The 72,089-nt window shown below is 34.5% G+C and overlaps 1 protein-coding gene across 50 annotated transcripts; it reads left to right on the top strand.

Moving 5' to 3' along the window:
* Nucleotides 1-44,050: 44,050 nt before the first annotated feature.
* On the top strand, nt 44,051-70,069 carry LOC136231881 (uncharacterized). 50 transcript variants are annotated; one of them, XR_010690153.1, is made up of 34 exons: nt 44,051-44,065; nt 46,660-46,756; nt 47,001-47,374; nt 47,582-47,948; nt 48,067-48,412; nt 50,631-50,766; nt 55,961-57,612; nt 57,744-57,927; nt 58,695-58,781; nt 59,212-59,552; nt 59,960-60,012; nt 60,122-60,976; nt 61,384-61,431; nt 61,546-61,632; nt 61,864-61,990; nt 62,793-62,840; nt 62,933-63,019; nt 63,250-63,595; nt 64,130-64,177; nt 64,292-64,378; nt 64,595-64,711; nt 64,809-65,151; nt 66,312-66,398; nt 66,630-66,731; nt 66,829-66,935; nt 67,016-67,169; nt 67,536-67,624; nt 67,739-67,825; nt 68,057-68,169; nt 68,255-68,595; nt 68,985-69,037; nt 69,147-69,233; nt 69,464-69,511; nt 69,663-70,069. XR_010690153.1 is itself a non-coding variant. In XM_066020878.1 (30 exons), exons 23-26 carry the CDS (start codon nt 67,586-67,588, stop codon nt 68,284-68,286), a joined length of 285 nt encoding a protein of 94 aa, XP_065876950.1. In that variant the 5' UTR covers nt 47,227-47,374; nt 47,582-47,948; nt 48,067-48,412; nt 50,631-50,766; nt 55,961-57,612; nt 57,744-57,927; nt 58,695-58,781; nt 59,212-59,552; nt 59,960-60,012; nt 60,122-60,976; nt 61,384-61,431; nt 61,546-61,632; nt 61,864-61,990; nt 62,793-62,840; nt 62,933-63,019; nt 63,250-64,378; nt 64,595-64,711; nt 64,809-65,151; nt 66,312-66,398; nt 66,630-66,731; nt 66,829-66,935; nt 67,016-67,169; nt 67,536-67,585; the 3' UTR covers nt 68,287-68,595; nt 68,985-69,037; nt 69,147-69,233; nt 69,464-69,511; nt 69,663-69,945. The 50 variants fall into 50 exon arrangements, 20 of the variants coding, with proteins under 20 accessions (XP_065876945.1, XP_065876937.1, XP_065876941.1 ...); XR_010690146.1 differs by having other exon boundaries at nt 55,961-56,044; nt 56,231-57,612; nt 63,250-64,378; XR_010690148.1 differs by having other exon boundaries at nt 55,961-56,044; nt 56,227-57,612; nt 63,250-64,378.
* Nucleotides 70,070-72,089: the final 2,020 nt, after the last annotated feature.

Below are 72,089 nucleotides of genomic sequence, written 5' to 3'. Positions count from 1 at the left end.
TTCGACGTTCTTCTACGTTTATCATATGTTTATTGTCGATTTAAATGGTAAAAGGCGGAAAGAATGTAAGTATCTACTGTTTTTCTTTGTTCATATCTTTTTCCAGAAAATGACTTCGCAGAATGAGTTTACTTCACATTTTGCAAAACCTGCGAAGCAAAATCATCCATTAAAGTAGTATTTTCTCCAGAAAATGACTTCGCAAAATGAGTTTGCTTTGCAATATTCGCAAAATGTGAAGCAAAGTCATCAACTGAAGTAGTATTTTCTCTAGAAAATGACTTCAAAATGAGTTTGCTTCGCAGTTTTCGCAAAATGCGAAGCAAACTCATATTTGTCAAATTGTATTTCTCTTCGCAGACTTCACAGTTTTGCTTACTGAGAAGCGTTTCTTTCATTATTTTCCTAAATGACTAAATTTTTGTGAATGTTGAATACAAAGGCACCAAATTCAACTATTCGTTTAGCTTGAATACAAAGGCATCAATCACAGTGAGGGGTGATTGAGATATGATGAAGAAAGTGAAGACCAAATTAACTAGAGAGCAAATGTTGTCTTTTTGGTTTTAGGGTTTACTGTAGTACACTGGTGCTCATATCATTGCTGGAAGGCATACCCATGGTATATTCACTAATCAGCTTCAAACTTCCTTCAATGAACCTCGTGTACTTACTAATCCAAGAACTGGTCATCAGGGAAGTACTTAGTTTAGGGTTAAAATTATTGTTGCAATCTTGTTGTAAATTTTGATAATGTTTTGCTTTAATTTCGTTTGGTTATATAAGGATTTAGGGTTGGAATTATTGTTGCAATCTTGTTGTAAATTTTGATAATGTTATGTTTTTTTTATGTATTTTGCTATGCATGTTGTTTGCTTGTATAAGCAAATAACAAAATATACTACTTCGCATTTTTCACAAACTGCGAAGAGAAATACTATTTCAGTACATGAATTTGCTTCGTAGTTTGCGAAACTACGAAGCAAACTCATTATGCGAAGTAGTATTTCTCTTTGCAGTTTGCGAAAAATGCGAAGTAAAATCATATGCGGAAAGTATTATCCTGGGCAAAACGTACAAAATACTAAAAACCAGAGTGCCAAGTCCGCAAGAATAAAGATTTTACGTATATATAAGTAGATAAGTAAAAGCAGAGTGCTAAATTCACAAACAAAAAGAGAAAGAAGAAAGAGTAAGAAATTTCTAAGTTGTTTCATATATGTATGTTTAGAGGAGAGATCAGGTGTGACACATTGCTTATGGTGTGACAAGGCTTATTGTGTGACAAGGCTTATTGTGTGACAACAGTGGCTTTTTAGTAATTGTGTAAAAACGGAGGGGTATATTTGTAATTTTACGCGCTTAGTATAAATAGTTATTAAGTTAGGGGTATATTTGTAATCTCCTATATTTCTCTCATTCTTTCTTCTCCGGTGATTCTCTGATATTTCTCTCGTTTTTTCCGGTTGCGCCGTTTCATTTCCGATCGTGTTTTTGTTGAGTTTTTGGTTGGATTTCTTTGTTTCGTCTCGCATTTTGTGTTTGTTGGAAGATATCGGTGAGTTCCTGTATGTTTTTGTGTTTGTTTTGATCATTTTTAGGTTTTTATGTTTGTTCATTTCCCTTCGTTTTTTTTGTTGAATATTTATGGCTCTGATTTCCTATATTTTTTTCTTTATCGGTAGGTTCGGCTCTCTGTTTGTGTATTTTTGAAGTTATCGGTGAGTTCCTCTGTGTTTTCTTTGTTCATTTTAGATTTTGTGTTATGCATGTTCTTCGTTTTTTGTTTATATGTTTTGTTTAGGTTTTGTATTTTGTTTTTGTTTTGTTTGTTGTTTTTTAGGGTTTCAACGGCATTTTATTGTGTTTTTTCATTCTTTGCGTCTATCATTTGTTAGTTTTGTGACTTGTATATGTGTTTTTTTTTTGTTTTTCAGTATATATCAGAATGTCAAAAGCTACTTCTAGTAGGGAAGATAGTTTGCCTGAGCATGTTATTGATCCTGCTTTGCTTCGTGCTATAAACTCTGATTATATGGAGGTTGATGACGACAGGTACTATTTTATGTTTTTATAGAACAATATATGCATTCTTTTTGAACAATATATGTATTCGTTTGGAACAATGTATGTTTTTGTATGGAACTATATATGTATTCGTTTCGAACAATATATGTACTCGTTTGGAACAATATATGTATTCGTTTGGAACATTTTATAAGTTCGTTTGTAACTATATATGTATTTTGTTGATCTAGTATTGTTGTTAATTTTGTTATTTTTTATGCTTCAAGGGTCTCTGAAAAGAATAGTGAAGAAGGAAGTAAACAGAGATTTGTGAAGAAATCTCATGCTTTGAAGAAAAAGTCATCAAATATTGGTGTTCCTGTTGATGAAAGTTCTTCTGATGCTCTGAAGGATGTAGAAAGTTGTTCTGATGCTGATGAAAGTTCTTCTGATGATCGTGATAATATGAATGATCCTGATTTTGTTATCAGTGCGAGTACACCATCTGAAGAACAAGCAGATGATGAATATGTTGTTTCTGGTTGTGTTGGAAAGAAAAGAAAAGTTGGAGTTAATTTGAAGGGAGATGGTTCTTCTAGGTTGAAGATGAAGAAGGTTGAGGTTGTGAAAGTATCTGGTGGTTCTAGATTGAAAAGGAATAAAGTTGAGGTTGTGAAAGGAGTTGGTTCTCCTAGATCTATGAACCGTGATTGTGGAAGAAGGATTGTGAAGAAGGATAGTTGCTATTCTGTTATGGAGCAAGATTTATCTGGTGTAGTATTGAATCAGAGGGTGCGTCCAACAGCATTTATTAAGTTTGTTAAAACTATGCCAGAGACACAAAGCTGCCATTAGGAAGATATGGTTTGGTGGTTTTTTGTGTCTGGATATTGGGAAGCTTAATGAAATTTTTTCTGGCAAGGTTGTGGATTCTATTGATCCTGACAGATGTTGTTTTATTCTTCCTGGTAATGACCGGATTGATTTGAGTGAAGAGGATTTCCATTGTGTTTATGGCCTGCCATGTGGAGGAAAGGAAATTAAGGAAGCGGATAGTAACAGTGGGGATAGTTGGTGTAATTTTTTAAACACTTGGAGGAAGTCTTTTGGTCTAAGTAGTGGCAGTCCTAAGGATAAAGATGTGCTTTGTAGGCTGAAAAATCTGTTGAAAGTGGATGTTTGTGATGAGTTCATTTGGAACTTCATTGTTATTGTTGTTAATTCTTGCATTCGTTCAAACAAGAATAGGGCGTTGTACAGTAAGTTTTTATTCAGTTGCATGAATGTGAATGAAATTTCGAAGTTAGATTGGTGCCGGTTTAGTTTTAAGCATCTTATAGATTCTGTTCGTTCTTTCAAGAACGATTCTAAGCCATATTTTTTCACATGCCCTCTTCCATTTATACTGGTAATTGTTTTAATATGTTGGAATTTATTTTGAATAATTTATGAATTTGCTTATAATTTGTTTTTCTCATTTTTTTTATTGTAGATATGTTATTTTGATCGTTTGCAACGTGGGGTTGATTTGAGGCCACGTTCCTTTCCACTAACTTCTGTGTGGAATAATGTTCTAATCTCTGAAAGAATTAAGTTGGGAAAAGCCAGTGGTTTTGGCAAGGGAATTGTATTGAAGAGATTAGTGAAATCTGAAGCAGAGGTAGAATGTGAAGGCCCTAATGTTGAAGGTAAGAAGAAGAAGAAGAGAGAAGAAGAGAAGAAGAAGAAGAAGAAGCATGTAGAAGAAGGAGAAGAAGAAGATACTCAAGAAGGAGTTTCTGGCTGTCCCAGTCGCTTCATGGTATGCATCTGTGTTTTTCTTTTATATAGAAGTTTGTGTTTCGTTTTGATAAATTAGTAAATAGTGTTTTTATAAATGCAGGAATTCACTGTCAGGTTTAAATCAGTGGCTAGAAAGTTAGCTAATGCTGTAACTGAGATGTATATGTTGGTGGATGAAGCTGAAAATATGTTTGATGAGAATGACTTACCTGTACGGATGAATACATTTGTTGAAAACATTTTTACTAAGTACAGAGTTAGTAAGGAAGAGAGGATGAGCCAGCGTTCTGAGCGAATGCCAGCAAGTGAGCATTCGGGAAGATTATCTAATGAATCTGATGAGGATAATGAATTTTTTAATCTGCCTGGCTTTTGGGAAGAATATAATGTTGTTAATGAAGAATATAACAAACAGGTACAGAGAAAGATAACTGAAGGTTTAGAAAAAGAGAGAGGAGGAGCAGAGAAGGAGAAGAATAAGAAGAAGAAGAGAGGGGTAGTGAAGAAAGTTAGAGGGAAAGTAGGGTCATCTGAAGGTCTGAGGTTGAGAATAAAGATGAATTCTGCTCCTCAATTTGAGTTGTTAAGCCAGTCTGTAGCTGATCAATCTGTTTCATCTTAAATGTAATTTATTTATGTTTGAATAATTCCTGTTTTTTGTTTTGGAACATGTCATTTAATATTTGTGGCTTAATTGATGTTTTTTTTGTAGGGCTACTGATATAGTTTCTGGGGCTGGTCCTTTAGTTTGTGTAAATCAAGATGAAGGGGATGAGTTTGTTGATCCTGCTGATGAAATTGTGTAAGTTATTATTTTGTTGAACAAATGGTTCAGTTTTTTGGAACCTTTCTTGTATATGTGTGGAACATTTTTTTTTTTGTTATATATTTGAGTTGTTTTATATTTTCACCAGTGATATCGATGATGCAATTGAGTCAGAGATGCCTGATTCTGATTCTGATGATGATATAGACTTGGAATGTTTGCCTGGAGATGTTCCAGATGAATTTGCCGATATGTGTAGATGGGCTAACAATTATTTATGTTATGGGAGGACAGTTTTTACCACGTTTGAAGATTACATTTTTGTTCATCCGGTGAAACCAGTTATATTGAGGAAGGATATTCGTGAATTGGCTGATCTAGCTCCAATAGGCTGTGGCCCAATTTTGTATTACATGAGGTATTTTTTTATCTATAATTGCATGTTTGTATTAGTGGTTATATTGTTTTATTTTTTTGAATGGCATGTTTACTGTAAATGTTTCGTGTGTGTTTTCTACAGGCACCTTTATGATGTGATTGTGAATAATGATAGATTGGATACCACCTTCTCTCTTGTTGATCCAAACATAACTAATCATTTTGAAAGAGTTCATAAGATTGGGGAGAAGATCAAGTTTTTGACAGAGAGATATGAACAGTCCGGCAACAAATGTTTGTATCTGATACCGCGAAACAAAGAGTATGCATTATTTGTCTATACTGATGATTTATTTTATTTGTTTAATAATTTATTATAGTTTTACTAATGTGTTTGTTTTCTTCAGTTATCATTGGACTTTGACTGTCGTTGATCTTGAGCGGAAACGTGTTTTTCTTTTGGATCCATTGAAAACTCGTTTGGGCTTGGAAAATGATCAATGGAGATATGTTGTTGATGAGTATGTTTAATAATCAAATGCTCTTTTATAATGTATTTTATTTATTGAATGCAATAGTTTGACATATATATGAATTTGTTTTGCAGATCTATTATTTCTTTTTATCATGAGAAGGTTTTGGTAAAATTGATTTGCCATGTGGTACGTGTTTAATTTGTATGTATATTTGTGTATTTTTTTTATATTGTTTTTAAGTTGTTTGTATTTTATTTTGCAGAATATTCCATCTCAGAAAGATACAAAAAGCTGTGGGTATTATGTAATGAAGTATATGGATGATATAGTGTCTGAGAAAGTGTTGAAAATTGACAATATTGTAAGTGTTTATTCTTTGAACAATTGGTGTTTTTTCTTTGAACAATTGATGTTTATTTTTGGAACAATAAGTTTTAATATATGACATTTTGAAGTTATAGTTTTGATGCATGATTTTAATTGTGATATGTTTTTTAGTGGGATAAGTATGCTAGGAGGTCATCTTACGGTGTAGATGTGATGAATGAATTACGTCGAGATTTGGGAGATATTATTTTGAGATATGGTCTTGATAATGAAAATGGTGGAGGAGGTCGTGTAAGGAGGATTGTTAAGGAATCTAAGTACCTCCGTTCTCCTTTTATTTCTCAGCATCCAAAGTTGCTGGATAACATGGATAGCCGTAAAAGGAGGATTGTTGAATTTGCACTGAGTCCTGGTTTAAGCAGGTAAGAAGTTGAAGTTATGTTTGTTATATGAATTTATATTTTATTTTGGCATATACTGATAGTTTTTTTCCTTGTTTTGAAGTGATGTATTTTTCAGTGATGGACAAACCTTTATTGATAAACGGGAGATTTTATCAATGTCTGGTCATGATCATATTGTCAATAATATTGTGGATGCTTGGAGTTCAATTTTGAACACTGAAGAATTGAAGAAATATAATGGAAAACCGAAAAGATTTTTTTTCAGTACATATGCTTTTGTATGTTTTCTAACTTTGTAAGTTTGTTTTTTGTTTTCATTATGTAAATAATTGTTTTGCTAAATGTTGTTTTGATTATTTTGTAGAATCTTCTGTTTTCTGGAGCTAGTAGATCAAGAGAATATAATTTTAAGGAAAGGCTTCAGAATGAACTTTCTTTTTTCAAATTTAAAAACTTGGCTGATGTTGAATTGGTAAGTTTTATGGTGGAACAACAGCTGTTGAATACTGTTAAATGTATTGAGATACTAATGTTTTTTGGTGTTTATTAGGTGTTTTTCCCTATTATTTCTCATGGACATTTTTATCTGATTGTTGTCAACAATCTTTCAAAGACTGTTGAAATATTGGATAATATGACACTCCCTCGAAAAATCAGTCGTGCTGATAAGTATGATGATTGTCCAGAACAATTGGTATGTTGTAACTTGATTTACTTCATTCTTTGTTTTTTTTGTATATATGATAACATATTTTCTGATTTGTTTGTTGTAGTTAAAATCATATGCTCATTTTGTTTTCAAAAATGATGCTTCTTCATTAAAACAAATGTGTGCATACAAAGTGCAAATCCTGAGGATGAAGTGGAGAAGCAATAATAACCACAATGATTGTGGTATTTTTCTTTTGAAGCATATGGAAACATACATTGGTCAGAGTGTGAAGGAGTAGAATATTGGATTGACAAAGAATTCTAAGGTATATGTTGTAAATTCTTTATGTAACAGTTTGTATTACTATTATTCTATTTTATTATATCATTTTTTTTGTAGGGAAAAGAGTTTAGAAAGCTTAGAATTCTTTATTGCTGGAGCATTCTTTTGAATCCAATAAATCAACTTATTGAAGAAATTGATGAGAAGTCAAAAGAATGGGTTGTTGGAGCTGGATTAAATTTAGAATAGCATATTTTGTATGTTAAATTTGTAAATATATTTTAGAATTTGTAAATATACTTTAGAATTTGTATATAAAATTTTATATTTAAAAAAGTTTTTCAAATTATGTTTGTTTATTCTTAACAGATGTCAATATATTCAATATTTAGCAGATATAATTCATTTGGAACAGACGTTACATTTAATTTGAACAAATGGTATATTCATTCGGAACAAACTATATAATTACATTGAACAAGTCGTACAATTTTGTAGAATTCATCCACAACCTTTTTTCAATACTCACAACCACTTAATGGTACATTAAGTTGGAACAAATGTTATAGTTATATTAAACAATTTGTACAATTTATGTATACTTTTGGATCAATATAAGAGCATATCCAATGATTCATACTCACAACCACTTTATATATATCATCCACTTAATAAACATCATTTTATTAAACAAATTGTGTTGGAACATAGTACTAATTATATTTGAATGGGAAATGATTTTAGATCACATTATAGTAAATAAAAAGAATGTAACTATTTTTGATTGATCAATGTAATATTTATTCCGGAAAAACATATGTATTCTGATGGAACAATTCAGTTTATGGAATTGAACAAATGGTTCATTAATTCGGAACAAACTATGTAATTACATTGAACAAGTACAATTTTATAGAATTCATCCACGGCCTTTTTTCAATACTCGCAACCACTTAATGGTACATTAAGTTGGAACAAATGATATAGTTATATTAAAGAATTTGTACAATTTATGTATACCTTTGGATCAATATAAGAGCATATCCAATGGTTCACACTCACAATCACCTTATATACATTAGCCATTTAATAAACATCATTTTATTAAACAAATTGTGTTGGAACATAGTACTAATTATGTTGGAATGGGAAATGAATTTAGATCACATTAAAGTAAATAAAAAGAATGTAACTATTTCTGATGGAACAATGTAATATTTATTCCGGAACAACATATGTATTCGGATTGAACAATACAGTTCATGGAATGGAACATAGTATGTATACCGTTGGAAGAATATAAGAGTATATCCAATTGATCAGTAAGTTTGCTTTTGAGGATTCACCCTGTAAAATAGAAAATGAAATGATATAGTTACATTTTTTTCAGTAATAAGGGATCAATAAGTAATCACTGTTTGTTTGAATATAATTAATACATGGTATATGTTTCATTAAAGTTTTAATTGTTAATAAAATGAATACAGATTTATTTTAATTTGATTTTAATTCATACCCTTTGCAATAATAAATAAACGAGGAAATAATTATTGATTCTGATACGAATAGTTTAAGAGACTGATTCACATATTTATATAGGAAATAATACCAATAGTTTAAGAGACTGATTCACAGTTTTAATTTAGTTTGCATTTAATAAATATTTTCATATACGTAATAATCTTAATACTGTTGAGATTCCCAATATACATTTATTTTGAATGAAAAGTCGTGTTTCATTGCAGGAAAAGTAGAATTTGAAGAGTCTAAATTAATAAAAGCTTCTGAGTTTCCCAATAGATAATCATTTGAATGAAAGAAAGCGTGCTTGATAGTATGAAGTTGAAGAGACTAAATAAAATTCTATAAATAGTATTGCTCTCTTTATTGATCGTATTTTTTTAGTAGAAGTTGAATTGGAGCAAAGATGTCAGGAAGCAGTTCGAGTTCGTCTAAGAGAATGAGGTCTTCTCCTGTTGAACCTTTAGTACGTAATGAACGGAGTGAAATTCCTGATGAGCTATTTAAAGTTATTGAAGATATGGAGGAAACTTTTATGGAAGGGGATATTGACGACATCATAAAAAAGCTGAAGGGCATGAAGGCTTTCATGTCTTTATTTTGTGACTCAATGATGTCTTTCATTGAGAAAGGAATGGAGGAGAAAGTGGAGTTGAAGGAGGAGCTGGAGGAAGTGAAGATGAATCTGAAGGACCAGATTAAGAAATATAACAATGATGTTATGGGTCCTGATAATGATTTTATTTAATGTTTTTTTTAATTGTGAACAATTGTTTTTATTTTTATGTTTTTTATGTTTATGTTTGTATGTTTTTTTTTATTTAATGATATATTTTTTTTCTTATGTTTTTTATACTGCTATATATTATTGATGTTCATATATTGTTAGTGTAAAGATATGTTGTTTGAAATTAACACACAGGTTCAGTACGAAAAGCAGGTAGTGATATTCCTGATGAACTTTTTAAGGTCATTGTTGATATGGAGGAAACGTTTATGGAGGGGAATGTTGATTGCATCATGGTGAAGCTGAAGGGCATAAATGCTTTTATGTCTTTATTTTGTGTGTCCGTGATGTGTTTCATTGTGAAACGAGAGGATAAGAAAGTGGATTTGAAGGAGAAGCTGAAGGAAGTGAAGAAGAATCTGAAACGCAAGACTGAGCAATATAACAATGATGTTTTAGGTCGCAATAATGATCTTATTTGATCTTTGTAAGAAATGTATTATCAAGACATATAATAACAAGTTGTTCCAAAAAAAAAATCATAGGTTTCAAAGTGAAGTCAAATAACAAAATATACTGTTAGAGGAAAAAAAAGTTTAGATATAGGGATTTTACCTTATCTCTTTGCTTTTTCTGGGCAGTTTCTAATGTCATGGTTGCACAATTGGTGACATCCTTTGCACATCCTTTGTTTTTCTGTGATTGTTCAATTGCTTTCTCTTTTTCTCCCTTCAATCTTTTCTCACTGTTTGTAAGCTGAATCCCAGTTCCTTTGTTTTTAGAAATTTTAGGTTCTTTGATTAGAACTTCAGAGGGCCGACTTGTTCCAACCAACATCTCTATGTCTTAAATTTTAGTAGAATTGTTGATGTTCTTTCTTTTCTTTGCTTCCAGCTCTGTCCTCAATGATTGAATATTTCTTGTGAGATTATTTAGGTCCTCTTCATCCCCTTCAACCAAACACACAGTCATGTGAATCTCACTCCATAAGTTATTCAACATTATTTTCTTTCCCATTGTTCTAGCACATTCTTCTATAACATTATTTTGCAATGTTATCTCTGGTAATATTTTCCATCTGTTTAGCACATACTGGTCAGGAATTTTTTCCAGCATCCTATCCTTCCATACAAGCACCATATGTCTACAGGGAATTCCTGCTCTATTGAACATCTTGCACAAACATGTTGTGTCATTGTTGTCTGTATTATAAACAACCTGATATATTGTTTTTTTACCTTTTTCCCTTACAGTGATTTTGCATTTGTCAGTGTGTTTCTGTATATCATCAACGCCACATTTAAATGAAGCATCTATCACTTGTTTTTGAAATTCATAGAAGATTGTTCTTGTAAATACTTCTGATCCATGCTTTTCGATAGGAATTGGTGTTTGAGTCATAGGTATTGAGTGTTTAGAATCATTGTCATTTTTTCCTTGTGCATGTCTTTGTGCTTCCATTGCACCCTCAAACCGAAGAAGGAATTCAATGAGAGTTAAATGACTTTTTGTGAAAGAAGTGAAGAAGTGATTTTCACTTTCTGACCTTGAGGTTGTTCTCATTAAGCCCGCTAGGAATGAGTCTCTGAAATAAGCAGGAATCCATGTTGATCTTATATCATACATGTGTTTCAGCCATCCATGTTCTTGTAAATTGAATTCCAAAATAATTTTCATCCATTTTTGTTCAAACTCTTCTGGTTCCAATTCTACACTCCACACGCAATAATTTATCTTTGTGATAAAATCTGTTTCTTGCATTATTTGTCTTCCTGTATTTGTAAGAAAAGAGTTTAGAATAAAATTAATGTATGTGTATTGAACAACACATATATCATTTTGGAACATGTTATGTATTCGTATGGAACAACACATGTATTATTTTGGAACATTGTATTTATTGAATGGGACAATAGAAAATAAATAGCATAGAATTATTTTTCGTACCTATTTTGTCTGACATCTTCTTCATAATGTGCCACATGCAAAATCTGTATTCTGTTTTTTTAAAACATTTTTTATTGCAACTATCATTGCTGGATCTTGGTCTGTTATCAAGCAAGTTGGCTCATTGTTGTCCATTGCTTTCAGAAATGTTTTTAAAACCCACTCAAATGATGCAATATCTTCGTTAGCCACGAAACAAGATGCAAATGTAATACATTTTTGTGGTTGTCAACCCCAGTAAATGGTCCAAATATCATATTATACATGTTCATTGTAACATAAAAATAAGTTTTCTGTTTAAAGAACATGACACAATTTTTGTGTTTCAAAATCAGTATATGAATGGCAGAAAGCAATAATTTTATGTCAAAGATCATTATGTAGTACCTGTTTGTGCTATATGTGGTGTCAAATGAGACCATATCACCATAAAGAGCGTAGTTTTTGATACATACAGGGTCTGCCCATAAAGCTCTACAGAGTCTGCCTTCTTGATCTACTTCAAATTCGAAAAATAATGCACTCCATAACTCCTTTTTTTTCTGAAAATTATCTACAAACATTTGTGCATCTGAATCCTTAATATATGCTTTCAAGTCTCTCTAGAAGTTCTTAAAATCTATCTTCGATGCACCAATATTTTCATATCCTCCATAAAGTTCCTTTGCTTATCTATAAGTTCTTAGAGGACCAACATTCATCTGTTCAACCAAATCAGAATTTATTTTATTTTTAGATGAAATGACCAAAATTCTATAAGTAAACAGAATACATTATTTATAATGCATAACTATTATGAAGAAGATTTTTTACCTTTGCATTATCAACTACCATCTTTTTTAGTAGAAGGTTCATGTTCCTGCCCTCTTTTTGATATTGTACACATCCTGGAGTGTATAGAAGATGATTATGTTCTTCTTTAAACTGTGCCACTTCATAGTTTCCATTGTCGGAAAGTTTGATAATCATTTTAGCACTGCATCCTACGCGACTGAGTGTCCTTTTTCTAGTTTTTATATCACTGGATGTTGCTTTTCTTTTGTGATATTTGTAACCTTCTTTATTGCATACAAAAAATTGTTCTTTTATAACACCTTGTTTCTTTCTTGAAGTTGATATCCTACTATTAAATCCAGCAGCACATGCATATGATTTGTAGAATTCTTGAGCTTTATTATAATTCTCAAATATCATTCCAAGAGCAGGTTTTAACTCATTTGAACAATTAGGAATCCATATTTTTGTTCCGTTAGGGCTGAGTCTTGTGATTACTTCTGGTGTGTAAGGTACAATTGCAGTAGAAGAGTAACTAGGCGAAAGCAAATCTACAAAACAGGTAAGAGAATTGAGATTAGGACAAATATGTACATTGAACAAATGGTACATTAGTTCGGAACAATTACTATATCTAGTTTGAACAAATAATATATTAATATGGAACAAATGATATATTCACATTGAACAAGAATTACAATTTGTTAGAATTTACAGTACAGTTTTTGTTAATAATTAGTGTAAGAAAGCTATTATCAAGTCTGAGAATAAGTTTAGAACAACTATTATCAAGAAATCCATATATATCAGATAAATTTCAGATAAATCTATTATCAACAAATCCATATATATCAGATAAATGTAAAGTTTCAGATATAAACAAAATACCTGGAGATGATGTTGTGGTGTGTGCCATATTGCACTGATTGTTGTCTTCAGATTCCATATTTTGGTGTTCGTATTCCATATTCAGATTGAATTATATGAATACAGATGAGAAATCGATCGATAATGTTGATGTCAAGAGAATCGATCAGTAATGTTGAGAGTAGAAAATCGATCGATAATTCAACGGAGAAGAAAATCAGAGTTTAATCTCAATACAGATTAGAAATCGATCGATGATTGTGAGAGAAGAAAATCGATCAAGAATGTTGAAGAATGAGTTTGATTCACGTGTTTTTCCTGTGAGGAACAGAGGAGAATTGACGCGTGTTTTTTGTTTGAATTTTATTGCCAAAACGATGTAGTTTTGTTATATCACACAATAAGCTTATTGTCACAACTCAGGGCCGGCTCTAAATTGTGAGGCCTCACTTTTCCGTAAAAAAATAGATATTGTACTTTACTATATTTTATTTAATTATTTTTAAAAATAAAACCTGCCTTTAGTTACACCAACACGTCTCCTTCAGTCTTTCACGCAAACCAAACACTAAAACACTGCAGCCTATCTTAATTAGAAGTACAATTGTTAACTATTAATAATTTGAACAGGACAAAAACTATCTATTCCAATTACTATTAGAAATAAAAAAAAAGTCACCTCTCTATCCCTATAAAACTACTCTGGTGCCGCCACTCACAATATTTGTCAGACATAAAAATTTGCTTCTCTTTTCTCTACATTGTCCAAGAAGAACTCTTCCTCATTCTCCTTGCTGCTTCTCTTTGGTTGGTGTAGAGGTGAATATTTAATTTTTATTCAAATAATTGTGTGATTTTGAATTTCTTAATGCTTAGTCTTTTATTTTATTTAGTTTTAATTTGATCTAATGTTTTTTTTATAAAAGTTTAGTATAAAAAAATTAATAAATCATCATCCAGACTAGTTTTTTTTATCATGTTTAGTGAAAATAAATTTAAAAATTGTGCATTAAATATAGATTAAAATAAGAAAGGTATTTAAATAAATTAAAAAATTTGCACTTGACATAGATTAAATTTAAAGCATAGATCTTTCAAAATCTTTTCATTTGACATAGATTATTTTGAATGTCAATCTTTTCTTCTTTTTTGCTAGTTTCTCATTCTCAAGTACCATATAGTAAACAAATATTTAAAAAGTTGTGAAAATCAATCAAGGAAAATATATTTTATTATTTTAATTAGAGAAGTTAATTAAAATGTAATATTTCTTCTAATTTTATGTAAGGATAAATGACTATGTAAAGGTTGTAAATTATAATTAGTAATTACCGTTAAAAAATGTTCTTTCAATTACTATCTAATTTTTTTTATTATTATAATATTTATTGTTATTTTCTAGGTGTTATTAATATTATGGCGGGTAAACGAAAATTTGAATCTGGAAGCTCGAAGAAAAAGAAAAAGGAAAGACAAGATAAACTCACTCAATCTCTAATGGGATCGATGAATAGGTATTTAAAACCTACTAATATATTGCCAAATTTAAACGAGAGTGTCACTATTGATGAAAATTTGGCTGAAAATATACCTATCAACAATGACAATTTAAACATCTCACATGTTGATGAAATTTTGCCTGAGAATTTGAATCCTGTGAATGTTGCGGATGAAGATTTAGTTGATAATAATCTTAATAATATAGTTACAGATGGTGAGCCTTTAAATGAAAATGTGGATATGAACGAAGAAGATTTAAATGATTTATTTGATCCAGGGAATTGGGAGTTTAATATGTCTCAAAGAAAAATTGATTTTTTAGCAGAGAAAGGGCCCATAAGAGTTATAGATGAAATATATCCTTCTAATGCACAAAGTAGAAGTTTTAGTAATAAACACTACACTCGATCTTTACAGAATGGAGAAAAACTTGATAGGTCATGGCTAGTATACTCTCGGAAGATAGATAAGGTATTTTGCTTTTGTTGTGTCTTGTTCAAAAGAGACAGAGTTGTGTCTAGTCCCATAACAATAGTAACCATTGGATATAATGACTGAAAAAATATTCATTATAGGCTCAATGAGCATGAAAAGAGCAATGATCACCTAAATAGTATAACAGACTGGATGGAGGCAGAAACGAGATTGAGAAAAAGATTGACAATTGATTCCTTTAATCAAAAAGCCATTGAGAAAGAGAAAAAGTTTTGGGGAGAAGTTTTGAAAAGAATTATATGTGTTGTAAAAACTCTTGCTAGTAGTAATTTGGCGTTTCGTGGGAATAAGGAGAGACTTGATGATGATAATAGTGGAAATTTTTTGAGTATAATTCGAATGATTGCTGATTTTGATCCAATAATGGAAGAGCACCTTAGGCGTATTCGAAAAAAAGAGACTCGACGTGTCCATTATCTTGGTCATAATATTCAAAATGAGCTAATACTTTTGTTAGCGAGTGAGGTTAAGAGCAAAATTCTTCATATTGTTAGAGAGACAAAATATTTTTCTGTTATTCTTGATTGTACTCCCGATGTTAGTCATAAAGAACAAATGAGTCTCATTTTGAGATGTGTTAATGTTTCTACGAGTCCAATAAAAGTAGAAGAGTTTTTCATTGGCTTTTTGAAAGTTATTGAAACAACAGGGGATGCACTTTTTCATGAACTTAAAGATGCTATTGGAAACCTGAAACTTGATTTTAGTGACATAAGAGGGCAAGGTTACGATAATGGTTCTAATATGAAGGGTCAATACAAAGGTGTAAGTAGTAGGGTACTAAAAGAGTATCCTAGAGCATTTTACTCTCCGTGTGGTTGTCATTCTCTTAATCTTGCACTTAGTGATATGGCCATGAGTTCTGTTCAAGCTAAATCATTTTTTGGAGTGGTACAAAGGATTTATAAATTATTCTCTGGATCAACAAAACGATGGGAGGTCCTCAAATCTTATGTGAAAGATCAAAATGGGAAAGGGCTTACATTAAAGTCATGGTCTGATACACGTTGGGAAAGTCGTGTTTCTAGTGTAAGGGCAATAAGATTCCAAGCTCTTCAAATAAGAGATGCATTACTTCATCTAGTAGAACATAGTGCTGATGCAACAACAACAAGTGATGCAAGTTCTTTAGCAAATTATGAACTTCAAAACTTTGTTTTCCTTGTTGGCATGGTTATTTGGTTTGAAATTCTACAAAAGGTGAATAAAGTTAGCAAGATTCTCCAAAGTAAGGATATGAATATTACGGCATGTATTAATCTCTTGCAAGGTCTCATTCTTTTTTTCGAAGCGTACAGAAATAATGGATTTGAAATTGCAAAAAGTGAAGCTGAAAAGATTGCTTTAGAAATGGGAGTTGAACCCACTTTTCGCGAAACTCGTGTTCGTCTTAAAAAAAGGTTTTTTGATGAGAATACCAGAGATGAACCAATCCAAGTGGCTGAACAATCTTTTCGAGTCAATTATTTTTTAAATATAATTGATAATGCTATTTCTTCGCTCACTACAAGATTTGAGCAATTTAAAAAATATGAAGATGTTTTTGGGTTCTTATTTAACTTGAGCAAGTTGAAAGCTATGGAGGATGAGAAAATGAAGCATGCGTGTATTGCACTTGATAATTTTCTGAAAGATGGAGAATATTCAGATATTGATGGCCTTGATTTATTTTCAGAATTGCAACTATTGAGAAAATCATTACCAGATAACTTAACCAACCCGGTTGAAGTGTTAGAGTACATCAAGAATTTACATCTTGCTTTTCCTAATACTTGGATTGCTTACAGAATTATATTGACTATACCGGTTACAGTAGCTACTGCCGAAAGAAGTTTCTCTAAGCTAAAGTTAATAAAAAATTAGCTTCGATCAACTATGTCACAAGAGAGATTGAACGGTTTGGCCATATTGTCTATTGAGAAGAAAGTTTTAGCTGAACTAGATTACAGTGATTTAATTAGAGATTTTGCACATACAAAAGCGAGAAGAATAATAATTTCTTAGCTTTAGGTTATTGTTATTTGATTTTGATTGTTATATCAATCAAGACTAATATATTGTTTGAATTATAGTTAATGATATGATGTAATCATTTTATTATTCCGTATTTATTATTTCTAAAATAATAATTAAAAAAAAAAAAGTAGAGAATTTGCCTAGGGCCTCCAAAATGCTGGAGATGCCCCTGTCACAACTTAAGCCATTGTCACGCTGAATCTCACCCCTGTATGTTTATATATATATATATATATATATATGAAAGAGTTCTCAATGGTGAGTCTTTATCCATAAAGATTATTATATTTTGAATAAATGACCTGTTATAGCAGGTTACCAAATTATTATCAGATTACCTAAAAATATATTTCTCTCTCCATGATTAAATCCAAATTATAATATTTCTCTCTCTCTTTAATTAAGGAATTTAAATAAAGATCCGGTCTCCAACTCATAAGAAAACCCACTATATGAGACATCTGTGAACTAAAACCACTCTTTTTAATTTATAAGAACCCAAAATTAAAAACCATCTACAGATAAACACCACCGATCAAGTGTCGGTTCTCCATCTCCACCGTTTTCTGTTCTCCCTTACATCCATTTTTGTTCTTGACCATAGCTGATCAATTACCTCCGTCAATCAGTACCGTCTCCTTCCGTCGACCGCCATTCTCTGTCTATTTTCTAGGCAAAACTTTGCAAAGTCGGTAACATTTGGACTCACCACAGATTTCTATCATAAAGAAATATAATCACAATGCACCTTAAAGTATATATATAAGGCCATTGTTCATGGACAAAGCATCTTTTTTTAATTAATTCATTTAATTGATATTTCTGATGAGAGAAGGTGGTTTCATTTAATTAAACATGGAAATTCATTACATGTGATGCTTAATTCAAACATCAGTAATTCTTCATGGTTCTCCAAGGCAGAAAGATAGACAGCAGCAACCTGAAAACATGAATGGAAGCAGCAGTCTCTAATGGCCAAAAAAAAAGGAGGAAGAAGGTAAACAATACAAGGGATTTTTTGGTAAATGTCAAATAGGTCTCTAATTGACCACGTAGATTAAGTAGAGGACACTTGTCAGATTTCGTATTTGGGATGTTCTAATTGAGTTAGAAATCTGGACCATATGTTAAGTTATAATATGTCACGTTACAACGTTATGATCAGGGGTGGAGACATGGAGGGGCTCGGGGAGTTCCGGACTCCTCCGGCCGTCAGAACCACAATAGTTACGAATAATTTCGGCCCTCCTAATATTAGTCTATGTAGACTCTATGTAATAATATTTCATTGTTTAAAGGTAGATGAGATGGTTAAAAACATTTATTTTTTTAAAAGGTCCTAGGTTAATTCCCCAAACCTCAATTTATTTTAGAAAGTGTTTATTTATTTAAATTTTATTTTTTTATAATTATAATTATAAAACTATGTTACCATAATTTATTTATTTATTTATTTTCATAACACTTTTGAACTCGTTTTTATTATGTCTTTTCCATTTTTTTTTTGGTAAGAAAGGAAAGGAAAAAAACAAAACCAACAAAAAACCTACACCGGGATCAGTCTAGGAAGGCTGACTCCAATCCTATCCTCTAGGAGAGAAGGCAAAAGAAAAGAAGGAGGAACAGATAGGGTAGAAACACCTAACATTCTCCCATGCCCAGCAGCTGCTAAGCGATCCGCCACGCGGTTTTGCTCCCTAAAAATATGGGAGAAATTAAGATACTCAAAAGCAGGACGAAGCCTCAAAATAGCTTTGATGAGATTCTGACTCTTCAGACAAACAGCTTGGCTATCTGAAATCCTGTTAATAGCCTCCAGATTATCAGATTCCACCGAGAGCTTTTTAACACCCATGCGAATGGCGAGTTTAATACCTGACAAGATACCCCAGAGCTCCGCAGAAAAGGAGGAGCCCGTCCCCAAGTTATGGGTAAACCCCGCCATCCAATTGCCACCAGCATCCCGAAGAACTCCTCCAGCAGCAATTCTGCCATTGCTAAGGCAAGAGCCATCAGTATTCAACTTAGCAAACCCTTCTCTAGGCTTACTCCAGCCAACTAGCAGGATCTCTTTATCCGGGGAGGGGCGAACAAGGGAATCTCTTTCAAAACTTTTAGTAATAACAAAGAGCTTCTTCGAGAAGAAAAACAGTAAATCAGGAATAAGGACAGCCTTACCCGCAAATAATTCTTCATTCCTCCACTTCCAGATTTGGTGACAAGTAATAGCAAAGAGGATGGCACCGTGCTCCATGTTGGCCAGCAAGTTCCCCTTGGCTCCTTGAGAGAACCAGTCCCCTCCAGAAAAGGCCATGAAGGAAGGGAGGATGTGATGAGGGAGGATCCCTTCCCAGATCTTCTTACTATTTGGGCAATCCCTCAAGGCATGGCACAAGGTTTCCACATTGCCTCTGCATCTACTACAGGCACTAGACTCAGTCAAGTGCCTTCTGTGCCTATCCGCATTCGTAAGGAGCCTGTCTTTGATACCCAGCCAAAGGAAGCTCCTGATACGGTAAGGGATCTTGAGGGACCATATGGACTTCCAAATCTCCAAGGGAGGATCAGCCCTATTAGGGGTAAAAGCTTCATAGGCCGATTTACAAGAATAAGTACCATTATTCGTCAAGGCCCAATAATGTCTATCCTTATCCTCCTCTTGATTGCTAATCTTCACTCCTCTATCCTTCATAGGCCGATTATGTCTTTTCCATTAAAAAAGTTAATTTCTTATTTTTAGATTCAGACAATTTAATTTCTAAATTAAATTTTAAAATTTTAAGACTAAAAATAAAAAAAATGTAAAAATATTATAATTTTTTTAGAAACTAGCATTGAACTAATAAAAAAATTAAATATATCCCATTACATGTTAGGTTTGTCCAAAATTCAAAATTTTAATATTTTGGACCTATTAGGTACTCCCTAAATCCAGATTTCTAATATTTTTTTATAAATCTAAATTTCTATTTTTTTTGTCTGTTAGGCATTTCTAAATCTAAATTTCTAATTTTTTTTGGCCTGTTAGGCCTTTCTAAATCCAAATTTCTAATTTTTTTGGCCTCTTAGGCCTTCTTAAATCCAAATTATTAATTTTTTTTACCTGGTAGGCCATCTGAAATCAAATTTTTTTAATTTTTTTACATGTTCAGCCCTCCCTAAATCCAATTTTTTTTACATGTTAGGACTATTAAACGAAATCTAGCTTAATTTTGAGAAATTGCATATTAATACTTAAAATTGGTTCTTGACCATTCAAATTATAACACGCATATATACAAAAAAAAATTAAGCAAGTTCAATTTAGCAAAAAAAAATTCCCAAACGTACGTGTAAAATCATCCCCTCCAACCGAGTAATCATGTATTCGCCACTGGTTATGATACGTCACGTTATGTTATGTTTCTCTAATTTACGTTTTGTTACGTTATTCTAAGTTATATTACGTTATGTTAGGGATTTATAGATTGAGCTTAAAGTGTTATAGATCTACTAATTGAGCTTATAATCCTAAGAATTTATAGATTGAGCTTACAATCCTAAGGATTTATAAATAAATATTATATTTATTACGTTACATTAGGGATTGTAAGCTCAATGACTGTTTATAAATAAACGAAAGCTTAAAGAAAAAAAAACCTAAGGATTTATAAATTGAGCTTAAATGCTAATGATTTATAAACTGGACTTATATTTATTAACATCACGTTAAGTTACGTAACGTTAAGTTACATTATGTTAGGTAACGTTAAGTTATGTTACGTTATGTTACGTCACATTAAGTTGCGTTACATTACAACATGTTAATTTACGTTACGTTGCATTTGGGATTGTAAGCTCAATGATTGTTTAGGTAACATTATGTTACGTTATGTTACGATACGTCACGTTACGTTATGTTACGTTACAGATTGACAGCTCAATGACTATTTATAGATAAATGAAAGCTTAAAGAAATAAAAACCTAAGGATTTTAAATTGATCTTACAATCCTAGGGAATTATATATTGAGCTTACAATCCTAAATATTTATAAAATGAACTTATATTTATTACGTTACGTCACGTTAAGTTACGTTACGTTATGTCATTTTAAGTTACATTACATTATGTCACGTTAAGTTACATTATGTTACATTACGTCACATTACGTTACGTTACATTACATTAGGATTGCATCATTTTAAACATTACGGGTAAAATTGCTTCTAGCTATAAACGTTAAGTATTTTTACACTTTATCCCTAGTATAAACCAACTATGAAAATTAGATAAATAGTATCATCAAAATATGTGTGATACTTAAAGGATGCAATAATAAATTAAGTGAACTGCTATATACCGCAAAGGTTATACTTTCCACCGCACCCTTTTGACATTTATGCCCTCCTCACAATTTCAAACCAATAACTAAAAACTCTCAAATCCTCTCTAGCTTTTGAAGCTTTTCATAAAACCCGACCTTAAACGACATGCCGCTAAAGGAAGGAAGGGGAAAAGGCTTAATGAATCTTCCGATAAGTTTTTTTTTTAAAAAAATATGTTCGAAATCATGGGTTCCGCCTCCGAAATCGGAGGCGGAACCCGTTTTTTTTTTTTGCCTAAATGGAACTCCGACACCGTTGCCACCACGGGCGGAACGGACGAACTGTTCGTTCCACCGTGGTGGCAACGGCGTCGGCCATGCTTTCCACCGTAAGGTGGAAAGCATGGCGCACTCGTTCCATCATCAGGTGGAACGAGTGGCGCACCCGTTCCACCGTAAGGTGGAACTGGGTTCCGTGCTCGTTCCACCTGATGGTGGAAGGAGCGGCGCATCCGTTTAGGCTTATTCCTTAAAAAAAATTCAAAATTTAAAAAACGAATTTTTAATTTAAATTTATATCGTAAGATTACTTCGTGTTCGAAATCATGGTCTTCGGGAATACTCGGATACATTTTCGTCAAATTCGGGTTTTTAGGCTTGGGAGAGAAAGAGAGAAAAAAAAATTGAGTTTTTGAAAAAAAATAAAATGAGAAGGGCATAAATATCAAAAGGGTGCTGTGGATGAAAAAAAGTTGTGGTATATAGCAATACCCTAAATTAAAGGATGCAATCATAAAAACTAATAGTAATAAATTATAGATTTCGAACAATACCCTAAATTAGAGATTACATGGTAGCAGAAACAGGGAGTCCATTGCCACTTATTTCCTAGCCAAAAGAAAACTTAATGATATCCTGGAAGCTGAGGAGAGTTATTGGAGGCAGAGGGCTAAGGTATTCTGGCTGACAGAATGGGACAGAAACACACAGTTTTTCCATGCTAGTGTTAAAACCAGACGTCAACAGAATTCAATTACCTCTTTGACAGATAAGAATGGGGCTGTGATTGATAACCAAGCCGAATTATTGGAACTTGCACAGAGTTACTTTCAGGATGTGTTCTCGGCTTCGAATTTGAATAGGGGTGACACTGTGCAGGTAATGGACACGTGCATCAGTCCTGACATGAACGAATCACTTGTGGCTCCTTTTAACCAAGAAGAGTTTAAACAAGCTCTATTTTCTATGAGTCCTAATAAATCCCCTGGCCCTGATGGGCTAAATCCGGGCTTTTTTCAAGCCTTTTGGGACACAATGGGAGCAGATGTGGGAGCAGCCTGCGCAAAGTGGCTTAGTGAGGGGGAATTTCCAAGCGGAATAAATGACACCACAATTGTTCTGATCCCAAAGGTTGACAATCCTAGAATGCTGAAGGATTTTCGCCCTATCGCCCTGTGCAATGTCATCTACAATATAATTGCTAAGGCCTTAGCAAATCGTCTGAAAAGGGTTCTCCCTAAGATTATTGGTGAAACTCAATCTGCTTTTGTTCCTGGAAGGTCTATAATTGACAATGTGCAGGTGGCGTTTGAAAGCATACATTATATGAAAAGATTGAATAGAGGGAAGAATGGGCAGGTGGCTTTAAAAATTGATATCAGCAAGGCCTATGATAGAGTTGATTGGGATTTCCTAAAAGCAGTTATGGGCAGAATGGGATTTCATGAAACCTAGATTGGCTGGATGATGCTATGCATAACAACTGTGAAATACAAGGTGGCAATAAATGGGGAGTGCTCTGACCAAGTTGTCCCTGGTATAGGATTGAGGCAAGGGGATCCCCTATCTCCCTACCTTTTTATCCTGTGTGCTGAAGTCTTATCTAAACTTATCAGAAAGGCTGAAGAAGAAGGGTTTATTTCAGGGTGTAAGATCTGCAGAAGGGCGTCGGCAATAACACACCTCTTCTTTACTGATGATAGCTTTTTGTTTTTTAGGGCAACTATTGATGAGACTAGAAAGGTCATGAACATCATGTCTGAATATGAAGTGGCTTCGGGTCAGGCAGTAAACTTAAGCAAATCAGGGGTTTTCTTCAGTCTTAATGTGTCTGAACCTTTGCGATTACAGATCAAAGCTTTATTGGGGGTGTGCACTCCTCTCGACACAGGTAGATATCTGGGTTTACCATCACTCATTGGGCGTTCCAAACGCAGGATTTTCGCTTTCCTAATTGATAGGCTTCGCAAGAAGTTTGTTGCATGGGGTCTCAAATTCCTATCCCAGGCTGGGAAAGAAGTGCTGCTTAAGTCTGTGGCTCAAGCCTTGCCAACCTTTTATATGAGTACGTTCCTCTTACCTTTATCTATCTATGATGAGCTGTAAAAATTGATGAATTCTTTTTGGTAGGGTATGAAACCTGAGGGCAGAAGAAACATTCATTGGTTTGATTGGGGTAAATTATGTAGGCCTAAAGAGTCAGGTGGGATGGGTTTTAAGGATCTACATGTATTTAACCTAGCAATGTTAGGTAAACAGGGATGGAAATTACTAAAATTCCCAAATACTTTAGTGAATCAAATGTTCAAAGCTAAATATTACCCTAGGGAGGACTTACTTCTCTCCAAATTAGGCAATAATCCTAGTATGGTTTGGAGAAGCATATGGGAAGACATTAGTATATTGAAAACAGGGGTTAGATGGAGAGTGGAAGATGGTAGATCAATCAGAGTTTGGGAGGATGAGTGGGTTCCTAATCTAGAGGGTTTTTGCATAAATTCCGTTTTGGTCCCTGGAATGGAGAATTTGATGGCAGCGGACTTATTCCTTGAAAATGGGAGAGGGTGGGATATGCAGAGACTAAACGGCTGCTTTAGCGAAGTGGAAGTGCAGGCAATTAGTGATATTATCCTGCCATATAATGTAGGGGAAGATATGAGGATCTGGCATTGGTCAAGGGATGAACACTACAATGTTCACTCAGGCTACTTGTTAGGTATGGGGCTAGTAGAAGCTAGCAGACCCCAGGAGGGATGGAAGAGATTATGGAAGCTGATGATTCCCCCAAAGCTGAAACAGTTTATTTAGCGTCTGTGTTCAAAGTGCTTACCCACTAGAGCCCGGTTGGCCCAGAGAAGAGTCCCCATTTCAACTGAATGTCCAGTATGTGTGGAGCAAGAAGAGACGGATAACCATTTATTTGTTGATTGTTGTTTCGCATGTGACATTTGGCGTGTAGCATGTGTTCCTGTGCCAAGAGTGGATAATAGATACCTTGACGAGTGGCTTCTACAAGCCTTGAGCAACTCAAATATGGAAGAAATAGTTAGAATCTGTTGTGCACTCAAAGCAATCTGGGACCACAGAAACAGAGTCCTGTGGCACATGAGATGGTGGCCGGCAGACACGGCATGGCAAATCAGTTTGGAGGCTGTTCAGGATTGGAAAGCCTATCAACAGAAGGCGCCACCTTTGGGCAATCGACACACGCAAGCAACGCACATACAGACGGCCCCGCCGACGGCCGTCCAGCCACTCCCGCGTACACAAGGCACACAGATGAGAGGTAACCAATTTTTGCCAAACCCTCAACATAGATGGAACACGCCTAGCCCGGGCTTTATCAAATGCAATATCGACGGGGCCATTTTCAATGAATTAGAGAGCAGTGGTATGGGAGCGGTTATTAGGAACGAAAGGGGAACATTTCTCTTTTGTAGTAGCAGTCTTATCCCAAGCATTAAGGAGCCACGCGTCATTGAAGCTCTTGCAATCCGCACGAGTCTGCTGTGGATTGCTAATTTGGGTTATTCTGCTGTTATTTTTGAATCTGATGCTAAGGTTGTGGTTGACACTATTCACTCTGAAAAGCAGGACATTTCTGAATTTGGTATGATTGTGGAAGATTGTCGAGTCATGCTTAGATCCACCCCATCTTTTAAATTAGCTTTTATTTCTCGCTTAGCGAACAGTGCGACTCATTTGGTAGCTAGGCATGCCTGTTCCAATGCTAGCGATTTCGTTTCAACTATTGTGCCAGACTGGCTTGTGAACACTATTTACATGGATGCAAATCCATCATCTATTTAAGTCTCACTTTCAGGATCAAAAAATAAATTATAGATTAATTAACATAGATTGGAAATATAATATCCAAGTATCAATTACGTACAATCTATAATTTGCATTGGATTTATTTCTTTTTTTACAACATTTTCATTAGATTTTTTTTTACAATATTTTCGACACTAATAATTATTTAATTCTCTAAAATAATACTTATCCATTTTAAAATAACGATGACATTTAACAAAATCACACATATTAAAAAAATAGTACCTGATTTGCATTAAATTTATGGAACATAGACTAATTATCTATCTTTATTAACAATTCTCATTTTTTTTTGTGTCACTCATTAAATTAATCCACTTTTCATACATTAAAAACTTAAAAGTGCAATTAATATTAAGCTCATTAATAAGTGTAAAATAGAAAAAAATTGTCTTAAAAACTAAACATGGCAAATAATATGAAATAAGAAAATTAGATCAAATGTGACAATTATTTTGAAATAGAATGAGTATAAAATATTAGGTAATACAAATTTAGTTATCCAAGAAACCAAGAATTTATAAATTGAGCTTACAGTTTTAAGAATTTATAAATTGAGCTTATATTTATTATGTTACATTATGTTAGGGATTATAAGCTCAATGATTGTTTTTAATTTTTTTTTTTTAAAAAAGCTTAAAGAAATGAAAAAAAAAACCCCTAAGAATTTACAAATTGAGCTCCAACCTTAAGGATTTATAAATTGAGCTTACAAAGCTAAGAATTTATAAATTGAGCTTGTATTTATTAACGTCACGTTAAGTTACATTATGTTAGACATCATTAAGTTAATTTAAGTTACGTTGCGTCAGATTAAGTTACGTTACGTTATATTAGGGATTGTAAGCTCAATGATTGTTTAGGTAATGTTACATTACGTTGCGTTATGCTACGTTACGTTACGTTACGTTATGGATTGACAACTCGTTGACTTTTTATAGATAAATGAAAGCTTAAAGAAATAAAAAAAACCTAAGGATTTTTAAATTGAGCTTACAATCCTAAGAAATTATAGATTGAGCTTACAATCCTAAGGATTTATAAATTAAGCTTATATTTATTACATTACGTCATGTTAAGTTGCGTAACATTAGGTAGCGTTAAGGTACGTTATATTACGTTACGTCACGTTAAGTTACATTATGTTACATCACATTAAGTTACGTTATATTAATCTAACTTACATTACGTTATGTTACATCAAGATACATTACGTTAAGTTACATTACATTAATCTAACTTACGTCATGTTTCGTCACGTTACGTTAGGGATTATAAGATTAATGATTGTTTAGGTTACGTTAGGGATTGACAGCTCAATGATTGTTTATAGAGAAATGCATCACTAAAATCCATCACTGAACTAAAATATTACTGAACTGAAACATCACTAAACTAAAACATCATTGAACTGAAACATTACTAAACTGAAACATTACTGGACTGAAATATCAATATACTGAAACATCACTGGACTGAAATATCACTATACTGAAATATTACTGAACTGAAACATCAATTAACTAAAATATTACTTAACTGAAACATTACCAAACTGAAACATTACTGAACTGAAACATCACTGAATTGAAACATCACATCACTGAAACATTACAAATCGAAATATTACTGAACTGAAATATTACTAAACTGAAACACCACTGAACTAAAATATTACTCAACTGAAACATTACTAAGCTAAAACATCACTAAACTGAAATTACTAAACTGAAATATTACTGAACTGAAACATCACTAAATTGAAACATCACTAAACTGAAATATTACTGAAGTGAAACATCACTGAACTGAAACATCATTGGACTGAAACATTACTGAACTAAAATATCATTAAACTGAAACATCACTAAAATGAAACATTACTAAACTAAAATATTACTAAACTGAAACATCACTGAACTGGAACATTATTGAACTGAAACATCACTGGACTGAAATATCACTAAACTGACACATCACTAAACTGAACCATTACTGAACCGAAACATCACTAAACTAAAACATTACTAAACTGAAATATTACCGAACTGAAACATCACATAACTGAAAACATTGTTGAATTGAAACATCACTGAACTCAAATATTACTAAACTGAAACATTATTGAATTGAAACATCACTGAATTCAAACATTACTGAACTAAAACATCACTTAACTGAAATATTACTCAACTGAAACATCACTGAACTGAAACATCATTGAACTGAAACATTACTAAACTGAAACAACACTGAACTGAAACATCACTAAACTGAAATATTACTAAACTGAAACATCATTGAAGTACAACATTACTGAATCGAAACATTACCAAACTGAAACGTTACTGAACTGAAACATCACTGAACTGAAACTGCACTGAACTAAAATATCACTGAACTGAAAACATCACTGAACTGAAACATCAATGAACTAAAACATTACTCAATTGAAACATTACTGAATTGAAACAATCACTGAACTGAAACATCAATGAACTAAAACATTACTCAATTGAAACATTACTGAATTGAAACAATCACTGAACTGAAACATTACTGAACTGAAATATTACAGAACTGAAACATCACTGAACTGAAAATTATTAAACTGAAACATTACTAAACTGAAACATAACATAACTCCACGTAACGTGACGTAACATAACATAACGTAATGTTACCTAATGTTATGTAAGGTAACGTAACGTAACGTGATGTAACGTAATGTAATGTGACGTAACGTAATGTAATGTGACGTAACGTAACGTGACATAACGTAACTTAACATGACGTAACGTAACGTAACGTAACGTAACTTAATGTGATGTAACGTAACGTAACTGAATGTGACGTAACATAACGTAACTCAACACGATGTAACGTAATGTAACGTAACTCAATATGACGTAACGTAATGTAACGTCACTTAACGTTACCTACTGTAATGTAACTTAACGTGACGTTAATAAATATAAGCTCACTTATAAATCATTAAGATTGTGAGCTCAATTTGTAAATCCTTAGATTTTTTTTTTATTTCTTTAAGCTTCCTTTTATTTATAAACAATCATTGAGCTTACAATATCCAACGTAACGTAACTTAATAAATATAAGCTCAATTTCTAAATCTTTAGAATTGTAAGCTCAATTTATAAATTCTTAGAATTGTAAGCTCAATTCGTAAATCCTTAGGATTGGAAGCTCAATTTGTAAATTCTTAGGATTGGAAGCTCAATTTGTAAATTCTTAAGTTTTTTTTTTATTTCTTTTAAGCTTTTATTTATTTATAAACAATCATTAGGGTTACATTCTCTAGAATTCATATATTATAACGAAACGTAATGTAACTTAAGGTTACCTAATCCTAAAACGTAACTTAATATGACCTAACGTAACGTATCTTAACGTAAAGTAACCTAATGTAACGTAACGTAAAGTAAGCTAATGTAACGTAACTTAGCGTAAAATAATGTAACATAAAGTAACATAACGTGCATAAAGTAACGTAAAGTAACGTAACGTGACATAAAGTAACGTAACGTAACATAACGTAACGTTCTAGTTATTTTTATTTTTTATTAAAGTTTTTTATCTTTCTTATTTGTTTTTCTTTTCAAGTTTGTTGGCTAGCTAAATTTGGGTTACCTAATATTTTATACTCTCTCCATTTCAAGATAATTATTACATTTGTTTCTATTTTGATTAAAATGTCACGTGAAAAATGATGAATTTTCACTCTATTTCACTGAGTTTCAAATGCTTTCACTCTCTTTCACTCACTTTCTTTCGACTCACTTTTCCTTTTCACTCGAGTCGAGCCGAGCTTTGACCTGCTCAAGCTCGACTCAGTTACATCTAAGGCTGTAATCGAGTCGAGTTAAGCTGAGTTTTGACCTACTTAAGCTCGGCTCATCATAATGTTAATGAGCTCGACCCGAGCATCAAGCTCAAATTTGTATTTAATCTCAGCTCGTTTAGAAGTTCGTATGTCCACAAGCTGCTCACTAGCCAACTCGTTTGTTCACGAGCTGGTTATGAGCCGACTCGTTTATCTTATTCACGAGCTTAGCCCGTGAGCTGCTCATTAATTTTATTCACGAGTTTGATTGTGAGCAACTCATTTCTTTTATTCACGAACGAAATATTTTCAAATATAATAATAGCATGTTTAGAAAATGAAATAATACAATTTTACAAACATTAAAAATTTGCTTTTAGTCATTAAATAAAAAGTACTATGAGGTGAGGGATGCGGAAATGAAAAGAGGTATGGGAGAAGGAGAATTGAATGTGATGAAGATATGAAGTGATCTGATGATAATTCAGAAAAAACCCCGAAATTAATATTGTTCATGAACATTATAATCGAGCTTGGTTATGAACTTGTTCACAAGCCTATAACCGAGCCTGCTCGTGAGGTTTTGAGCTGAGCTTTATCATATTCAAGCTCGTCTCATTTATGAATCGAGTCTTTAAACCGTGTTCATGAGCGGTTTGTTTATAAATCAAACCCAATCGAGTCGGAATTTTATTGAGTCGACCGTCGAGCTTCTCATGAGCTTTTATCGAGCCGATCAAACTAATAAAAAAAGGCTTAAACAATACACAACCCCCTAAACTTATCACTTTTAGTCATTTTACCCCCTGAACTTATGGGACGACCCATTTACCCCTTCAACTATTTAAAAGTGGTATTAGCAACCCCATGTTTTCATTATAACGGAAACAATTATGACGTGTTCTCATTGCAAGCACCAAGGTCATAATAAAAAAGGTTGTGCACTACTAAAACGAACTGCAAATGAGGTTAATATAGACAGTACACAAGTTCTCTTGTAAAAATTGCATATATGGTTGTGCATTATTAAAACAAGCTGCAAATGAGGTTACATATATGCACGCTGATTCTAATACTTCCATGAACACTTGTACTAATGTTGGAACTTCATTTTGTTTCCATTATAATGAAAATAGGGGGTCATTAATAGCATTTTTAAATAGTTGAGGGGGCAAATAGGCCGTCCCGTAAGTTTAGGGGGTAAAATGACTAAAATTGACAAGTTCAGGGGGCTGCGTATGGTTTAGGCCAATAAAAAAAATATACAAAATCTTTTTTAAAAACCAACTGATATGGAACTGGTGTAAAATATATGATTATAATATATGTATTTTAATAATGTTTAAAATTGACACAGTAATGATTATTTTAGGGATAAAATTGTTTTGGACTGTTAATATTAAGTTAACATTGTATTTTATAATTAAACGTTGGGAATAAAATTGCTATCGACTATTATATTATATTTTATAACTAAATAAATAAAATTTTAATTTTAGGAAAAAAATACAAATAATACGTGTTATTTGGATTAATACAAATAAAGAAAAAAAAATCTTAACTAAAAAGAAAGAAAAAAGTAATGGCAATTAATATTTGAAATTTATGTCATTGGAAACCAAAACTACGCAATGAAAAAAAAACTACGCAATGGGTGTTGTTAAACCCAGCCTTAAATTTCCACCACTAGTCCCGTGAAAGGACGAAAATGCCATTTCATGGGTTAAGGGTGGGAAAATGCTATTTTTTTTTGCTCTCCCGACACGCGGGCGTGTGGCTATCACGCCTCACCGTGTGGTCGAGCGTGATAGCCCCACGCCTCACCGTGTGGTTAGGCGTGATAGCTACACGCCCGACCACAAGGTGAGGCGTGGGGCTATCACGCCCGACCACACGGTGAGTCGTGATAGCCACACGCCCGACCTCACGATTGGGCGTGATAACCACACGCCCGCGTGTCGGGAGGGCAAAAAAATTAGTCCGCTATTGAATTAAACCCGTAAATACCTGTTACGTAAAAAAAATTAGTCCGCTGTTGAATTAAACCCGTAAAAAAATTAGTCCGCTATTGAATTAAACCCGTAAATTAATCTAAAAATTTAACATATAAATCATAATCAAATTAATATCAAAATTTCACATATAAATTAAACCCCAAATTAATCTAAACATTTAACAATTTAATTAAAATGTAAATATAATTTTTTTTAAAAAAAAAAATTCAAAAACCCCTCGGGCGTATGAACATCACGCCCGAACTATAGGTCGGGCGTATGAACATCACGCCCTACCTACGGTTTCGGCGTATGAATATCACGCCCGGACCACAGGTCGGGCGTGATATTCATACTCCGGAACCGTAGGTCGGGTGTGATGTTCATACGCCCGACTGCGATTCCGACGTTTTTGAAAAATCTCACACAGATTCCATTTTTAAGCTTAAATCAAAAAACAAAAACGGTAAATCTTATCATTTTCGCTTTCCCTTTACGGTTGTTGTTACGCTCCATGTTTTGATTCACAAATTAGTCCGGATTTGATCAAAGAGTGTGTAGGGTGTTTGAGAGGTTTTGTGTTTTTTCAAATTTTAGGTAAAGGGTAGTTTGGTCTTTTCACGGGGCTAGGGGTGGGAATTCATGGTTGGGTTTAGTAATTCACTTTTTACGTGGATACATCCATCTTTATTGTTTGTCTTTTTTTATATTATTTATTGTGTCTCATTAATTTGCTCGGACACAAGGCCAATTTAAAGTAGGAGTATATATTAGGCAACTAGTTAGAAATTAATGTGAGTTACAATACATTTGTTGCTAATTTGGAAGACTGTATAGTGCGTACGTGTTGGATTTCTTTCATTTTGTGAAACTAGATAAATGGAGAATAATTTGAGGTTGCAAGAGAAAAAGACATAATACTTATTTGAATCCCAAACTAAAGCTTCAAAATGAATTAGAATGATAAACTATCAAAATCATCAATCAAGTCTTTGAACTAACCAAAATCCATTAATTGAGTCCTCATTCTAAATAAAAATCATTAATTAAGGTCTCATCGAAAATCATTCGGTTCAACAATTTCAGACTTTCTTTCCCAAACCCATTTTGAACCAACACATAAATTATTATAATCTATATCAAATAGTCATAGTTTATTATTTTAGGGTAGGATGAGAACTCAACTGATGATTTTTGCTTAGTTTAAAGACCTAATTAATAATTTTGATAGTTTAGGATCCTAATTGACTTTTAAGCTTTAGTTTAGGGATCCAAATGGATATAATGCTAGAGAAAATTCATCTAAACTATTATAGAACGAAAGTCGATATAAACTAAAACTGTTACATTATAAAAGAAACACTTTCTTGGAATTCTTAATAAGCAGATCCAATATTGCCTTTTTCGAAGGGGTTTCAACGTGTATAATTTTTTTTTAATAGTTCATTCTCTACGATTTGTTCATATATATATATATACATATACATTTTAACAGATCTAGTCATGTATTTTTTTTTTAATAGTTTCGAGACTCGTCAAAGCTTTTTTAGGTGAATTTTCTCCCAATTAAAGCTTTTTGCATACGCTATAACTCAAACTCGAGATCTAATTTAAGCGACTTGAGACCATTAACCACTCAAATCAATCTTAATTGGTACCTAATCATATACTTAATTACATCAAAATTAATACCAATTAATGTAAAAAAAAATACTATAAATATTAAAAGAGAAATTAAAACGAAAGAAAGAGAGAAAATGAAAAAATAAATGGAAAAATATATATAACTACATACTTGTAATGCTTACTTATTATAATACTAGTAATACTAGTAATTGATTGAATAAGAAAAACCAATCCTGAATAGCATTTTTTTTGTTTGAAAGGCTAAATAGTGATTTTCGAAGGAGAAAAGGAAGGCTTAATTATATAGAATCTAGGGTTAATTACAAATAACTATCATGTGGTTTGGCCGATTTGCGATGTGGTACCTGTGGTATTTTTTTTTGCAAACACCTCCCTGTGGTTGTCGCCGTTAGCAAAATCAAGGAAACGGCTGTTTGACTGTTAAATCATAGGGGTATTTTTGGAAATAATTTTTTTTGACTTTTTTGTTGACTTCATCTTCTTCTTCCCTTCTTCGTTCTTCTTTCTTCTTCTTCTTCCTCCATTTCCTCTTCTTCTTCTTCTTCCATTTTATGTTCTTCTTCTTCCTTTCTTTTCTTCTTTATTTCTTCTCTTCATTTTCCCCTTTTTTTCTTTTTTTCTTTTTTTAATTCTGGAAATTCCAGACGTGAAGAACGTTCTTCACGTCTGGAATTTTTAGAAATCTGGAATTTCCAGATTCTGGAATTTCCAGACCAGAATTAAAAAAAAATTAGAAAAAAATAGGAAGAAGAAGAGAAGAGAGGAGGAAGAAGAAGATGAAGAGATGAGGAGGAGAAGGAGGAGGAAGAAAAAGAAAAAGAAAAGAGTGTCTACGAAGAAGAAGAAAACGCATAAGAAGAAGAGAATCAACGATGAAGGAGAGAGGAAAAAAATTTAAAAAAATTAAGAATCGAATTTTCTAAATTGCCCCTGTGCCACGTCAGCTTTTTAACAGATTTTCTACCGTCTTCTTGATTTGTATAACGGTGACAACCACAGGGAGGTGTTTGCAAAAAAAAAAATACCACAGGTACCACATCGCAAATCGACCAAACCACATGGTAGTTATTTGTAATTAACGCTAGAATCTATTGGTAGCCTTTACTGGGAAAATAAGTAATCACTTCAATAGGCTGACAAACAACAGAAGAGTCTTTTTCAATTTCTTTCTTTTAGTTACCTGACACAAAAACGACGTAGTTTCGTTAATTAAGTATTTCAATAAAAATAAACAAATGGGGGGCCCTCATCTTCTTCTTTGTTTGAAGAAGACTTGCCATGGCTGGAGGGACTCCCAGCCATGGCAGCCCAGGGGCGGAGCTCCCCAGAACCACCTCTTATAATGGTGGTTCCGGCGAGACGGAGGGTCGGCCGACCCTTCGTACCCCCGGCTCCGTCCCTGTTATCTGTTTGGTGGTGGAGATCGGTAAACGGTGAGCAGCGACAGTGGAAAGCCGAGAACGATGGCTAGATGGAGAACATGATTCCTTGCCTCAGTTATTCTATCAGACCTAGTGTAAATCCTTTTTTGTTGGCACTGATGAACCGGCGGCCTTGGTGGATTGTGAACGGAGAACGTTGGTAAAAAAATGACAAACATTATAGTAGTTGCGTTTTTTTGGAAGTTGGAAAAATCTTCAATTTAGCTTTTTATTAATTATTTAATTAAATTGTGAGTGACTGCCATGCCATCAGGTAACCATCTTATAATATTAAATAAGTTTAAATCTAGACTATTGAATCTTGATCTAATGGCTATCATTCACTCTCCATAAATGGAGATAATTTACCACTCTCCATTCAAAACACCCTCATATATATATATATATATATATATATATATATATATATAAAAGGTATTTTGGAAAAGACACAAATAAATAGTCTAGATATGTAATGTATTGGGTAATTGGTCTAAATATGTAAATAAGTCTCCCATTTGCAAGTTTTATAATTAAGCAAATAAAAACTTCATTTTTAATCTATCATCTGAATCATGTAATAATATTCAAAGACGCGTGCAATACATCTTCCGTATTTAACCTTTTTTTTTTTTGCAACCGAGTGGTGAATTGATTACATTTTATGCAAATTCAAGAGGCTAACTGAACATTTTATACAAGTTCAGGGAACAATCTGAATACTTTAAAAGTTCAGAAGGTTAATCAAGTTTTTTTTTTTTTTGAACAAGTTGAGGGTAAATTTGCCTTTAAAATTTAAAGAAAGTTTCAACCCGTTTTTTTTTTTTTTTTTTTGTGCATCCAATTCCAATTTTCACCGGTCGCTGTTAGAAAAACATTGTCGCTATTAGAAAAACATTGTAAACATTTTTGTTTGTTTGCATACTTTGTGTACGTACGTATGCTCTACCTACATAAATACACAGTATAAGATATATGACTTTCAAATTCATTCTTGGGACATATCCTGCACACTAGCTACATCCAATAAAATCATACTTATGCTGGCTTTTACAGCCTAACGCAGGCAGCAATACAGAAAACAGATAGGAGCGCCAAACCTCTCTTGTACACAACTCCCACAGCACAAACCTCCAAACCAATGTTATTAAAAGCCCTCAAGGGGTGAGATAGGAGCGCCTCATATCCGCCTGAGTGTCACGCGGTCAGGCCTGAACCAGACCAAAACCCTGTGCGGCGCCGAAATTTCTCCGAATCCTCGGCCAGACAATTTCTACCAAAAAGGTCTATCATCTTTATGCGTCTCATAAATTCGTTTGTCGGTATTCCTTTCCAAGGTCTCACTATGTATAAACTTCGCCTTATAAAGGACACGCACTATGGGCTAATTCCGGAGCTCAAAGTGTTCATAGGGTTCCACCCTATGGAGACATAGTGCCTCCCTTTACGAAGGTCGGATGCTCGACTTTCCTAATCTCTAATGGACTAGGGCGAATCGCTTAAACCAGTACCGACAACTGGCTCAGGGGTTGGCGAAGATCCGACGCCAGAGTACCCATGTCTCTCTACAGTATTTCTTATGTCAACTTGGAGTCCACAGCTAGCGTAATTCACCATTAAATGTCAATGCCTGGGTTGGCCTTACCCATGCTTGGGACCTCAGTCAAGGTGAGACTGCCCCTAAACCACGTGTCACCTAATTCCCAAATTAAACTTTACTCAAATTATTATATTCTCCATCATAGAAGAACTACCAAATGGGATCGAATCCTACATCATAAGAATTATTAACTATAGAATTTTCAGCACACTAGCAACTTTTGTGAGGGAGACAGCTTTTTTGATCTTATCAAGTAAGTCTATAGGTCAATTTAATTCTGTCTTGCCCATAAAGCTCACAATACGCTTCTAAATTCTCTCTTCCAAGGATTTAGATTATAAAGAAAATTGTATCATATTTATAAACATAATTCTCTTTTAAATTAATCAAACAGTATCATGACACTTTTTGTTTAAACTAGTGAGGAAAAGGATCTTCAAGCTTTCTTCTTTCCTTTAAAAGTGTCATTTCCCAAATTAATAGCATGCAATTAAGAATCAATGTCCTGTTATTTTTTATGAGCAGTCAATCAATTTGGTTAAAAACTTATTCTAACCATGAAGTAAGCTCATCAAGAATTATAAGTTACTCAAAATTTAGCATAAGAAACCAAAGAGAAGGAGGTTCACAGAAATGCAGAATAAACCAACTGTACTTGTGAGGATTCCGTTTACTCAAGCCGCACCATAACCATTGTAGCATTTGAATGACAAAATGTACATATATATGGTCAATAGTTTTTAATCTAGCATATCTACTTGCGATACTACCTATTTATAACTCATACTACAAGAATCAAGGTTCAGCATGTGGCACAGATTCAGCTAAAGTGAACGCTCAATATACTATACATATCCTAATCAAGCAAGTAAGTAAATTCAAGGCAAACGTTTTCAACCTTGTTAAGATGAAGCAGCTTTGATAGCCCTTTGCAGCTCACTTTCCAAATCACTAACTGGATTTTCAGGCTTCTTCAATTCAGTTTTCCTGTTCCCTTCATCATTCTTTTTGTTCCTCCTCTGCTCAAACTCAACAAACGTATCAGTTGAAGCAGGCATCACAGTCTTCCCAGCACCAAGCGAATAGGCTGATACTCCCCGTCTCATTTCCTCTAAACACTGCTTCAAATCCCTATTTTCCTTTTCTATTATCTTTAAATCCCTTCCCATCCACAAGCACATTCCTTTCATCAACTCCAAATCAGCTGCTGCTGCTGCTGCTGCTTTCTCATTACTCTTTTGTTTCACTTCCTTCACTTCCTCAACCCTCTCTAAACCAATCTTATTTACAGTCAAAGAAGGCATCTTAGTCCCCAAATTCATAACCCACCTCAAATTCAACTTTACCCTTTTGTTTAGTGGCAATTCTGTCCTTGCTTTCACAGCAAACCCGCTCAAACACCCTTCTTTCTTTCCACCCAGCCACACCAATTGCCTATTCGGTAAAAACTCAAGTCCAATATCGCTAGGATCGTCGTTTGCAAACCCTTCTTTCTCTTTTCCAATAACTGGTTCCAATTTCACTTCCTGCCAACCTAATGGCACATCCGGCGTAAACCCATTCCCGGACTCAGAATCTGAGGATGCGGTTGGATCCATCTGCAACCCAGACAAACATTGGGTCTGAAAATTAGAATTCGGAAGAGGGTTTGAAGAAGCGGAGGAGGATATTTTGTGGATAGAGAAATGGCCCAGTTGGGGCTTAAAATGGAGGGAGAAAGTAGGGGTAATGGAATTGGGGGTTGAATTGGAAAGAGAAAACTGGGCAGAGAAAACCAAAGGAGAATCGCGAGGGGAACCAAAAAGACCCAATCCGGACTTGAGAGAAAGAGAGAAAGGAGAAAAGGGATTGGAAGGTGAGAAAGTGGAGGGAGAATAAGAGAATTTGAGAGAAGGGCCAGAAGAGAAATTGGTGGAGAGAGCAAGGGAGAGATGAGAGAAGGAATGAGTAGGAGTGGTTAAGATGGAAGTAAAAGGGTGATTGAAGATTGAAATGGGTAGTTTGGCTTTGAGATTGGAGTTGCAGAGATCCTCTTGGTCAAGATTGAGAGAAACCTTCATTTTTGTTTGCTATATTTCTTTGTTTAATTGGATGAGGATGATACCCATTGGTATTGGTGGATGGTTGGAGGAGAAGAATATTATTGGGATGAAGAGTAAAACTAAAATAAAAATCTTGCGCAAAATTTTGGAATTTGTTTGGTAAAACTCAATAGAATCAACCGGTAATTCGGATTGATGACATCACTAAAATTAAATATAAATAATTACTAATATGTATATAAAATTAATATAAATATATATAAGTTACTCCAAGATTATATAATTTGGATTTGACCTCCAAATGAGGTCTAATTGAGAATTTAATCTTTAATCAGGTCTGAGTTTGACATAATACCCACTGTGAGTAGGGATGACAATAGATACTCTATCCGCAGGTACGCGACACTATCTGATCCTAATGGGATTATCTGTACCCTATATAAAAGGATATGAGACGAGTATGAGACCCAAACTAGGGAAATTTACACAGAAATTCAGGTTTAAAAAATTATTTACAACAATATCAGAAAATAATTTGAATTTTATCAAATTACATAAACCACCATGTCTAGAAATAACCGATCCCTAAAAGCTAGCAATTTTGAAATTCATATTTTATTTAACCGCTAACATTTTTGAAATAGTTTTAATATTTTTGATATATTATAAATTAAATTACCACTAATGATTAAATTATAAATATTCTTACTATTTATGTCTTTTACGTAAAAGACTCATCAAAACTATAAAACTATTATCTGTTAGGGTAATGGAAAGGGTATGGGAATACCCCCAGGATACCTGGTACCGTCATAACACTTTTACATATTAAAAAATATTATTGTGTCTTACCTGTAAGATGTGAGATTTGAACACCAACTTTTTGTTCTTCAAATGTTAAGTGATACTTTATTTTTATTTATTAAGGTTCAAGTTGTTCAATTTTTAGATGAATGATTTATTAAGTGAGCTGCTATATACCGCAATTTTTTTTTCATCCACCGCACTCTTTTGACATTTATGCCCTTCTCATTTTATTTTTTTTTAAAACTCAATTTTTTTTCTCTCTTTCTCTCCCAAGCCTAAAAACCCGAATTTGACGAAAATGGATCCAAGTATTCCTGAAGACCATGATTTCGACACGAAGTAATCTTACGATATAAATTTAAATTAAAAATTCGTTTTTTAAATTTTGATTTTTTTTAAAGGAATAAGCCTAAACGGATGCGCCACCCAGTTCCACCATACGGTGGAACGAGCGCGGAACCCAGTTCCACCTGATGGTGGAACGGGTGCGCCATACTTTCCACCTTACGGTGAAAAGTATGGCCGACGCCGTTGCCACCACGGGCGGAACGAACAGTTCGTCCGTTCCACCCGTGGTGGCAACGGCATCGGAGTTCCGTTTAGGCAAAAAAAAAACGGGTCCCGCCTCCGATTTCGGAGGCGGAACCCGTGATTTCGGACATATTTAAAAAAAAAACTTATCGGAAGATTCATTAAGCCTTTTCCCCTTCCTTTCTTTGGCGGTATGTCGTTTTAGGTCGAGTTTTATGAAAAGCTTCAAAAGCTAGAGAGGATTTGAGAGTTTTTGGTTATTGGTTTAAAATTGTGAGGATGGCATAAATGTCAAAAGAGTGAGGTGGAAAGTATAACTTTTGCGGTATATAGCAATACCCTTTATTAAAGGAAAAATTACAAAATTGGATCAAATGGGAGACTCATTTATATTTTTAACCCACTTACTCAATATACTACATATCTAGATTATATTTGTGTGATTTTCCCAAAATACCCTCACCCTTTCATCTTCCCTCTTCCCCTGTCTGGTTACGCGAAAACGGTTGCTCTCTCGGACCTTTGATCTTCCTCTCTTCCTTTAAATTTCGCTCAATCTGCACCATTTCTCCACATCACCATGTATTTCGCTTCTTCCTCTCTTCATCTCTTGATTCTTCATCTTCCTAATCCTAGAAAACAAAGTCATGGTTCTTCATCTTCTTGTTCCTGCTCGTTCTTTGGTTTATTTCTTCTTGTAACCATCGAGGAAATGGTTATTCTACGTTATTTTCATCGTTTTCCCCAGTTTATCATATTGTTATTATCGGTTTTAAGGGTGAAAGGCGCGAAAAATGTAAGTATCTACTATTTTCTCTGCGTTTTTCCAGAAAATCACTTCGCGTAGTCGATGATTTCGCGAAGATCTGCGGTGAGAAATAGCCTAAAACGTGAAGATCTACTTCGTGAATCGATGATTTCGCGAAGTTTGCGAGTAGAACAGTTCATGATTTTTCACTCGCAGACTTCGCGAAATAATCGATTCGCGAAATAATCGATTCGCGAAGTAGATCTTCACGTTTCAGGCCTCACAGACGTCTCGAAATCATCGATCCGTGAAGTAAAATCATCCTCTTCCCTTCCATTTAAATTTGCATACTTCGCGAAGCCAAATCGTCCTTTTTTCTGCCTAAAACGATTAATTTTTTTTAAGGTATGTTATTTTACACAAGCGAAAGATGAATTAATACATAAGAAAAAAGGGTCATATTTATATATATATAATTAACCCAAACCCTAATTCAAAGTGTTTTCTAATGCATGTAGGAAGTCCGGGAGCGATAAGGAGTGTCCTGGGGCCGCCGCATGCCAGCTCGCTGAGATGGCCTTTGAAGGCCAACTCGACGGGAAGGTTTTGCCCAGCTCACCAAACTTACTCTTGAGGGTCCCCCGAGACGCTATTTTCCGTTGTTTATGTCCATGTTCAACCTGCACACACACATCAAACTCCAAAAATCATTAGTTCAAAGGATAAATTGACCCACAAGTCTTCAGATTTGAGTAAAAACTCTTTTTAGTGTGACTTTTAGTGGATCAATTAGCCAAAATAAATAAACTGAAGTTCAAGTGTGTGTTGTTTTGACGATATTTTGCCTACAAACACTTAGAAATGTCTAAAAACTATAAAAAGTACTAAAACAAGTGTGAAAACTGAATAATAAATTGAAATGCATAAAAATGCGAGAAGCACTCGCTTATTTACCAAAAACAAATTAAAACTACCCTAAAAATCGTACCTAAAGATAGAGGGTTTTGACCCCTATCAGATTCCTCATTTGATGCAGAGCTATGAGGAATTTTCACCGGGATTCATCAAGCTAAGGGACTCAAAATTCCTTTACTTAAAGTGGAGTAAGACAATGTAGAGGTTATAACAGCTATTAAGAGAACAAAGGACATAAATCTGAGAAATAATACTTTGCTGAAAAGATTAAGAGGTTGCCTAAATGACTTCCAGCATATAATTTTCACGCACATTTATCGGGAACAAAATAGAGTTGCAGACGGACTCGCTAATCTCGCTCATACCTTTCCGATTGGAGTGACTACATTTATAACGCCTCCTAGTCATATCTCTAGAATCATCTTAGATGATATTTTAGGAGTGTCATTTCCCAAGTCCATTCCTATGTAAATATGAGTTTCTTTTCTTTCCTTCTTTTCTGAATCTCTTCTTTCCTTCTTTTCTGTTTTTTTCCTTTGTGGAATGGGTGAATATGGGTTTCTTTTCTTTCCTTCTTTTCTGCTTCTTTTCTTTCATTCTTTTCTGTTTTTTGGTTTGATGTTGTAATTTCAATAAAAAAACAAATAAATAAACAGTTGTTTGTCATTATGCTTCGATTATAATAATTTCATTCTTTTTCCGCGATAAAAATCTATTTTGAAAAGAAAATTTACATGATTGTTTCAAAATGTTCACTTAATTTAACTTTGTTTCAATAAAGTCATTCAATTTTGAATTTTATCTCAATTAGGTTACTTCGATAATTTTAGTGATTAAAAAGGATCCGGATGATGACATGGTGACACATAAACATAAGTCAATTGAGATCTCTCATCAAAACGAAATATGGAATCCACATATGCACCACCTGACAACCACATGTCGATTAATTTAAAAAAAAACAAAACTTAAATTTTTTCATAAAAATAAGCGACATGTGGCTGTCTCGTGTCATTTCGGTCAGAAATCTAAGTTGACTCACGTTGTCGTGTCAGTCATGGTATCATTCTGATGTCTTTTAACCACTAAAATTGCCGAAGTGGCCTAATTGAGACAAAACTCAAAGTTGAATGAAGTTGAATGATTTTATTAAAAGAAAGTTAACCATTTCTTGTCAATATTTATTTAAGTAATATATATATATATATATATATATATATATATATATATATATATATATATAAAATATCATTAATGTTTGAGGTTTTTTAAATAGGACAAAGGCTGATTTTATCTTTAAAATTATTGAAAAGCATGAAGTTTATTTCTACTGTACAAAACTAGGACTGTAAATGAACTGAGTCGTTCATAAATGGTTCAGTGTTCCATTCGATAAAACTTTAATAGTAGTTTTGTATAAAATTTAGTTTTACAGGTTTGAAAACTATAAAGTTTTGTTTTAAAGAAATTTAAAATGAATAATAATTAATGAGTTATTTGCGATCGAAATTCATGAACTAAATTAATAAGTTGTTCACGAGCAAAGCTCGTAAACGAGCTCGCGAACAGAATGTTGAGCTCAAACTCGATAATTTTCTGACAAGCCGATTCTGAGCAGACCAAAACTCGGCTCGACTTGATTACAACCCGATACAAAATGGTTTATTATATTTTATTTTTATTTTTATTTTTGGTGTAGAATTTAATCCGTGATGTTTATGAATATTTATTTAAAGGCTAAAATTAAATTAGAATATACAAAAGTAGAATTAAAACAATTATTTATATATGAAAATAATCCTAAATCATATTTTTACAATAAAAGGGAAAGATATAAATTATGTATTCTATATGGTTTATCAGATTAACTCTTGTAGCGCGTATAACATGTAATGTGATTTACAGTGGAAGTATGAATCACCATAACATTCGTATTATCAGTCACGCTTCCACTACGTCGAGGTTAATCGGGACAGAAAACTACCGATCCACGAAATAAGAGCGATTGTAATTGTGTAAGAGAAAGGGGGCAACATAATAGGGTAAAGAGAGAGACAACATTTCATTGTGTGTTCAATATTTCTCTTTATTGAATTAGTCATTCAATTTATGAACGGGACATTTTTCGGTCAAAACTCGAATAAGTTTTAAAAAAATAATTCATTAATCAGGGATCCATTTCAATGTTACCATTTTTATTTTTATTTTAATTTATTACATTTTTACAACCAATCTCTTAGATATGTAATTATCTAGTTTAGGAAATACATTATTTGATTGATTTGTAATTATCACATTAGCATAACTATAGACATAATTATAGGGCTTGTAATAATTACAAATCAATCAAATAATATATATCCTAAACAAAATAATTACATATCTAACACAATTTATCAATCATATTTTCTATTCTCAAGAATAATGTTATTTTCACAAAATTCAACTAACATCTTTTCTAATTTTATGTTTGGGTTGTTAAAGAACATACAAAATTAATGTTTAGAATTACATTGATTGAAATTTAAAGAATCGGATGATGTTGGACATACTAATTGATTTTTAAAATTAGATTAATTCAAATGCAAAGATAAAAGTAAAAATTTAAAATATTTTTTCTTTTTTTTGATGAACTTAAAATATTTTATTAGAAATATAAAATTTATGTTTATAAATTTATATAGATTTCTAATTTTGTAATTTTTAAAATATTTTTTATTTAATAAAATAAGTTGTCCATCACTAAATTACAATCTTATAGAATTAATAAATTAATATTAAAAGATTAAAATTACATGAAGAAAATAATGTTTACGTAGAAAAAATTATAAAATAGAAAAAACAAAATTTTTGTTAAAAGTAAAAATAGGATGAAAAGGTATTTTTGTTATTTTAAATTTTATACGAGTTTTACCTTTAACTAAAGCAATAGAAAATTAGATAGAAACAAAATTAAAAAGAAATCTTATTTTAGTGAGATAGGAAAAGAGTGCCATTAATCCCTTATAGGAACTTAATAAACACTACGCGTTTTTCTTTCCCGCCTTTTTGCTTTCTTCCTATATACATAACATAGCTTTTAGATTCTTCTGATGTTGTTCTTGCTCTCCGATTTCTTCTCTCGCTTCTTCTCCATCCCCTCTCTTATTTGGTTCTGATGGCAGCTACATTTGTGTAAGGGTAAGTTTATGAACTTGCTTTCAAATTTCAGCAATTCAGTTTCTTCGTTTTATAATTTTAGGTCTTCTATTTGCATTTTCTTCGTCTGACTTGTCTTATTGGTCTCGCTTGTGTCCTTGGTTTGTTGCTCTGCCTTTTTTTTTATTTCAATTTGCTTCAATTCAATATGTGTTCTGCAATTTTTCTTTACTTTTTTCTATTTCTTCCTAATTTGTCCCAAATCCCTAATATTACTTCTAAGTGCCTAAATTGAGTTCTCCGTACAGTATTTTATTACTGTTATTTTGGTAAATACTAGTAACTGCTAAATTTACTATTTTCATATTTAGTTTTTCTTCTTTAATCTCTATTTTTTTCATTTGTTTTTCATATTGCATCCATTTTTGTAAAAAAAGAACTAATTTTGAAGGTTTAATAACTAGTCTCGAATATAGAAGTGCCATTGGAATTCATGTAAGAAATAGTCTCACTTATTATTTCTTTATATTTTTTCTATTGTGGTTTAGAAATATTAAATCCAGGGGGTGAGTACAATCTTTGCTCCATTTAACAATTTGGTGTACAACCTTCATTTTATCTCACTAATATGTACAACCTTATAGGTAATCTCCCAATTTGGTGTACAACAGGTAAAAATGACCGGTCAACGCCCGGTCAATGCACCACATCATCATTTTTCATTTAAGTTAATAGTTAAAGTGGGACCCACAAATTATAAAAAAAATAAATTTTATACTTTCTCTCTTTTACCTTTATCCCTCCATCATTTCATCTTATTCCCTCTATTTCTTTCTCTCTCTTCAAATTTCTATCTCTTTAACTCATCTCTCTGACCTCTCTCTCTCTCTCTCTAAATTTCTTTCTCTCTTTAAATTTGTTCTTAAAATCTACATGTTAACCATGGATAATCTAAGAAATGAGATCTTAAAGGGGTTGTTCGTCAACTTATGTACTTTACCATTTTACGTCGTATTTTCATCTGTTTACTATCAGATGGGAAGATACTGATGCATTTAGTTAAAAGTGAGCAGAAGATGTTTTATTGCTGCTATTGAAAGGATTCGATGTGATAAGAGTGTTCATTTCAAGAAGTTCTGATTCCAGTAAAACTGCTCGCGACATTATTAATGCTGCCCTTCAATTAAAGAAACTTCTCTCTAATTAATGGAAGATATTTGGGAATTCAAGATATTATTGGAGTTCCAGAAAGTGGTGATGTTAAATTTATTGTCTTGAGAGGTGGGAATGTATCAATTTGAGTTGAAATTAACCTTATTCCAACAACTTTCTTGAACAACTCAAATTAACTAGCATCAGAACAAAAATTGGATAAATAATGCAAAATGAAAGAGAATCTCATTCACCTCTTAACCATAGGAACAAAATGGCAGTGGTAAGAACAATTTGATCATGCATGGATGATCAAAACTCAGAGAAGAAGTAGAAAAATAAATAAACGATGAACAAAATCCAGTAGTATCCAAACAAAAGCTATACTAATCAATCAAAAGACAGAATTAATATCAAATTGTGGCTTTACTCTGATCCTATCGACAATTATTAAGAAAAAAACAGCCCAGCTTAAGAGTGAAAGTGTGCGAGAGACAAAGAGTATATGTAATTATGTTTGGTAAGCGAGAAAAAAGGAAAAAGGCGAAAGTAGCGTACTTGAAATTGTAGAGAGAGTATGAAGATGGGATCTGATAATAGTAAAAATAGAAAGAATGGGTAAAATGGAGATTGTGAAGTTGGCGTTCTAGGCAGGGATTGGTTAGCGTTGCTTTTATCAGATGGCCAAAACAGCGCCTTAAGATCTCCTTTCTGGGATTATTCATGGTTAACATGCGGATTCTGAGAACAAATTTAAAGATAGAAAGATATTTAAAAAGAGAGATGTTAGAGAGATAAAAGAGAGAGAAAAAATTAAAGAAAGAGAAAGAAATAGAGTGAAGAAGATGAAGTGGTGGAGGGATAAGGGTAGAAGAGAGAAATGATGAAATTTATTTTTTAAATAATTTGGGGATCTCACTTTGACTATTGACTTGAATGAAAAATGATGAGGTGGCGCATTGACCAAGCGTTGACCGGTCATTTTTACTTGCTGTACACCAAATTAGGAGGTCACCTATAAGGTCGTACATATTAGTAAGACAAAATGAAGGTTGTACACCAAAATGTGAAATGGAGCAAATGTTGTACACCATTGATGAAATTTACCTCCACATCTCAAATATAAGTTTCTGAATGTGCTTTCAAATTTCAGAAATTCAGTTTCTTCATTTTATAATTTTAGGTCTTCGGTTTGCCTTTTCTTCGTCTGGTTTGTCTTATTCGTCTCGCTTGTCTCTTTGGTTTGTTGCCCTGCCTTTTTTATTTTCAATTTGCTTCAATTCAATATGTGTTCTGCAATTTACTTCTAAATGCCTAAAAAGTTCAGGACCGGCCCCTATTAACTATGCATTCCCTCCACTTAAGGCACTATAAAAGTCTTTCAAACCAATTCTCAATTGATAGCAAAGCTTTAAAAAATGTGGCAACTTCTAATCGGTGGAGTAGTAAGTACTGCTCTTGTTTTCCTTAACCATCGACTTCAGGCGAATGCAACGCAACAGCAGCCCGTAGTAGAGCAGGGGTTGCCGTCTCCCATAGAGGAGGACTCCGACTCCGACTCTCATTACAACCAGGAGAGAGGTAAAAAAATTGATAATTTCTTTTAATTCTTTTAATTATATTGTAGTATTCTTTTGATTCTTCTAGTTTTGAGAGATATATATTCCTTAATAATATAAATATATGTATACTTGATAATTTCAAAAAAATTGTCTTTTATTCATATTTTTTAATTAAATGTGATATTTTTATATCATCATCTTATTTAATTTGTTTTTTGGTATTAAAAATATTAATATAATTGATAGTATTATGTATATTATAGAGGAGAAGATTCTTTTGTGGAGGAGGAGGACTACAACTCCGATTTCGACTACGCCAACCATGCCATTAATCAGCTGACGGGAAAAAGATCGATAATTTCTTTTAATTCTTTTAATTATTATTTTTATATCATAGTATTTTTTTTAATTCTTCTAGTTTTGATATATATATATATATAATTGATAATTTCTGGAAATTTGTCTTCTATTCACATTTTTGAATTAAATGTGATATTTTTATATCATGATCTTATTTAATTTGTTTTTTGGTAATAAAAATATTAATATAATTAATAGTGTAATTTTATATCATAGAGGAGGAGATCCTTTTGTTGGATGAGGAGGACTATGCCATCCAATCCAATCCAACAGACGGGTAAAAAAATCAATAATTTCTTTTAATTCTTTTAATTGTTATTTTTATATTATAGTATTCTTCTAATTCATCTAGTTTTGAGATATATATATTCCTTAATATATATATATATATATATATATATATTTTTTTTTTTTTGAATTAAGTGTGATATTTTTATGTCATGAAAATATCAATATAATTAATAGTATAATTTTTATATCTTAGAGGAGGAGATTCGTTTGTTGGGGGAGGAGAATTTTTTGTTTGAGGAGCAGCACAGGCAGCGTATGCAGCGTATGTCGGAGGAGAAGGACCGACAGTGCAGGCAGCAGATAGAGGAGGAGATTCGTTTGTTGGGGGAGGAGATTTTTTTGTTTGAGGAGCAGAACAGGCAGCTCAAGCAGCGTATACAACGCATGTCAGAGGAGAAGGACTGACAGTGCAGACAACGAATAGAGGAGGAGATTTTTTTGTTTGAGGGGCAGCTCAGGCAGCGTATGTAGCGCATGTCGGAGGAGATTTTTTTTGTTGAAGGAGAAGGACCGACAGCGCAGGCAGCGCATAGAGGAGCAGGAGGAGGATGAGGAGAGAGGTAAAAAAATAAATTTTCATATTCTGAATTTGTTTCTGTTTGTTTTTGGACCTTTTAGTCTAATTCCTTGCAAATTATATGAATTGGTTTGTCTCTAATCTGATTTTATATTGGTTAGTTTGTGCAATTTTTCTGGACGATGTTTCAGTTGATATAGAAGTTGAACTTCCTTGCCATCATTTATACCACCGAACCTGTATTCTGGAATGGTTGAGGATCCGAAACACATGCCCTATCTGTAGGTCTGACGTCGTGAGAGTTCAGAGAAGAAGGGTTGATGTGAGAGTTCAGAGAAGGAGAAGGGGTTGGTTTGATTTACTTGCCGATGTTTGGGATCAGTTTGATTTACTTGCTGATATTTATACTATTGTTGGTTGGGCGTTGCCATTGTATTTTTTGTACCGAAATCTCAAACCTAAATTTACAACCTTCCTCAAAGGCAGACTCATCAGCTAGGAGCAGAGGTAAAATTATATTATGTAGGCTGTTATATTTTATTTATGTTTATTTAGATGTTAATATCTACAATTTTACTCAAAGATATGTGTTTCTTCTTGTGGATGTGTTTTATATGCTTCTTCATGTGCTTCTTGTTTTTTTACACAACTTCTCTATATCTCCCTGCATTTATACCTTTTTAAAATATTCACAAAAAATTCTTTTAAAGAGACGAATTAACTATTAGAGCATGTCAATCGAAATTTGAGAAGGCATTGACTATCCATTTATATGAGAATCTTGTTATGGAACACATATGTTGTTTTCTTAGTTTGTAGTGTATACAGGAAGGATCTAGAGCATGATTTGCTTCTTTATTATTCTACTGCTATTTGCTTTTTCATGCATTGGATTCAGATTCCTGTTTTTTCCATCCGAGATGTATGTCCTCACATACCACTTTTGTATTCCTTGATACTTTGGCGATGTGGACCCTTTCTTATGGGTAATTGGTTGAAGTGGGCATTGGTGAGAGTTGTGCAATTTGTTATTGGGAAGCGCTTTTATATAGCAGCTGGCAAGGCCCTTAGAAACGGTTCAACGAACATGGATGTTTTAGTTGCTCTTGGGACTTCAGCTTCATACTTTTACTCGGTTTGTGCACTGCTATATGTATATGCTCAGCAACTGGATTCTGGTCTCCAACATACTTTGAAACAAGTTCCATGCTTATAACATTTGTACTGTTGCGAAAGTATTTAGAGTGTCTTGCAAAAGGAAAAAACGTCTGATGCCATCAAGAAGCTAGAACTGGCACCAGCAACAGCACTGATTAATTGTCAAAGATAAAAGTATTTTTCTCCTCTTTCAATTTCAGGTTTACAAGTGTAGTTGAGATTGAGCTCTTATATGTGAACATGAACAGTGCAAAAAATATACCATAATTTCTACAAATATTCATAAAAACTGCGGCACTAGTCCGTATTAAAAAAATGATTTTGTTGGTTTTTTAGGTGGTAAGTGTATCGAGGAAAAAGAGATATTGATGCCTTAAAAATTCAGACCGGTGACATTTAAATGTTCTTCCTGGTGCTAAAGTAATGAACTTAAATTGGTGATTTTGACATTTAGTATTATGTTTGATGTGGTTTTGTCTTTATTGTGTGGTTATAAGTGTGCTTAACTAGTAATAGAGTATTAGTGATATTGATATGCTTTAACTAGTAATAGAGTATATATTTTTTTTCTGCATGTTGGTTCTTGAGCCTAGGCTCTAGGATCCGTTAGCACCTTTAACAACTATGGCTAGAGGACAACCTCATATGACCTAATGAACAAGTGACTATATGACCTAATGCACAAATGACTGAGCTACATTATATTCCCCTTTTCAATTCATTCTCTTATATACTTGTGTTCTAGTTCTTGAATAGCCTTGGGAATGGAGTATTACTGCAATTGAAAGCACACACGGTTATGTTTCGGGATCTGCATTTTTTAGTTGAATTTCTTTATGGTTTCTCTCTTGCAACAGCAGTCCAGTCCTATAAGGAATTCAAAAAAGGACATTTTCTTTATAATGTGTTGATTGTGATGTGCACCTGATTATTGCCTTATAAAGAATATGCCTCAATGTTGGAATATACATGACATTGTCAAAAGATCAGAGTTTACCATCCATATGTCAAAAGATCAGAGTTTACCATCCATCCTGATCTACCTCATTGCTGTTTACGCCCTGCTCTAGAGTCTTCTCACTACAAAAATGAATGGGGAGTTTTTTTGTCTTATCTTTGTGAAAGGAACAAGGTAATTTTGTTCTATATATGTATATATATGTGTATATATATATATATATATATATATATATATATATATAATGAATGCCATATTATTGTTTAACCCTTTAATTGCATTAGCATGAATGATCTCTTTCTTGTGTTCTTCTCTTGCATTGTGGGATTCAAATATGTTTACTCCCTTACAATGACTGCCTCACTATTCGAAGAAAGATATTGTGATGTATTTTCTTCTTTTTCTATTATCTAGAATTTGAAAATCCTGAGAAATATTGAAGCTTTATTCTTCTTTCCTTTTGCTCTATTAGAAAATATTAAAATTTTATGAAATTGTTGAAACTAATCAAAACATCTCCAAGCATGGCTGAGAGACTTCAGAAGTATATGATGTCTGTTTTGTTCTCTGGAGCTAAATTTGAAAGTACAGACATCATTATTTTTGCAGGTTGCAATTGCAAACTGTACATCTTGTCAGTTTTATATGATTCCTCCCAAAGCTGTTGGATGTACCCATGTTAGAGTTGCATATCAGCAGAGGAAAGCATCCAACAAGCATAACGGTCAAAAGCATTGTGAATCAGGTGCATTATAATTAGTCATTGCCTCATTGGATGTACTCTATGTTGCATAGAGACTTCTCTTTAGTAGCATTCTGCGTTTCGTGTCTATTTTTGTTTTGAAGGCTATTTTATAAAGGTTATGTTTTAGAAATAACGTTTCTAGTGTCCCTTTTTGTGTCCATACCCGTATTCATTTCTGTGTCCATGCAAAATAGGGTGTACTTTGTTGTTGGGTGATGATAGGCTTAGGGGCTTGGTGTGTAATGCTTCATGGTCAAAGTATTATTGTTCTAGTTTCAATTTAATGTAGCCTGATTTCATCTTTTAATGCTAAATGTGAAAGAGAACGAATTCCTCATGTATTTTTTTATTTTTTCTTTATAGTAGTGGATACAACAGAGGTATGTCAATCCGTGCGGAAAAACATGGACCCAGATGAGAAATGTAGTAATAGTAGCACAATGTCACCTATTCACAATGATAAAGAGTATGTTTCCGGGAAATATGTATATATGAAAACAATTCCGAAAATCAAAGAAAATGATGGGTGTGTTAAATTTCCAGAATCAACTTATGCACTTAAAGGTTGTGATCCAACAAAACAACATCAGTCTTGTAGTGTGAAATGGGAAGCGCCCTTAGTGAAAAATTATGTGCGAGCAGACCCAAATTACTTGCAAACTCTTGGTCAATCAAATTCGGGATGGATTTTTGGTGCAATAGCTGAGCTGAGTGTAAGGGGGGGAGTTTGGCCATAGGCAAACTCAACCCTAGTGGCAAGCTGTGTGGCGTATGGAGCTTACCAACGTACGCGGATGGGAGGACCCGAGTTGGTATAAGAAACACTATAGGGGGACAGGGACTACCCTGGCGTATGGATCTCCGCCGCCCCCGGGGTCAGTAATCGGTACTGGCCTAAGTGATCCGCCCTAGTCTACTAGAGACTAGGAGAGTCGGGCATACGTCCTTCGGGAAGGAAGGCGGATGTCTCCGTAGGGTGGAACCCTACGGACATTATGGGGGCCGGTGAGTGCCCCATAGTGCGAGCTCATTCTAGGGCGAGGCTCGCCCCACAGAGAGACCCTTCCGGGACGGAATACCGACAGAGGCATTGACGGGACCCTTCGGTAGGAGTTGGCTGGCCGAGACTTGGGGAAGTCGAGGCGCCACACGGGGCTTAGGCCGGGCCTAGGATTACCCCCGTGACATTTGGTATCAGAGCCAGAACTAAGCAAAGGCCTTGCGAAGTATGTGGTAGTTTCTCAAACTGAGCAAGACCTTTGCGAGGTGGGTAAGTAAGCTCTAACTAAAAGAGTTCTCCCTGAAGAGAGTGTGCCAGCTTTAACTAAGCGAGTTCTTCGTAGTATAAACCAACAGTGCTTCAACTAAACGAGTTCTTCGTGGTGTGAGCCAACGTTGCTTTAACTAATCGAGTTCATCGTGGTGTGAGCGAACATATCTTTAACTAAGCGAGACCTTGGAGATGCGGGCTTGCGATACTAAAGATCCTAAATTTCCCCAAAGAATTGACGGGTGGAAATCTATGATGCTTTTCGGATTGATGAAAGCCTATGGTTTACCAGGGCTAGCGTGGTGAGATATTACCCAGTGTGTGGGAATGCGGAAATAACAAAAGGGAACTAAGTTCACTAACGCATGTGAATGCTAGAAAGTGAATGCATACTCCCCTACGGTAGTAGGCGATGGGATTGCGGGTGATTCAATCCCTTTAATGGGGGGAGAATGTGTAATGGATATTCGGAATTCGGAACTCATGTGAAGTAGCATGGGGATGATCTAGCGAATAGATGGTTATCATGGCCAAATTATTGAGGCGTAATTTGTGCGTGAATCATTCTGATTCGGTTAGACATTACTTTTCCTCTTCCATGAGTCGAGAAAACTCAGGTGGGATTTGAAGGATCGGGGGAAGGACATGAATGGATTGTTGAATTCCGTTGTGTGTGCCTTCTCAAGAATAAAGGAAAACTCATTATAGAGTTGTCTTCGGACTACATGGACACTGTCCATCATACGGAAATAGACCCTTATGCGGAAACTGTGGGCAACAATAGATATATTGGCCCAAGTCTATCGTGGCAAAGGATAGACATCGGATGTAATTGGGATTATCGGGTGAGAACAACCCAGTGAAATGGTTCACTGGCCATAGAAGGCCTTGCGAAGATGAAATGACGGAAGATTCATTTGACCATAGAAGGTCGTGGGAAAAAAAAAATATACATATATATCTTTTGCGAAATTATCATCTGACCCATAGATGGTCACGAGATGAAATTGAGTAAAGATTATGGTTGCAAGTCCATACAAAAAAAAAAAAAAAAAAAAAAAAACAAAAAAAAAAGGAAAAGAAAAGAAAGAGACATGGAAAAGAGATCACTCGAGTATACAAATCCGGCAGAGGCCGAGACCATACCAAAAAAAAAAATCCGGCAGGGGCCGAGGCCTTGAGGGCTAATATACATACGGCAGAGGCCGAAGCCTTGAGGGCTAATCTACATCCGGCAGGGGCCGAGGCCTTGAGGGCTAATATACATACGGCAGAGGCCGAAGCCTTGAGGGCTAATTTTCATCCGGCAGGGGCCGAGGCCATGAAGGCTAAATATAAATCCGGCAGGGGCCGAGGCCATGAAGGCTAAATACAAGTCCAGCAGGGACCGAGGCCATGAAGGCTAAATACAACTCCGGCAGGGGCCGAGGCCACAAAGGCTGATATTGAAGATGAATAGCTCTAATACTATGAATGTATCGAGGGGATGCCTGAGATAATTCATAGGTTTTATCCTTGCTTGTAATGAGCTCTGTGACACCCAAAACAAACTCATGTACAAGAAGGACATGTTTTCTATGCAGGTACTCCAAAAAGCTTGAGAAAAGTGAGGAGTTTCGACTGTCAAAGGAGTGAGGGGGATTCCATTAAAAGAAATGGAGCATTCAAAAACACCCAAAAAGCGATGGCAAACTCGAAGCGGCTTAAAGCCTACCCAAGCAAACACAAAACGAATTAAATGGTGGCATAAGCAAAAGGGAAATGGCAGCTGGCAAATCAGCAAGCAATGGTTCTAGCAAATGGTAGACATGTCCGTTCCAAGAAGGGACATCCCACTAGCGAGCTAGAACATGCACCAACAAGGAAGTCCTAGTGGGACTCATGAAGGCAAAGATTGATGTGCAAAAAAGGGGCACGTTTTTGCAGAGCCCCAACAAACTTGGAGGACATGTGAAATCTCAACACCAAACAGGATAAGTGTCGAACAGGACGTGTTCCATGCAGAACGTAGTTTCGTGCAGAATATAGTTCTTATGCAAAATCTAGTTTTGGTGCAAAATGTACCTCATGCAGGTCATACTTTGTACTTGAAATGTGTTTTGTGCAGGTACCGGCACCCCAACAAGCTTGAGAAAGTGCGGAGCCTCAAGAGGAAAATGAGGGTGGTTTGGTGTGTTGAAAACCCTAACAAGCGTGACGAAGGCGAGCAGTCTCAACAACAGACATAATATGTTCTAGACAAGACATGTTTCCTATAGGACGCAGTATCTTGCAGAACATGGTTTTGGTGTGGAATATATCCCATACATGGCATATTTTTGTACCATATATGTTTTATGCAGGTATTTGAGCTATATGAAGCTCGAGTCAGGCGAGCGCATTAAGCAAACGAGTCTAACGACTGACAAGTAACAAATAAAGGGTTTTAGCAGACTGTGGACATGTCCAACAAAATAAGAGGCATTCCACTAGTGAGCTGAAACGTAAGACATCCAGGAGATCCTATCAGATCCTATGAAAGCAATGATCGGTAAAAGTTCGAGTTCAACCAGAGAATTGACGGAGGCCAGTTGTAAGACCATCGATGGAAAAACTCCAGAGTTATAATCCTGAGTTTCACCATCGACTTTGAACTCATCTCGAGGGAGAAGGCGAAACAACCCAACAATGGTGACAATAGAGGCAGAAGTCCAATTGAAAAGGAGGCAGGAAACGAAGCAGGGTCTGAACCGTCAGCAAACAAGTCCAAACTTGCCGCATGTCTCCTCCTCGGCTATAAATGATAATGACAGGATGTCGGCTACATAGTTGGTACATCATAAGGGGAGCCACAGATCATTCCTCAGCAATCACGGCAGCTGAAAGCATAGAGGATTTTAATAGTAACATGAAGAGGAAATCCCCTTCTAGAGTAGACTCAAACCCCAGGACTAACAAATGGAGCAGACCATGGAATGGGGGAGATGACCGAAACTATTCCTCATCCGGAAGTGAAAGGCGACCGTGGAACGCCAACAACTCTGAGCGTCGACCCTACCTAGGGAACTACTCAGAAAGAAGAAACCTTCCTCCAAGAACAACAAGTCCCTACACACAGAGATCATCTCTGGCTTCACGACTTGCGACACGAGAAGAATAGAGTGTCGAAAAGGGGAAAGGAACGCGAACCTTCAGAACCCTCAGTAATGGGATCGCTTCAATTCATGGGAGCCCTGGCAAAACAAATAAAAGAGACAGGAGATAGTTCAGAGAAGGGACTCTTGTATGTAGAGATGGTAATAAATGGAGAGAACACGAGAGCCTTGACCGACACTGAAGCCTCCCGCTTAGGACTCCATGTGGTAAGGGGGATATAAATGATGAAGGCGGTGAACTCAGCTGCTCAGTCGATTACTGGAACGGCCCAACATGTACCTTGCAAATTGGGACCCTGGACGGGCATGATAGGGTTCCCAATAGCACGTATGGATGACTTTGATGTCGTGTTGGGGCTGGATTTTCGGAAACAGAGTTTTTGCAGTACCCATGGCATCAGCAAGTTGCCTTTTGTTTTCGAACCAGGATCAGTGCATCATACTTGTAACGATGAGCTCAATTCGAGCCAAGGAGTATATCTCAGCGATACAATTCAAGAAGGGTATAAAGAGGGGGGGGAGTGACCTGTCACCCTGAACAGTCACTCGGTTGTTGGTAGTCTACCATCTCTAGTAATTGCCCCCCTACTACTACGAGATGGGACCCTTGGTGTAACATTGTTACTTATCTATGAATAACATCATCCGTGTATTGTTCTTTCTTGAGTGTTCTGTATGTTACCCATATGTGTGTATGATTGAGATATTTGCCCTTATGTTGGTATCGTATGTACGCTATTATATTCACTACATGTGGTTCCTATCTAACCCTTGCATGTGATCTTTGCAGCTAGAGTGATCTAGTTCCATTGGCCGGCTTACCATCAATATCACCCCTTTGGTAAATCAAGTATTTGAAGACTTGCAAAATCGTGTAAGAGTTCTTATCCCTCTATTATGAATAATGATGGTAATATTATTGTCTTCATATTTTGCTTCCGTTGCGAATGTGGGTAGGCTTAACAAAAAAGTGTTCGGCTACCAACATTCACATTTTCATATTACGAAACTGTGGTTTCCTTATAGTCCGTTTTGCAAGGTAAATTCTTTCCAAAGACAGGAAATAGGTCAACAATTGCAAGATGAACATGTTGAAATCGAAGCAAGGATTAGCGACTTCTTTCTTGGCTCATCGACATCGATGGTTTTCGAAGACGTTCCAAAATCTCCTCGATCAACAGAGACGTCGATCCTCTAAGTGGGAGAGAGTTCAAGTGATGCAAACCCTCCTTATGGTATATTGACCCTCTAAGTGGGGGAGAGTTCAAGTAGGCCCTATGCAAATCCTCCCTATGGTGTATCATAGGAGATTAAGGTATACTATGGTATATTACGGAAGAGTTAGAATACTTAGAGGAAGACCCTCTAGTATATGATGAGATGTATATAATAAGATGTGGTGAAAGAGTATGGGAACTCGGGAGGAGACACTTGGAACAGTAAAAAGACTTAAAGGGTGATCCGGGGAGCAACAGTATCAGAGGATGTTCCGTGGAGGAAGAGTACTCAAATGGAAACACTAGCGGATGTGAAAAGAATTTGTCAAAAACTTCACAACCCTTTGAAAAGTACTTCTGCTAGCGCCAACGAAGAAAGCTTATAATTGCAGCGCAAGAAAAGATCTTCAGTCAAAGATGTTCAAGTCGCAGGCTACAGAAATAGCAAAGTAATGGTCGGAGTGGAAACCATCTCTAGTGACAAGTGAACAATGTGAAAACTCAAGTAAAGGATGGTTGAAGTTCAAGCCGTCCTTAGAGAAAAGCGAGCAGTGTAGAGACTCAAGTAAAGTTCAAAGGCAAGCGGAGATCAGTGGAAGAAGGCCGACAGCTTAGCGAAACATTAGTGACACTCAAGCCAAAAGGGGAAGCTTTCGTCAGAAGAGGCAAACCCGATCAACAGGGACGTTGATCCTCTAAGTGGGGGAGAGTGTAAGGGGGGGAGTTTGGCCATAGGCAAACTCAACCCTAGTGGCAAGCTGTGTGGCGTATGGAGCTTACCAACGTACGCGGATGGGAGGACCCGAGTTGGTATAAGAAACACTATAGGGGGACAGGGACTACCCTGGCGTATGGATCTCCGCCGCCCCCGGGGTCAGTAATCGGTACTGGCCTAAGTGATCCGCCCTAGTCTACTAGAGACTAGGAGAGTCGGGCATACGTCCTTCGGGAAGGAAGGCGGATGTCTCCGTAGGGTGGAACCCTACGGACATTATGGGGGCCGGTGAGTGCCCCATAGTGCGAGCTCATTCTAGGGCGAGGCTCGCCCCACAGAGAGACCCTTCCGGGACGGAATACCGACAGAGGCATTGACGGGACCCTTCGGTAGGAGTTGGCTGGCCGAGACTTGGGGAAGTCGAGGCGCCACACGGGGCTTAGGCCGGGCCTAGGATTACCCCCGTGACACTGAGCTTGTTGATAATTCAAGAGATGCAAAAACAAGCAGGTAGCTTATCCTTTGGCATCATTTTTTTTTGTTGTTTGCAGATTCGATACTATAGTTGATATATCTTTGAAATGTTTGTTGCAGCATCTTTTTACAAGTTAGCTTATTATTTGTGTCATTTATATTGACAGACTGGATATTTCTATTGAAATCGTATATTCAAAGAAAGATGGAAAGCGTATTCCTATATTGTCAATTATTGACGATGGATGTGGAATGACCCATGAGGAGATTGTGAAAATGACTTGTTTTGGTCACAAGAGGCCAAATACAGATTATGTGAATCGTATAGGACAATTTGGTGTCAGATTTCAGGTAGCCTATGTAGTTTCTTTGTATTTCTGTTAGGAACATCTGTTTGGATTGTAGTATCGTGCTCTATAATTGCATTGTATTCGTTATCGTTACTCTAATATTGTGGATTATGCTGAGAATATGAATATGTTACATTAAGCTGTAGTTTGATTTCAATTCATACATTTGATACGATTGAAAATTCCATCTAGAATTAATTTGTAAATGAATTTTCACGCTTGGTATGACAGCTTAACTTTCGTAATTGAGATTTATCGAGCAACATGCATTGATTTTTTAGGCGTCTGAAAGACTGAAACTGCTTCTTTAACATTATCCAAAAATTATATGTAGATGAGAAATAAATTAGAGTATTCAGCATGAAAAATATTTGAACTAGGTTGTGCATTTTATGAAGGAGACAACTATAAAAAAAACTAGTAAATTGAGAAGTAGCTTAATTTTGACACTTTACAATGTAGGAATAAAACTATAGCACCTAGCATAATCTAAATATGCAATGCTCTGTCTACTGCAATAGATTTATCTAGTGCAGTAGATTTGATAGCCTGGTAAATCGTGCAGAATAAAATTGAAGTCAATAATTATTTATATCTGCAAATCAGGGTTAAGTGATGGTGTGGATGTTTTCGGCTCAAGTTACATTAATGAAAGTGTGGTAACTGGTGGCCCTGCTCCTGGTTTGAAGGAATTTAATTCATTTGTTATTCGTGGTACAATAAATTTGCATGGAAATCAATTGAGAAATAGAATTATTTTTGTGCTAGGTATTGGAATTTCGGTCGGAGGTGTTGTGCTGGATGGAGGATGGGTTTTCACTCTGGCTTTGGCAGCTCCTGTGTTTGTTTGTTCACGTGAGTACTTTGAACTCGTTAGAAGTCATGGTATTGTTGAAGGAATACCATATAGTTTTGGTTCAGTTTTATATAATTCCATGAAATTAAAATCATAACATTTTTAAATTCCAAGCAACAAAATGTAGAAATTCAAATAAGCTTGCAAAATTTTGTTGCATTCAGTATTCTTAGCAACCCTCCAATAATTATATGATGTGGCTAATGTTGATTTGGATATTGATGTCTCAGACTGGGTCAATGAGGTTTGGAAAGGATGCTCTTATTTTTACATAGGCTGCTAAGTCCAGATCCATAACCTTTCTCTCACAATCTTTGAATGAAGGAAAAGATGTATACCAAAGACAAGCTTATTTTGGTTGTTCGATTTTTATTTAGCGCCCTTTATCCGTTCATTATCATCTTTCTTTAATTACATTGGTTTTCGCAGGATCAGGATATTCCCACCATAAGCTACCCTAGAGAAGGACAGTTTATGGAAATAGATACAAATGTCCAGATTGAAGCTTCAGCAAAGTAGAACCTGAAAGCTATGAAGGAATTTTCACACTTTGATAAGTATTTGATTGGTGAAAAGGCAGGTTTATTCCAGGGAAATAACACAACTATACCTACAGGAGCACAAGTATATATATGGAATCTAGATGAATGGGGCAAAGATCACTGTCTGGAATGGACTACTAGACTTCCTGGTGTTAGTTTCTTTCACAAAGGCGACATACTTATAAGTTCTAGAAGGGTAGGTCTCGTCCTGGCCAGCTGAGTCAAAAGGTTAGCCATCTTCTTTTCTGATTCGAACTATAACGGGCACGGAAAGAATTGAGATTTATCGAGCAACAAGCACTGATTTTTTAGGCGTCTGAAAGACTGAAACTGCTTCTTTAACATTAAAGAAAAATTATATGTAGATGAGAAATAAATTAGAGTATTCCGCATGAAAAATATTTGAACTAGGCTGTGCATTTTATGAAGGAGACAACTCCAAAAAACTAGTAAATTGAGAAGTAGCTTTATTTTGACACTTTACAATGTAGGAATAAAACTATAGCACGTAGCATAATCTAAATATGCATTGCTCTGTCTACTGCAATAGATTTATTTAGTGCAATAGATTTGATAGCCTGCTAAATTGTGCAGAATAAAATTGAAGTCAATAATTATTTATTTCTGCAAATCAGGGTTAGGTGATGGTGTGGATGTGTTCAGCTCAAGTTACATTAATGAAACTATGGTATCTGGTGACCCTGCTTCTGGTTTGAAGGAATTTAATTCGTTTGTTATTCGTGGTACAATAAATCTGCATGGAAATCAATTGAGAAATAGAATTATTTTTGTGCTAGGTATTGGAATTTCAGTCGGAGGTGTTGTGCTGGATGGAGGATGGGTTTTCACTCTGGCTTTGGCAGCTGCTATGTTTGTTTGTTCACGCGAGTACTTTGAACTCGTTAGAAGTCATGATATTGTTGAAGGAATCCCATATAGTTTTGGTTCAGTTTTATATAATTCCATGAAATTGAAATCAGAATATTTTTAAATTCAAAGCAACAAAATTTAGAAATTCAAATAAGTCTGCAAAATTTTGTTGCATTTTGTATTCTTAGCAACCCTCCAATAGTTATACGATGTGCCTTATGTTGATCTGGATATTGATGTCTCAGACTAGCGCAATGAGGCTTGGAAAAGATGCTCTTGTTCTTACATAGACTGCTAAGCCTAGATCCATAACCTTTCTCTCACAATCTTTGAATGAAGAAAAAGATGCACACCGAAGACAGTCTTATTTTGGTTCGATTTTTTTTAGCGCCCTTTATCCGTTCCTTATCATCTTACTTTCATTACATTGGTTTTCGCAGGATCAGGAGATTCCCACCATAAGCTACCGTAGAGAAGGACAGTTTATGGAAATAGATACAGATGTCCAGTTTGAAGCTTCAGCAAAGTAAAACCTGAAAGCTGTGAAGGAATTTTCACACTTTGATAAGTATTTGATTGGTGAAAAGGCAGGTTTATTCTAGGGAAATCACACAACTATAGCTACAGGAGTACAAGTATATATATTGAATCTAGATGAATGGGGCAAAGATCACTGTATGGAATGGACTACTGGACTTCCTGGTATTAGTTTCTTTCACAAAGGTGACATACTTATAAGTTCTATAAGGGTTAGGTCTCGTCCGGGCCAGATGAGTCAAAAGGTTTGCCATCTTCTTTTCTGATTAGAAATATAATGGGCATGGAAAGAATTGAGATTTATCGATCAACAGGCACTGATTTTTTAGGCGTATGAAAGACTGAAACTGCTTCTTTAACATTAAACAAAAATTAGATGTAGATGAGAAATAAATTAGAGTACTCCGCCTGAAAAATATTTGGACTAGGTTGTGCATTTTATGAAGGAGACAACTCCAAAAAACTAGTAAATTAAGAAGTAGCTGAATTTTGACACTTTACAATGTAGGAATAAAACTATAGCACCTAGCATAATCTAAATATGCATGGCTCTGTCTTCTGCAATAGATTTATTTAGTGCAATAGATTTGATAGCCTGCTAAATTGTGAAGAATAAAATTGAAGTCAATAATTATTTATTTCTGCAAATCAGGGTTAGGTGATGGTGTGGATGTGTTCAGCTCAAGTTACATTAATGAAAGTATGGTAACTGGTGACCCTGCTCCTGGTTTGAAGGAATTTAATTCATTTGTTATTCGTGGTATAATAAATCTGCATGGAAATCAATTGAGAAATAGAATTATTTTTATGCTAGGTATTGGAATTTCAGTCGGAGGTGTTGTGCTGGATGGAGGATGGGTTTTCACTCTGGCTTTAGCAGCTGCTGTGTTTGCTTGTTCACGTGAGTACTTTGAACTCGTTAGAAGTCATGGTATTGTTGAAGGAATCCCATATAGTTTTGGTTCAGTTTTATATAATTCCATGAAATTGAAATCAGAATATTTTTAAATTCAAAGCAACAAAATTTAGAAATTCAAATAAGTCTGCAAAATTTTGTTGCATTTTGTATTCTTAGCAACCCTCCAATAATTATACGATGTGCCTTATGTTGATCTGGATATTGATGTCTCAGACTAGCGCAATGAGGCTTGGAAAGGATGCTCTTGTTCTTACACAGGCTGCTAAGTCCAGATCCATAACCTTTCTCTCACAATCTTTAAATGAAGGAAAAGATGCATACCGAAGACAGTCTTATTTTGGTTCGATTTTTTTTAGCGCCATTTATCCGTTCCTTATCATCTTACTTTAATTACATTGGTTTTCGCGGGATCAGGAGATTCCCACCATAAGCTACCTTAGAGAAGGACAGTTTATGGAAATAGATACAAATGTCCAGTCTGAAGTTTCAGCAAAGTAAAACCTAAAAGCTGTGAAGGAATTTTCACACTTTGATAAGTATTTGATTGGTGAAAAGGTAGGTTTATTCCAGGGAAATCACACAACTATAGCTACAGGAGTACAAGTATATATATATTGAATCTAGATGAATGGGGCAAAGATCACTGTATAGAATTGACTACTGGACTTCCTGGTGTTAGTTTCTTTCACAAAGGTGACATACTTATAAGTTCTAGAAGGGTTAGGTCTCGTCCTGGCCAGATGAATCAAAAGGTTTGCCATCTTCTTTTCTAATTAGAACTATAATGGGCACGGAAAGAATTGAGATTTATCGATCAACAAGCACTGAATTTTTAGGCATCTGAAAGACTGAAACTGCTTCTTTAACATTATACAAAAATTAGATGTAGATGAGAAATAAATTAGAGTATTCAGCATGAAAAATATTTGAACTGGGTTTTGCATTTTATGAAAGAGACAACTGTAAAAAAACTAGTAAATTGAGAAGTAGCTTAATTTTGACATTTTACAATGTAGGAATAAAACTATAGCCCCTAGCGTAATCTAAATATGCATTGCTCTGTCTACTCTAATAGATTTGATAGCTTGCTAAATTGTGTAGAATAAAATCGAAGTCAATAATTATTTATTTCTGCAAATCAGGGTTAGGTGATGGTGTGGATGTGTTCGGCTCAAGTTACTTTAATGAAAGTATGGTAACTCGTGACACTGCTACTGGTTTGAAGGAATTTAATTCGTTTGTTATGGAAATCAATTGAGAAATAGAATTATATTTGTACTAGGTATTGGAATTTCGGTCGGAGGTGTTGTGCTGGATGGAGGATGGGTTTTCACTCTAGCTTTGGCATCTCCTATGTTTGGTTGTTCACGTGAGTACTTTGAACTCGTTAGAAGTAGTGGTATTATTGACGGAATCCCATATAGTTTTGGTTCAGTTTTATATAATTTCATGAAATTGAAATCAGAACATTTTTGAATTCCAAGCAACAAAATTTAGAAATTCAAATAAGTCTGTAAAATTTTGTAGCATTCAGTATTCTTAGCAACCCTCCAATAATTATATGTGTGGCTAATGTTGATCTGGATATTGATGTCTCAGACTGGCGCAATGAGGCTTGGAAAGGATGCTCTTGTTCTTACACAGGCTGCTAAGTCCAGATCCATAACCTTTCTCTCATAATCTTTGAATGAAGGAAAAGATATATATCGCAGACAGTCTTATTTTGGTTGTTCGATTTTTATTTAGCGACCTTTATCCGTTCATTATCATCTTACTTTAATTACATTGGTTTTCGTAGGATCAGGAGATTCCCACCATAAGCTACCATAAAGAAAGACAATTTATGGAAATAGATACAGATGTCCAGTCTGAAGCTTCATCAAAGTACAACCTGAAAGCTGTGAAGGAATTTTCACACTTTGATAAGTATTTGATTAGTGAAAAGGCATGTTTATTCTAGGGAAATCACAGAACTATAGCTACAGGAGCACAAGTATATATATGGAATCTAGATGAATGGGGGCAAAGATCACTGTCTGGAATGGACTACTGGACTTCCTGATATTATTTTCTTTAACAAAGGCGACATACTTATAAGTTCTAGAAGGGTTAGGTCTCGTCCTGGCCAAATGAGTCAATATGCACTCATTTTTTAGGCGTCTGAAAGACTGAAATTGCTTCTTTAACATTATCCACAAAATAGATGTAGACGAGAAATAAATTAGAGTATTCAGCATGAAAAATATTTGAACTAGGTTGTGCATTTCATGAAGGAGACAACTCCAAAAAACTAGTAAATTGAGAAGTAGCTTAATTTTGATACTTTACAATGTAGGAATAAAACTATAGCATCTAGCATAATCTAAATATGCATTGCTCTTTCTACTGCAATAGATTTATCTAGTGCAATAGATTTGATAGCCTGCTAAATTATGTAGAATAAAATTGAAGTCAATAATTATTGATTTCTGCAAATCAGGGTTAGGTGATGGTGTTGATGTGTTCAGCTCAAGTTACATTAATGAAAGTATGGTAACTGGTGACCCTACTCCTGGTTTGAAGGAATTTAATTTGTTTGTTATTCGTGGTACAATAAATTTGCATGGAAATCAATTGAGAAATAGAATTATTTTTGTGCTAGGTATTGGAATTTCGGTCGGAGGTGTTGTGTTGGATGGAGGATGGGTTTTCACTTTTGCTTTGGTAGCTCCTGTGTTTGTTTGTTCACGTGAGTACTTTGAACTCGTTAGAAGTCATGGTATTGTTGAAGGAATCCCATATAGTTTTGGTTCAATTTTATATAATTCCATGAAATTGAAATCAGAACGTTTTTAAATTCGAAGCAAAAAAATTTCAAAATTCAAATAAGTCTGCAAAATTTTGTTGCATTAAGTATTCTTAGCAACCCTCTAATAATTATATGATGTGGCTAATGTTGATCTAGATATTGAGGTCTCAGACTGGCCTAATGAGGCTTGGAAAGGATGCTCTTGTTCTTACACAGGCTGTTAAGTCCAGATCCATAACCTTTCTCTCACAATCTTTGAATGAAGGAAAAGATGTATACCGCAGACAATCTTATTTTGGTTGTTTGATTTTTATTTAGCGCCCTTTATCCGTTCATTATCATCTTACTTTAATTACATTGGTTTTTGTAGGATCAGGAGATTCCCACCATAAGTTACCGTAGAGAAGGACAGTTAATGGAAATAGATACAGATGTCCAGTCTGAAGCTTCAACAAAGTACAACCTGAAAGCTGTGAAGGAATTTTCATACTTTGATAAATATTTGATTGGTAAAAAGGCAGGTTTATTGCAGGGAAATCACAAAACTATAGATACAGGAGCACAAGTATATATATGGAATCTAGATGAATGGGGGAAAAGATCAGTGTCTGGAATGGACTACTGGACTTCCTGGTGTTAGTTTCTTTCACAAAGGCGACATACTTATAAGTTCTAGAAGGGTTAAGTCTCGTCCTGGCTAGATGAGTCCAAAGGTTTGACATCTTCTTTTCTGATTAGAACTATAATAAGCACAAAAAGAATTGAGATTTATCGAGCAACAGGCACTAATTTTTTAGGCGTCTAAAAGACTGAAACTGCTTCTTTAACATTATCCAAAAATTAGATGTATATGAGAAATAAATTAGAGTATTCAGCATGAAAAATATTTGAACTAGGTTGCGCATTTTATGAAGGAGACAACTCCAAAAAATTAGTAAATTTAGAAGTAGCTTAATTTTGAAATTTTCCAATGTAGGAATTAAACTATAGCACCTAGCATAATCTAAATATGCATTGCTTTGTCACTGCAATATATTTATCTAGTGCAATAGATTTGATAGCCTGCTAAATTGTGCAAAATAAAATTGAAGCCAATAATTATTTATTGGGTTAAGATGCAAAAATACCCCTAACGTTTTGGGTCAGGAGCAATTTTACCCCTAACGTCTAAAATGGTGCAATTTTGCCCCTAACATTTGTAGCCAAGAGCAATTTTACCCCTAACGTTGGTAATTTGGGTCAATTTCAGATATTATTATAAAACACATATATTTTTATTCATTATTTTGCACCAATTTCATATCAATTCATCCTAAAAAAAGAATTTCATGTTTTTTTGTAATTTAATAATAGAATTGGAGATTAATATTTACAAATTCGGTGAATTTTTTGAATTTTTTTTTTATCTAATTCATACAAAAGACAATATATTTTTTTATTTTTTTCACATCCCAGCATATGTTTATGATTTGTTACTGATAAAATGACGCATATATGAAGTGTAGATGATAAGATTCATGACCGAGAAGACAGTTTGATGAATTATTTCTGAAATTGATCCAATTTATCAACGTTAGGGGTAAAATTGCTCTTGGCTACAAACGTTAAGGGTAAAATTGCACCATTTTAGACGTTAGGGGTAAAATTGCTCCAGACCCAAAACGTTAGGGGTATTTTTGCACCTTAACCCTTATTTATTTCTGCAAATCAGGGTTAGGTGATGGTGTGGATGTGTTCGGCTCAAGTTACATTAATGAAAGTATGGTAACTGGTGACCCTGCTCATGGTTTGAAGGAATTTAATTCGTTTGTTATTCGTGGTATAATAAATTTGCATGGAAATCAATTGAGAAATAGAATTATTTTTGCGCTAGGTATTGGAATTTCGGTCGGAGGTGTTGTGCTGGATGGGGGATGGGTTTTCACTTTTGCTTTGGTAGCTCCTGTGTTTGTTTGTTCACGTGAGTACTTTGAACTCGTTAGAAGTTATGGTATTGTTGAAGGAATCCCATATAGTTTTGGTTCAGTTTTATATAATTCCATGAAATTGAAATCAGAACATTTTTAAATTCCAAGCAACAAAATTTAGAAATTGAAATAAGTATGCAAAATTTTGTGGCATTCAGTATTCTTAGCAACCCTCCAATAATTATATGATGTGGCTAATGTTGATCTGGATATTGATGTCTCAGACTGGCGCAATTTGGATTGGAAAGGATGCTCTTGTTCTTACACATGCTGCTAAATCCAGATCCATAACCTTTCTCTCACAATCTTTGAATGAAGGAAAATATGTATACCGCAGACAATCTTATTTTGGTTGTTTGATTTTTATTTAGCGCCCTTTATTTGTTCATTATCATCTTACTTTAATTACATTGGTTTTCGCAGGATCGGGAGATTCCCACCATAAGCTGCCGTAGAGAAGGACAATTTATGGAAATATATATAGATGTCCAGTCTGAAGCTTCGGCAAAGTACATCCTGAAAGCTGTGAAGTAATTTTCACACTTTGATAAGTATTTGATTGGTGAAAAGGCAGGCTTATTCTAGCGAAATAACACAACTATACCTACAGGAGCACAAGTATATATCTGGAATCTAGATGAATGGGGCAAAGATCACAGTCTGGAATGGACTACTGGACTTCCTGGTGTTAGTTTCTTTCACAAAGGCGACATACTTATAAGTTCTATAAGGGTAGGTCTCGTCCTGGCCAGATGAGTCAAAAGGTTTGTCATCTTCTTTTCTGATTAGAACTATAATGTGCACAGAAAGAATTGAGATTTATCGAGCAACAAGCACTGATTTTTTAGGCGTCTGAAAGACTGAAACTGCTTCTTTAACATTAAACAAAAATTAGATGTAGATGATAAATAAATTAAAGTATTCCGCATGAAAAATATTTGAACTGGGTTCTGCATTTTTGGAAGGAGACAACTCCAAAAAACTAGTAAACTGAGAAGTAGCTTAATTTTGACACTTTACAATATAGGAATAAAACTATAGCACCTAGCGTAATCTAAATATGCATTGCTCTGTCTACTGCAATATATTTATCTAGTGCAATAGATTTGATCGCGTGCTAAATTGTGCAGAATAAAATTGAAGCCAATAATTATTTATTTCTGCAAATCAAGGTTAGGTGATGGTGTGGATGTGTTCGGCTCAAGTTACATTAATGAAAGTATGGTAACTGGTGACCCTGCTCATGCTTTGAAGGAATTTAATTCGTTTGTTATTCGTAGTATAATAAATTTGCATGGAAATCAATTGAGAAATAGAATTATTTTTGTGCTAGGTATTGGAATTTCGGTCGGAGGTGTTCTGCAGGATGGAGGATGGGTTTTCACTCTGGCTTTGGCAGCTGCTGTGTTTGTTTGTTCACGTGAGTAATTTGAACTCATTAGAAGTCATGGTATTGTTGAAGGAATCCCATATAGTTTTTGTTCAGTTTTATATAATTCCATGAAATTGAAATGAGAATATTTTTAAATTCCAAGCAACAAAATTTAGAAATTCAAATAAGTCTACAAAATTTTGTGGCATTTTGTATTCTTAGCAACCCTCCAATAATTATACGACGTGGCTAATGTTGATATGGATATTGATGTCTCAGAATGGCGCAATGAGGCTTGAAAAGGATGCTCCTGTTGTTACACAGGCTGCTAAGTCCAAATCTATAACCTTTGTCTCACAATCTTTGAATGAAGGAAAAGATGCATACCGAAGGCAGTCTTATTTTGGTTGTTCGATTTTTTTTAGCATCCTTTATCCATTCCTTATCATCTTACTTTAATTATATTGGTTTTCACAGGATCAGGAGATTCCCACCATGAGCTACCGTAGAGAAGGACAGTTTATGGAAATAGATACAGATGTCCAGTCTGAAGCTTCAGCAAAGTACAACCTGAAAGCTGTGAAGGAATTTTCACACTTTGATAAGTATTTGATTGGTGAAAAGGTAGGTTTATTCCTAGGAAATCACACAACAGCTACAGGAGTACAAGTATATATATATTGAATCTAGATGAATGGGGCAAAGATCACTGTCTGGAATGGACTACTGGACTTCCTGGTGTTAGTTTCTTTCACAAAGGCGACATACGTATAAGTTCTAGAAGGGTTAGGTCTCGTCCTGGCCATATGAGTCAAAAGGTTTGCCATCTTCTTTTCTGATTAAAACTATAATGGGCACAGAGAGACTTGAGATTTATCGATCAACAGACACTGATTTTTTAGGCGTCTGAAAGACTGAAATTGCTTCTTTAACATTATAGAAAAATTAGATGTAGATGAGAAATAAATTTGAGTATTCAGCATGAAAAATATTTGAACTAGGTTGTGCATTTTATGAAGGAGACAACTCCAAAAAACTAGTAAATTGAGAAGTAGCTTAATTTTGACACTTTACAATGTAGGAATAAAACTATAGCACCTAGCGTAATCTAAATATACATTGCTCTGTCTACTCCAATAGATTTGATAGCTTGCTAAATTGTGCAGAATAAAATCGAAGTCAATAATTATTTATTTCTGCAAATCAGGGTTAGGTGATGGTGTGGATGTGTTCGGCCCAAGTTACATTAATGAAAGAATGGTAACTCGTGACCCTACTACTGGTTTGAAGGAATTTAATTCGTTTGTTATTCGTGTTACAATAAATTTGCATGGAAAACAAATGAGAAATAAAATTATATTTGTACTAGGTATTGGAATTTCGGTCGGAGGTGTTGTGCTGGATGGAGGATGGGTTTTCACTCTAGCTTTGGCATCTCCTATGTTTGTTTGTTCACGTGAGTACTTTGAACTCGTTAGAAGTAGTGGTATTATTGAAGGAATCCCATATAGTTTTGGTTCAGTTTTATATAAGTTCATGAAATTGAAATCAGAACATTTTTGAATTCCAAGCAACAAAATTTAGAAATTCAAATAAGTCTGTAAAATTTTGTAGCATTCAGTATTCTTAGCAACCCTCTAATAATTATTTGTGTGGCTAATGTTGATCTGGATATTGATGTCTTAGACTGGCGCAATGAGACTTGGAAAGGATGCTCTTGTTCTTACACAGGCTGTTAAGTCCAGATCCATAACCTTTCTCTCGTAATCTTTGAATAAAGGAAAAGATATATATCGAAGACAATCTTATTTTGGTTGTTCGATTTTTATTTAGCGACCTTTATCCGTTCATTATCATCTTACTTTAATTACATTGGTTTTCGTAGGATCAGGAGATTCCCACCATAAGCTACCATAAAGAAAGACAGTTTATGGAAATAGATACAGATGTCCAGTCTGAAGCTTCAACAAAGTACAACCTGAAAGCTGTGAAGGAATTTTCAAACTTTTATAAGTATTTGATTAGTGAAAAGGCAGGTTTATTTTAGGGAAATCACAGAACTATAGCTACAGGAGCACAAGTATATATATGGAATCTAGATGAATGGGGGCAAAGATCACTGTCTGGAATGGACTACTGGACTTCCTAATATTATTTTCTTTAACAAAGGCGACATACTTATAAGTTCTAGAAGGGTTAGGTCTCGTCCTGGCCAGATGAGTCAACATGCACTAATTTTTTAGGCGTCTGAAAGACTGAAATTGCTTCTTTAACATTATCTAAAAATTAGATGTAGATGAGAAATAAATTAGAGTATCCAGCATGAAAAATATTTGAACTAGTGTTAGACGAGGTGCCGCGGCCTAATCTCCCGGGCGGACCGGGGGGTGGACACCTCATGGCGACGTAAGCGGTGATTGTCGCTGAAAGTAACCAATCATGGAATCAAGCTGCTCGGCAGGACCGGAGCTCGGAGATATGGAAAAGTCGCCACCCACGAATGGGAAAATGAACACCGATCCCTTGCGGGAGACCGGTGTGGGTTCGGGAAACTTAGGTACGAGCCGAGAAGGCTAGCTCCTTTCCGGAGAAAGGCTACTAGGCACCCCGACATCGTCCGGTTATGAACCACCGGCCTCCTACTCAGCATGTTAGGCGATAACGGACTAATCGTATACTTCTTTAAGTTTAAAATTCATTTGAAACCTTTTCTTTCTCTTTTTGGAAACCGTTTTGAGCATATATTATTGAAAAGCCACTTTAGTAAAGAATCACCCATTTACATCAATTTGATATACATACAAAGAGAGGGGAGGAAGAAAGAAGTGGTTTATTTACCACGTGATTTACATGTCCTGTTGCGTGTTAATTCTATACTAACTCATTTTCCCAAAACGAGTTTATTTACATGGTTCGTACCTTAATCGCCGTTGGAACGATTTAGGTGCGTTTTAAAACCCCGTTTGATGAAGTTCACCCGAATCGCCGTTGGAACGACTCGAGTGTTTGAAAACGTTGAGATAAAAACCTTTAATAAGAAAACGTGGTTAAACATACAAGTCAATTTTATTTTGTACAAATCCTTTAAGAAAACGATTCAAAACTCTATTATTCACAAAGAAACGATTTTAATTACAATGTTCGCTTAATCCGTCGTTGGAACGGACTAAGGTTTTAAAGCGTGATGTTTTGGGAAACGATTTTGAAATGTCAAGAAAACACTATTTATTTACATTAGGAACTTCTAAAAACTCATTAGTTTAAATAATTAAATTGAAAACTCTTTTTTTGTGATTTATTTTCCCCTCTTACTTAATGGACTCTTTACCTATTATGATTATAATAATAAACCCATTTAAATCAAGATTCACACTCAAATAAAGCCCATTTGAAACCCGGGCCCATGGATGGGCCAAAAGAATAAAGAAAACAAATTAAGCATATATATATACATTTAAATCAAAAAGAGAATATGAGAATGAAAGTTAATAAAAAAGGAACTATATAATACATGTATGAAAATACTAGATATAATACATTTATACTTTAAAAATGTGAAAATAGTAAACAAATCTCATAAATAAGAAAATAATCTTTTATCCAAAATAGTTTCATATAATAATCAATAACATAACCCATATACCCCAAAACTACATATATACACAACTAATATAGTTTTAAATATCAAAAATAACATATACCAATATCTACTAATTATTTTCCAAAATACCTAAGTAAATAACCTTTAAAATAGGATCTAATATGACTCAAATGAATAAAAAGAACATATATATACATATACTTATGTTTAAAAATTAAATAAAGAATAATATACAAACATCCTAAATAATTATATACACTACATATCTAAAAAATAGTTTAAAAGTATATATTACATAACTATATATATGCATACCAAGGATCAAAAACTTAAAAGTTGAGAAAGAGGGACTAAAACAACATTTTTTACATTCCAGCAGATTTACCGATGGAAAATCCGTCGGTAAACAGCAATTAGTGACAGAAATGGCAAATTACAGCAGCACTCCAATTATTTCCAGATTTATTCAAAAGCTTTAAATTAAGTCTAATTCAATCGTTTTGGATTTCCGAACTACCAAAAATGGATCATAGTCAATAACGGAAATTCCTAAGACGACGTTTTTATTTTCAAACATTATTTGGAAATTTCTTTAAATTAAAACTTATAATTACAACGTTTTTAATACCCGAACTACCTTTTTATCGGATCATGGTTCGTATTGGGATATCAAAACGAGGTTTTTTTATTTTAAAACAAAACCAAATTTTA

This window comes from Euphorbia lathyris, chromosome 6, assembly GCF_963576675.1.
Source record: "Euphorbia lathyris chromosome 6, ddEupLath1.1, whole genome shotgun sequence".
Lineage (NCBI taxonomy): Eukaryota > Viridiplantae > Streptophyta > Magnoliopsida > Malpighiales > Euphorbiaceae > Euphorbia > Euphorbia lathyris.
Note: the sequence above shows the minus strand (reverse complement) of the source record. Positions and strands in the feature narration are given on the sequence as shown.

Excerpts from the sequence above, each read along its gene's own strand:
- LOC136231881 (XM_066020871.1), top strand. The coding sequence starts at position 60,872 with ATGGAATGGACTACTGGACTTCCTG. Across the intron at positions 60,897-61,383 it reads ATGGACTACTGGACTTCCTG|GGTTAGGTGATGGTGTGGAT; the intron begins GTATTAGTTTCT and ends TCTGCAAATCAG. Across the intron at positions 61,432-61,545 it reads CTCAAGTTACATTAATGAAA|GTATTGGAATTTCAGTCGGA; the intron begins GTATGGTAACTG and ends TTTTTATGCTAG.